Here is a 71,656-nt window from a genome sequence, read left to right as displayed (position 1 = left end):
TTGGTATTGTACTATATTTAGTGAACAGTGTCGTGCTATAGTGCCGAGAATAGTATTGTGTTACAGTGTTGTGAACAATGCATTGCTTTAGTCGGGAACAATGATTCTGCTACAGTGTTATGGTAAATTGTCTTAATTCCATTGTGTATCTTTTGTGCCTTTATTGTTCGTGTTTTAGCCAAATTGCTCAATATAATCATAGCGTTGTTATGCATCTTAGTGGAACAAATATATGGATAATTGATACTGGAGCCACTGATTAGGTGACTGGTGGCCTAGAGTGTTTGATGAGTTACGTGACTATGTTCGTGATCCGTATATTACTAGTGCAAATGGAGCATTTTCCACTGAAAAGGATGAATGCACTATCTCTCACTCCGACCTTACCACTAGTCCATGTTTTACTTATTCCTGATGTTAAGTGCAATCTTTTATCGGTATGAAAACTACTTGATACGTTATATTGTTCCGCTCACTTCAACCCCACATATTGTTATTTTCAAGACATTCAAACTCAAAAGATAATTGGTCATGGTAAAAGAATTTGGGGTTTGTACATCTTGACTATAGAGGATACTGTTGATTTAGGTTCAAATAATCATCAAGTTCTAAGTGCTAAAGTGGATGACAAACATCAAATTTAGTTGTGGCATTGACGTTTGGGACATCCATCATTCAGTTATATGAAGCATCCATTTCCTTCTTTGTTTCGTACTTGTAGTGGTTCAAAGTTCAAGTGTGAAACATGTGTCATGGCTAAGAGTCATCGTGCTTCCTTTCCCATAAGTGATTCTAAAGCTACTTTGCCATTTGATTTGATACATTCTGATGTTTAGGGTCTGGCGAAGGTTACTTCGAATGGATTTTGTTGGTCTGTTACTTTTATTGATGATTGTACTTGATTAACTTGGGTGTTCTTGATGAAGAATAAGAGTGATATCCCTTTACTTCTTCAAGAATTTTGTGCAATGGTGTCTACTTAGTTTTAGACCAAAGTTAAGGTCTTCAGGTCTGATAAAGGAGGATAATATGTGAACCATACTTTGGCATGCTTTTTTCATGATCTTGGTTTTACTCACCAAACGACTACTCCTTTTACACCCCAACAAAATGGTGTGTCCGAACAGAAGAATCGTCAAATAATAGAGGTTGCTCGTTCCTTGATGTTGGATAAATATGTGCCTAATAATTTGTGGGGTCAGACTTAATCAATCGTGTTCCAAGTAAGATTCTTGATTTTCAGACACCGTTTGATGTATCCAAACTTTATTCGAATGTGTTTGGGTGTGTGGTGTATGTGCATGCCTACTCTTATCAGCAGAGTAAACTTGATGCATATGCTCTCTGATATGTATTTATTGGATATGCTAACAATCAGAAAGGCTATAAGAGTTATCAACTTATCATCCTCCAACTCAAAAAACTTATATTACCATTGATGTCACCTTTTATGATGAAGTTTCGCATTTTGTGAAGCTCTCTTCCGATTCCTCACTTCAAGGGGAGAGGCTGAGTGAAGTGCAGATTTGAAAAGATCGTATGGATGATGTGTTATAGGCAGAGTTAGAGATGAAACTTATTATGCAGCGTGATACTGACCAGTCGGCTATAGATGGCCAATCGGATGTGCCCAACAAGTTACCTGTTGTTGGTATGTTTGACGAATTGTCTTTTGATGACCAGTTGCCTCTTGTTGGTATGACTAACGAGTTGCCTATTGATGGTTCGTCTAGTAATGATTCGTCTAATAGTTTGGTACAAGATGTTGACACACATGAGGTAAATTCTGATGATTCTTCTACTTATTAGTTGTCTCCACAAATTAATCGTGGAAAACCTAAAGTACAATGTGAGCCTGATATGCATGCCAAAGACAAGTATCTTATCAACAACTATATGTCTACTCATCATTTGTCCAAACCATATGTATTTTACACATGTCACCTATTTAGTGTATCGATTCCAACAAAATTGTAGGATGCTTTGTCTGACCCTAAGTGACTTAATGCCATGAATGTTGAGATGCAAGCTTTGGAAAAAAATTCCACTTGGGATTTGGTTCCGTTGCCGAACAGGAAGAAAGCTATTGGATGTAGATGGGTGTTCACTATTAAGCATAAAGTATATGGTTCTATTGACCAGTACAAAGCCAGATTAGTTGCTAAGGGTTATACTCAAACCTATAGTGTGAACTATCAAGAGATTTTTGCCCCTTTTGCCAAACTTAACATTGTGCGTGTTCTTCTGTCCTTAGCAACAAACCAAGATTGGCCTCTATTGTAGTTTGATGTTAAGAATGTTTTCCTTCATGGTGATCTTAAGGATGAAGTTTATATAGATTTCTCACCTGGTATCGGTATATCTCTTTAAAAAGGTGTGTGCAGATTGCGAAAGGCTGTATGGTTTGAAACAATCTCCTAAAGCGTAGTTTGGGAGGTTTACAATTTCAATGAAGAAGTTTGGGTATTTTTAGAGTCATTCAGGTCATACTTTGTTTCTAAAGTGACGAAATGGTAAGTTAACTGCATTGATTATTTATGTTGATGACATGATAGTGATTGGTGATGATCAGGAAGAGGTACAACGCCTTCAAAAGTACCTAGGTATTGAATTTAAGATGAAAGAGGTGAATTGAAGTATTTTCTTGGAATCGAGGTTGCACGATCTAAGCATGGTATTTTTCTGTCTTAAAGGAAGTATGTTCTTAATTTATTAGTTGAAATAGGTATGTTAGATTGCAAACCTACTGATACTCCGATTGAGCAGAATCATCGTCTGGACTTATTTCCGAATCAAGTACCTACCAATAAGGAACGGTATCAGAGGCTTGTGGGGAGATTAATTTATTTGTCTCACACTCGCCCTGACATTGCTTATACAGTTAATCTGGTAAGTCATTTTATGCATTCACCTAGTGAACCTCATATAGATGCAGTAATCCGTATTTTGATGTACTTGCAGATGGCTCCTGGCAGATGCTTGGTTTTCTCTAAGAATGGTCATTTGAATGTAGAAGGGTATACAGATGTAGATTGGGCAAGTTCTATCAATGACCGGTGATCTACATCTGGATACTTTACTTTTGTGGGTGGTAATCCAGTTACTTGGAGAAGCATGAAACAAAAAATGGTGGCTAGGTCAAGTGCTGAAGGAGTTTCGTGGTATGTCTCATGGTGTATGTGAGTTGTTGTGGTTGAAAAAATTGTTGAGAGACCTTGGATTTAAACCCAAGGGTGCTATGAAACTCCATTATGATAACAAGGCTTCTATTGAGAATGCTCATAATCTAGTGCAAATGATTGAACAAAACATGTGGAGATTTAGATGCCGGAATTATTAATTTTCCGTTTGTGGGATCTCAAGATCAACTTGTTGATGTGCTTACAAAGGCTGTGTCTAATAGTGTGTTTTCCAACTCGCTTGACAAGTTGGGCATGCGTGACATCTTTGCTCTAACTTGAGGGGGAGTGTTGCGAGTTATATATTTATTTATTAGTTAAAGAGTAAATAGTAATATGTTGTCCCACATTGACGAAGTGCAGATGTAATACCAATTATAACTCCTATATATACTCAACTTTGGAGATTAATGAATATACAAGAAATTCCAAAATATTGTCATATATATTTTTGGTATTTTACTATATTTAATTCAACTAACGCTACCTTCTCGAGCACTCTATAAGACCCCACATTTTCCATGTCAACAAAAGCTTCAAGTCTCACCAAATATGTCCACTCTTTGATTATTGTATCAATCACCAAATTCACAACCTGGATTGCAATCCCCTCATCCCAATACTTGGACCCTAAGATATAGCCAAGTTCACCTCTACACATGTCGTTGCCCAAATTCGGGGTCATGGAATGGCACCAATTGGTCTATTGTCAAGGAAAATTGCATTGAACCAACGGTGTTTTGTATCAATATTCTTGATATAGCCTGGACTCAACAAATGGTGCAGGTTGGGAAAAAGGCCAAGAAAAGCCCAAAGTGAAGTCAAACACCAAAGAAATCTCAAGGCCCAAGGGGTTTAGAGGAAGGATGTTCCAATCACTAAACTCGACTGCCTACTAGTTTAGGGCAAGTTTAGTAATGTTGTGTTTTTTAAAAATAAAAAAAAAACACTATTTCTGCTGATAATAAATAGCTTTAAAATAAACCACTTAAGTGTTTGGTAAACTTTTTTTTTGTAAAAGTGTTTTTAACAAAAAAGAAAAAAAGTATTTGGTGTTGTAAACATTCCTAGTTTAAGTGTGATTGTGTAAATCCTAGATTAGATTTGATTCTAGTTATCTTTTCCTATTGTATCTTGTATTCCTTGGGGATGAAGGAATATCTTCTCTCCTTTACTACTATAAATAAAGGCACAATGTAGGAGGGATAACAACACACACATATTCCCTTACAATTCTACAAAGACATCTCTTTTCTCTCTTCTCCTTGTCGCTGGCCCTCTCTCTCCTTGTCAAATAAAATAGACCACAACACGTTATCAGCACACTCCTACCGCTGCGCTTAGGAATTTGACGTTGAAGAATTTTTCTGTATCAAACAAGTTCATCCATATCATCATGCAATCAGGTTCTTTCAAAACAACGGTTTTTATCTTGATATTTTTGTAGCCCTGATAACATGAACATTCACCATGATGCATGACCCAACTTTACGTTTTACGAATTTTAGATTCTACATAAATTGTATATGCATCATAATCATAATTGTTGAATTATGTGAATTTGATATTGGTTATGAATTGCATCAAATATATTTGTATTTGTATCACATTGAATTAAATTAACATATTATTGTTTTGAATATGCATATGATTGAATTAAATTGGAAAAAAAAATTTGCAATCGGGAAACCTAGGGTTCTTTCGAACCTGTGCCCTGCATTATCCTATCCATGGTAATGGGCCACACTGTGGCCTGCACCTTGGGTTCTTTCATTCTAGGTATGATTAGTGGGAAAGTTAGTTGTCTGGCAGATAGCGCAACCATGCACACTGTTTTGCATGAACGCATCTATTTCACTAACTTCATACCTAAGAATGCACCTCTGACAACCCTCTCAGGCACATCCAACCTGATAGAAGGATACGGTAAGGCATGTATAATGTTGTCCAATGGTACAATCTTGACCATTTCTGAGGCACTATATTCACCACATTCCAGAAGAACGTTGTTGAGTTTCAAGGACATTAGAGATAATAATTACCACGCTGAAACCCACGTAGAAAATGGAGTTGAATTTATGTGCATAACTTCTTACGAATATAGCTAGAAGCGTGTTAAACTCCATTTAGCAAAGTTATCATCTTGCAATTTCACGATCAACATTCCTAGAAGACCTTCAATTTTCATAGATTCCATTGTATTATCAGACATTTTGATTGCTATTACCAAAGTCGTTTACAACCAAGAAAAACCAGACATAAAATTTTACAATCACAGAGATCAAGATTACTTAGCGAAACCCCTCCAAGATGATAATCAAGAATTAAATTCTCTTTGGCAATCGGGCTTTAACAAACAAAATTCAAGCAAGAAACAACATCCTTTTCGGAAATCGGCCTTCAAAGAAGAGAGATGACAAGAAACTAAACTATGGCAATCGGCCTTCAATCAAGATTTCACTCTTATAATCGGCCTTTAATAGAGTAATAAGCAAGGATATATCGACAAGTAAAGATTATCAACCATGTAACTCTTCACAATTTCTGACAAATAATGGCAATCGGCCTTGAAATTTATCAAACAGATAGAATGCTCACTAATGCAAATCAACAAACAGCTAGAATGCACAAACCTTTGCTCTGTTGAAACACCATAATTTGAGCACCAAGAAACTTCACCAAAATCAGCAAATCATCTATAGGAACCGAGCAACTACAAATCACGCCGCAGAAGAGCGAAAAATCACCAAGGATCAACCTCCGACGACCATATTAACACTAAGCTCGGTATCTCCGAAGGAAGAAGAAAGCAAAGAAAACCTTCACAGAAGAATGTAGAAAGAGAGAAGAGAAAGAAGAATGAATTGCTATGAATGTATTGATTGATCGAGAATTACAGAGAGATTGTTATTATATACTACAACCTTCACTTCACAGCTAAGTCACCAGAAACTAACTTTTCTTATCATTTTAGCTATTTAACCACAATCCTAACAACCTTGGCTGACGTGTAAGCCATCTGTCAAAACCTTTCTTGTTGATGTGTACATATACCCGTCAACAATATATTCATTCGTACGTGCTTAATTAATGTCTCTAGGGAAGAGTTGAAAACTATTACAATAATTCAGGAGAGATGAGAGTTTTGAACCCAAGACACGTAGGTAGAAACCCAACACCTTATCCACTAGGATACTAGACCACATGCTTGATCGACACATTAAAATAACTGACACCACTTAGTGCTAAGAATTTAGATTTGAACTCTCGGATTGTGTGATGTTCAAAATTAATGGTTTACAATCTAACACCATTTAGTAGGGGTACTTTTAGTTCTCAAAATTATAGGATGTTAATCTGTCAGCAACATTGAACGAGATCAATGAACATTCATATCTACTTGTGGTTAGTCAGCATTAGAGAGTTTTATTTTTATGTACTAATTTGATTTTGTTCTCTACCTGAAATATTATGTTTCAGGTACGGACCATACAAGCTAGGTTGGTGTCGGGCATTTTTACCACATTTTCTATGAAAGCAATCTGACGAACTCTGAACTCAAGGGAGAAGGAGTAGAAGAAGCTTCAAAGCTTCACCCAGAAGTGAAATATACACACATGGATGAATTCTTAAAAGTATATGCATGATAACATTCCAATGTGTTTAATAATAGTTTGTAAAAAAGTATAATATATATTGTACTCTAATAGGATATTCCTCACTTTTTATGAAGCACAACTAGAAAGGGACGACACTCTTAGGGCTAGTTTTGTATTTCTGTGTTTAAAAAAACAAAAAAAACATGTTTCTACTGTGCTGTGAAAATTAATAAAGCAGTTGAGCGTTTGGTAAACTTTTTGTGTAAAAATCAATTTTCGAGTCTTTGGCAAAATTTTATATGAAATTGATGTAACTATGTTAAATGACTAAAATGATATTATTTTGGGTGGGGTAAACTGACATTTGACCCTTTGAACTAGTACTCCACATGAAATTGTCCCTTGAACTTTTTTTTTTTTGATAAATTAACCCCCTAAACTATTTGAAATCAGCTAATTAACCCCCTGTCGGTGGATTTCACCCATTATTTGGTCAAATTCAAAGGAAAATTAGTCTTTCCTTCATCAATTCTTACTTGTCAACTATAACCATCAATGAACTTATGACATTTGAAAACAAAATAATGTGTAATGACAATGTGAAATGATATGTTATGTAAACATTTGGTTTTTTTATGTTTTCTCATTATGCTATATGTTTTTGAATTATTTTGTGTCCTTGTGTCAAAATTTTATTGGTGGTTAGAGCTAACAAGTAACAATTGATGATGAAATGACTAATTTACCATTGAATTTGACGGAATTGATTCCACAATCTAATGTCAATGGGTTAATTGACTGATTTTAAATAGTTCACAGAGCTAATTTACCAAAAAAATATTTTAGGGGGTCAATTTCAACTAGGGTAATAGTTCAGAGATCAAACCACAATTTATCCTTTTGGATGTAAAAAGATAATTTATTTTATTGTTTATTCATAATTTTTTTAGCTGTTGTGACTATTTATAATCTTTACTTACATATTTAGAATCAAAATACTAAATCCCCTCCAACCAAACAAACACCCAAATCTCCTGGTCTACTTCGACAAGGGCACCACGCCCTCGACAGGAGGTTCAACCCAGATGAATTATGCAACTTGTTGGGTCTGTTTGGGATAAAATCTGAACTTTGGGCCAGAGAGAAAGTCGGCCCAAACCCAAGGCCCAGAGGAAAACTTAGGAGGCAGGAAAGAGGCTTTCGGCTGGGCACAAGTTACAAAGGCCACCTGCTTACCTGCTCAAAGACCACAGGGTGTAGGCTATTCAGTCAATACATAGCCCAATAAAGTACTTTATTGGTGGCATTCATGTAAAAAAGCTAGTGAGTCATCACCAAACCGCATTCGGGCACCGCTATTGCTACGGGAACCCAAGCTGAAGGCGTCTATAAAAGGAGGAAGAGAAGACAGAATTAAGGACACTCAATCAAACAAACAAAAGCCAAAACTCTGCTCAAGCCAGATTTGCCTTCAACGAAGCTGTAGTCAGCACAAGCTTTCATCCCATTCGGGATAAACCTTCCCAAACCCCTGTAATAGCTCTGCTACCTTGTTCATGGTGGTATCGATTCATTTTGTATCCTCTTCTCCCCCGTCAACCCCTCTAAAAGCTTTCAGACCTTTGACAAAGCCACAAAGATAGATTTTGTAAGAAGTTCAGCCTTGGCCGATAAGGTTCAAACTTACCCGACTATCTTTGCTCTGTCTTTGTCTTTTCTTTCTTTTAAAAGCACAATAACATGTTATATATATATTCCCAGTTATATACAAGTTATTTCTAGCAAAGTCATAATGAAAATGAATCTTCAGCACTTGAATCCGATCTGAATCGCGTCAGAGTTCAAATCAGATCTAAGTCTTAAGCCCGCGGGCATGTAATTTAAAGATCAGTAAAGTCCTTGGCCTCAAGGCATAAAAAAAGAACTCTATGTGGACTCAACCCATCCACGACAATCCCTGATAAGCGAGAAGTCCGAAGTTACTTGGGGCGCAAGTAATCAATCTATTTCTCCGTTTTGTTGCTATTATATCTTGATTCTGATAGAAAGCCTCAAGGCCTACACCTAAGGCCCCACGAAGGCATCTATTTAGCTTCATTTCATGTTGCGGTCTAGTTGGTCCGAGTATAAGGATTAACTCTGATGGGAAGCCTCAAGGCCTATACCTAAGGCCCGACAAAGGCACTCATTTGGGTTCGTCCTATCTCTTGGATTCAGATAATCAAAGGTATAATAGTAATAAGACTCTGGCAACCATAAAAGACCAAATATGATACATCCAAGTGCTAGTTTAGTTTGACAGGAAGCCTCAAGGCCTATACCTAAGGCCCCACAAAGGCACCTGTTATATCTAACTTGGTTTCTCGGGCGTATACATATTCAATCAAAGCTTAACACCCATTCAACATCTGCCATACTGAAGATGGCAGTGGCACGCCTGAGCACGACAAAGTTAATCTTGATTGTGAGCCTTAAGGCCTACACCTAAGGCCCCACAAAGGCACCCTTTCAAATTAACTCTGTCCTTCTCTTTCAGAACTGCCCGACGAGCCTTGCCCGAAGTGTGTCTTGCCCGACCAAGATCTGCCCGACAAAGGCTTGCCCGAGCGAGCCCGAGAAGAAAGCAGAAGTACGACAGATACCCTCAACCGACGCCATTCTCCCAGGGGAGCTGTGTGCTCGTCCGCCAGGAGATTCCTGCGACGAACATAGTTTTGGCATGCCCGGTGGGACTAGAAACAGCTACACTTCTAAGATCTTACATGTCCAAAAAGAGAAGCTATAAACTTGCCAAAAAAGAAGCCAAGAAGGATCTTTTCCAGATGACAGGACAATCAGAAAATCCTTTATCCCCATCCGGACAGGTGGTCTCAGGTAGTTCGACTGCATCTGAGAAATCACAGGGGAAAGGGATTAATGAAGAACTGCAAGCTACAATGATCCAAGTGTTGAAAAGCATGGAAAGAATTTCCTTGGAAACTAAGGGAGAAGTAAGCAGACTCTGCATGCTTACAGGAAATCTACAAAGGAGGCTGGATTTGGAGTTCTCTACTCCAAAGGGTGCTCAAGAAAGTGGAATGAGTCGAGTTGTTATAAGAAGTGAGCCAATCATTTCTTTGTTTCCACTACTAGAAGAAGAAAAGGATAGGGGAAAGAAGAAGGTGATACCTGAAGGAAGTCAAGCAGTGATGGAGACAGCTTCAGAAAAGGAGTTTCCCAACTTCCCATTATTATCATTTAATAATAAGAGGCAGAGCGAACAAGAAAGAATGAAGTTTGGACTGCCAGCCACGGCTGGAGAAACTAGCGGGAAAGAAACAACCACTACTACGTCAGATAAACCTCTACCTTATAGGCCACCCCCGATGGTCAACAAAGGTGGAGGATCTAACTGGAGAAAATCTGAAACCAGGAGGGAAGCAAACGCGGGCAATGACCGGAGTCCGAAGATTGAGTCAGCTATCCATGGTCAGAATGATAATTTAGCTACTCAGCAACTAAGAGAAGAATTGGCTGAGTTAAGAAGAACGGTGATTCAAAACGCCCAGCCTCGAGTTCGTCCAGTATTCAGGGTTACCTACCAGAAGCCATATCCTGAATATATCGATGAGTTAAATCCATTCCCTCTTAATTTCAAGATGCCCGCATTCCCGACTTTCACAGGGGAAGATAGCAGTGTGTCCTCCAGAGATCATATTTTCAAATTTTCTAATCACTGTGTGGCGTATGAGGACAATCCAAACTACAAATTGAGGTTGTTTGGAAATTCACTAGCAGGATTGGCATCTCAATGGTATTCTCTATTACCCCCCAATTCCATTGCTAACTGGGGGCAAATGGAGATGGCTTTCCATGAACAGTTCTACAGGATAGAGCCAGAGCTCACCATTAATGATCTGGTAGAAGTAAAACAATATGATCATGAGTCCACTGAAGATTTTATGATGAGGTTCAGGAGAACAAGGATGAGATGTCAGTTCCCTGTCAACCAGGCACAGCTCATATCCATTGCTCAAAGGGCTTTAAAATTACCTTTGAGAAAGAGGTTCTATGATGCACAGTTTAATGAGCTACAAGAGTTGGTGATTGCTGCTACTAAGTATGAGAGGCTGTTACAGGAGGAACAGTAGGTAAAACATACTTCCAAAACTCCTCCGTTCTACAAAAATAAAGCTACTATTCACCATGTAGAGGTAGGGGAAGCCGGACCCGAATGCAAAGATGATCATGAGGAGAAGAGTATAGATGTGTGTGCTGCTGAGATGACCACACCCTTCAAGCCATTGACGATCAAAGGGTTAGTCCAACCAGTCAAGGACCAGAAGATCGTGATGAATGATGGTGGGTTCGTACCCATGAAACCCCCAAAGTATCAAAGTTATTCTTTCGATCTAACCAAGGCGCCAGAAATCTATGAAGAACTTGTGCGGGCAAGAGTCATTTTGCCCGACAGCACCAAAAAGATGCCCAAGCCCGAGGAACTCAGGGGGAAGAAGTATTGTAAGTTGCATTATACCTTCAATCACTCTATAGTCAATTGTGTCCAGTTTAGGGACTGGGTACAGGATCTTATAGTGAAGGGGAAGTTACTACTCGATTCACCTCAGGCTAGTATGTTGGTGGATACTAACCCTTTCCCCGAAGCTCCTATTAGCATGATCGACCTCGTTTTCAAGGAGTCGGGGTTATCAACAGAATAAAATGCCATTGAAAGGACCCGGGAGCAGGGGCTAAGATTGCCAACAATAAAGATGGAGGAGAAAAGCAGGTAGGCAAGGGGGCATAGAATTGCCTGATGCCTATCCAAATGGAGCAGAACAGGAGGAATGCTACATATCCATTCTAAAACAAAAAGAGATTACAAAGTAATTCTATTCCAAAAACTTTACATCTTCACATAAGGTGATTATTCTAGAATGGTATGTTCGCATAATGGTAAAAATTCTATTTGGTTCAGCCAAGACAGTATGGCTGTTTACAAGTTCAGACTTAGTTTGCTCTAACTCTGAAGTCGCTTTTTCCACCCCTTCGATTTGTTGCTCAAGGTTATCCAGAAGAGTTGTTTGCTCCGCCTTAAGGATCATCAGTTGTCTCTCCAACTTCTGAATTTCAAAAGAAACAACTTCAATCCGTTCTTTGGTCTGCATACTCTCTTCCATCAGCCGACTAACTTGGGTAGAGGCGCTCGATTCTCTCTCTATGAAGCATTTTGCCCGGTTAGCCAGCCGGTCTGCTCTCTGATGTTGCTCCCTGAGGGCCCTCAAGTTTTCAAAGAAAGAAAGGAAAGAATCATACTGAGGCTTGGATAAGCGATCGTTTTTAAAGAACTCAGTAATAACTCGCTCGAGGTCACAGAGAGCCTTGAGGCTAAATGATGCAGTGAATTCTTTCTTTGCCCATGTTTGAAAGATTTGTTGCTGCTCCGAAGACATAGATTTTGTTGAAGCCTGCTTTGAAGACTTCAACCGCGTCTCAAGTCGCCCGAGTGCTTCGAAGAGTTTGGGCAACTTGGCAGGATCAGAGGAGGAAGGAGAAGGGTCCGGCATAACAGTTTCTTCTGGTGAGATAATGCCTATGGAAGGGGCAATTTCTGTTTGTTCAATCGGTTCATCTCTAGACAGGGAGGTGTCAACATCTCCAGAGGAAGAAGGAGGTTGAAAGCACCTTGGGTTACGGGCCATTGGAGGAGGGGAAGTTTCTTTCAGGGAAGCTCGCTACAAAACTTCAGGATCAGGACAAGATGAATTATACACAAGTCAAAACAAAAGAGGCTTTGGAGAGAAGAAAGTTACCTGACTTAATCCCGGGGTTTCACCAGAGAATGCACTAACTCCATGTCGAGGTGAAGATTTTTCACCACCAGCGACAGATGGGAAAGTGGTGCCTGAATCTGTGCCTACATCCTGGTTGTATCCAAAGAAAGTAGTGATGATCAGCAAAAAGTCATCAGAGGAAGAAACAAAAAGAAAATATTCCAGCACCTGAGGTTGATCTTGAGGAGAAGGAGGTTCATCGACCGTCTGGCGAGTAAGCGCCTGCGAAATAGTTGTGTCTAAAGCTACAGGGATCTCAGGAACTATGGGCTCTTTATCCAAGGCCACTGACAGGGAAAGAGGTTCATATCCCGAAGATGGCTGCAAAGAACATGGATAGGAGTTACTTGGGTAGCAATGTGCAAAGTTGAAATGAAAAGAAAGAGTAACTCACCAAAGTATCATCCTCATCTACAAAATGCAACGTGATTCCTGTGGAAGGATAAATTTAAAAGAAAGGGTTGCATCTAGGGCAGGTTGCGGAGAAAGACTTTCTTTCCTTGTAGCCTAAGCCAAATTATTCAAAATTCAGAAAGGTTTGAAAATAAGAAAGTATAAAGATAGAAGTCATACCTCTTTAAGCGTAGCAGCCCTTCGTGATTCCTTCTTAGAAGCAAGGGTTGACCTTTTAGAAGCTTGAGGTCCTGTTGAGTGATAAAGGGATAATCAGATAAGGGAGAATGGTAGCCATTTGATCCAGAAGAGGAGAGACTCACTGGAAGATTGTTCTGTCTCTTTACCCGATTCAGAAACAGGAGCAGATAGGGCTGCTGGTTTAGAAGGCACGGTGACTCTTGCCCGCTTACTCTTTCGGGTAAGAATTGGTTGTGTGGTTGCTGAAGGAAGTACCGGATCAGAGATTGTGGTTTTAGTTATGGCCACCCTCTTTCGTTTAGATGCTTTGGTCGTATCTTTGGCTATTCCTTTAATTGTTTCTTCAGCTCCTGAATCCCCAAGAGATTCTGAGACGTCTGTCCCTTCCCCGACTTCCCGCCTTTCAGCTTCTGCTGCAGCACCATGAAGAACTGCGGCATCAGCAGAATCATTCTCTGATTCGATGGCTTCGGATTCAGTATCAACTGAAGCTGCAGAAACAGGTAAGAGTGAGGAAAGTAAACAACAAGGAAAGCAAAATCGGATGGGAAGAAAGTCACCTATTAGGAGTAATCGGTTTTTCTCTTGGATCATATCTTTCCAATTTGCAAGCTCGCCCGAGCTAGGATATGATTTAAGAGAAAGCTGGCTGAAAATACGATCGTGGTTCACTTTCAAATCTCCTCCGTATTTTCTAGTCCACATTTCCTCCCACCAAGAGGAAAACAGCGAGGTACATTCGAAATTAAGAACAACGGAATGTCGGGCTGCTTGGCTCATCACGTCCAAGCTACGGCGGGCAGCTCGAAATATTGCTTCAGAAGGAGTCTGTAACCGAAATGAAGTGCCACAATGGATAGAGTCGAAGAATGGGACAGGTATGGATTGCCTAAATCCTAACTGTCTGCTGCAGAAGTTAGGATGATACACCTCCAAGCCTCGATCATACCGATTTCCCCGGACCACCCAGGCCAAGTCTCTTGGCTGAATACAGCTGATAAACTTTTCCCTGCAGAAGGGAGCAGCATCCTCACCAGGGGCATCTTGGAAGGCTTGGTCAGAAAACCAAGGATATCTCCTCAAGACCGATGCACCCCATTCCAAGTCTGACCGAGTCCTGCAGACTCGGAAAAAGTAGAAGCATGCAAAGGTGGAATGATCTACAGGAGGAGCTTCAGCCAGGATTCGGGCAGGAGCCACACCCTCTGGAAACTCTAGATTGATAGCCCGAAATTCTGGAAAATACCATTGTAGCCAAATCTGTATAATCCAGATGGGGCCGTTCAAATTGGTCTCAAAGGGCTCATCCCGGGTCATGTCAAAAAGAAGGTGATAGAGATGGGAGAGAAGGAATGAACCTGTGGCAACGTCATCAAAATTGTGAAGAACCTCTACCAAGGGGATCCATTCTACCCGTACCCCCTTGGATTTGTTGGGGAAGACGTGCTTGTTAAGCCAGTAAAGAAGAAAGTACATATGCTCTTGATCTTTGTTGGCTTGAGGGGAGCCTGCCCCGAAGTTCTTCTTGACAAAAGGGATGAATCCTTTAAAGGAGGTCCCATAACTTTTGAAAGTAACTGAGTTATAGCTAAGAGGAAGGAAGTAGGTGGAAGAACTTGAGCCCCCGGTGGTAGAAGATGGAATCCAATCTTGAGTAACATCTATCACCCTGCCCGATGGCCTCAACCCGAAGACTTGGGCCATATCAAGAATGGTGGGAGACATGGGACCCATACGGAAATCGAAGGTGTTTGTGCCCGTATTCCAAAAGAGGAGGGCAGAAGCAAGTAATTCGGGCTTAGGGGTAATTGAAATCTTCGAAAGCATAATCAGTTCGTAGATGCCGTTACTCATCCATTTCTGCTTAAAGGAAGGTTCCAATTCGTCAATCCACTGGGCCCAGGCAAGATCATTCATCAAGGGAAAGCCTCGACGATGAAAAGACCACTTAGAAGAAGAAATGCCCGAGTCGGCCAAATAAGGATTTGGGGTAAACCAGTTTCCCCTAGGCATATTACTTTCTACTACTGAGGGAACCCGAGAAATCCAGGCAGGACCCAAAGATTGAACCCCATGCATCTCAAAGAAGAGTTCAGAATGCAGACCTGCCCGCGGACGATGCAGCCCGTTGAGCAGACGGCGTAGAGTGGCAATTCCTTCACCAGACTCGTAGGAAGGTAGGGTTTGGCCGGATCCTGAGGCCATTTAATGAAGGCCGTGGGGAAGAAAAACAAGGAGAACGGTAAAGATGCAACCTCGTCGGACAACGAGAAAGAAATGATGGAAGAATTAGGAAGTTTTGTTGTGTCAGAGAAGGTTTTCTTTTTACGAAACACAGAGAATAGAGACGTTCACTCACAAGGGTTCTAAGAGTTCTAAGGGTTTAAAGCAGGGGTCTCTTTCAATTAATATTGGCGCTTGGAATCCCAACCTTAACATCAATTGAAGGGGGCACTGTTTGGGATAAAATCTGAACTTTGGGCCAGAGAGAAAGTCGGCCCAAACCCAAGGCCCAGAGGAAAACTTAGGAGGCAGGAAAGAGGCTTTCGGCTGGGCACAAGTTACAAAGGCCACCTGCTTACCTGCTCAAAGACCACAGGAGGTAGGCTATTCAGTCAATACATAGCCCAATAAAGTACTTTATTGGTGGCATTCATGTAAAAAAGCTAGTGAGTCATCACCAAACCGCATTCGGGCACCGCTATTGCTACAGGAACCCAAGCTGAAGGCGTCTATAAAAGGAGGAAGAGAAGACAGAATTAAGGACACTCAATCAAACAAACAAAAGCCAAAACTCTGCTCAAGCCAGATTTGCCTTCAACGAAGCTGTAGTCAGCACAAGCTTTCATCCCATTCGGGATAAACCTTCCCAAACCCCTGTAATAGCTCTGCTACCTTGTTCATGGTGGTATCGATTCATTTTGTATCCTCTTCTCCCCCGTCAACCCCTCTAAAAGCTTTCAGACCTTTGACAGAGCCACAAAGATAGATTTTGTAAGAAGTTCAGCCTTGGCCGATAAGGTTCAAACTTACCCGACTATCTTTGCTCTGTCTTTGTCTTTTCTTTCTTTTAAAAGCACAATAACATGTTATATATATATTCCCAGTTATATACAAGTTATTTCTAGCAAAGTCATAATGAAAATGAATCTTCAGCACTTGAATCCGATCTGAATCGCGTCAGAGTTCAAATCAGATCTAAGTCTTAAGCCCGCGGGCATGTAATTTAAAGATCAGTAAAGTCCTTGGCCTCAAGGCATAAAAAAAGAACTCTATGTGGACTCAACCCATCCACGACAATCCCTGATAAGCGAGAAGTCCGAAGTTACTTGGGGCGCAAGTAATCAATCTATTTCTCCGTTTTGTTGCTATTATATCTTGATTCTGATAGAAAGCCTCAAGGCCTACACCTAAGGCCCCACGAAGGCATCTATTTAGCTTCATTTCATGTTGCGGTCTAGTTGGTCCGAGTATAAGGATTAACTCTGATGGGAAGCCTCAAGGCCTATACCTAAGGCCCGACAAATGCACTCATTTGGGTTCGTCCTATCTCTTGGATTCAGATAATCAAAGGTATAATAGTAATAAGACTCTGGCAACCATAAAAGACCAAATATGATACATCCAAGTGCTAGTTTAGTTTGACAGGAAGCCTCAAGGCCTATACCTAAGGCCCCACAAAGGCACCTGTTATATCTAACTTGGTTTCTTGGGCGTATACATATTTAATCAAAGCTTAACACCCATTCAACATCTGCCATACTGAAGATGGCAGTGGCACGCCTGAGCACGACAAAGTTAATCTTGATTGTGAGCCTTAAGGCCTACACCTAAGGCCCCACAAAGGCACCCTTTCAAATTAACTCTGTTCTTCTCTTTCAGAACTGCCCGACGAGCCTTGCCCGAAGTGTGTCTTGCCCGACCAAGATCTGCCCGACAAAGGCTTGCACGAGCGAGCCCGAGAAGAAAGCAGAAGTACGACAGATACCCTCAACCGACGCCATTCTCCCAGGGGAGCTGTGTGCTCGTCCGCCAGGAGATTCCTGCGACGAACAGGGTCTCTGATAGAGGCTTTCACTCTCAAGGTTCTCCTGCAAGCTCTTTCCATTAGCCTCAGAAATTGTCACATTGGAATGCATACTCTGTGTCACGTTCGCAGTCTTTATGTTTGCATAGGAGAGAGAGAGAGCTCTCACTTCAATAACTTCACACTGCTTCCCTGAGATCAAGGAAACCCTTGAAGAAAACGACACCGAGAAGATCAAATCCCTGAAGAAGGCCATCATGATCTTCCTCAACGGTCTGGGTCTGGGTTTTGCCTAGAGAAATTAGGCGAAGAAGACCAAATAAAGCCTCTTAATTAATCATTAAAGAATAATATATGTTTGTGTTTCCCCACTTACGATTAATGAATCTTTACTGTCCAGACATAAAAATCAGAACTGTTCATTCTTTTCATCATTATCTAAAAATCATATTTGCAAAAATTATTCAATTTGAAAATTTTTTAATCATTCATATGCATAAAACAAATTGACGGTTCATCATGATGATGTTGTTTGTTACTAAAACTGTTAATTGGTTTAAGACATATGGATGACTAAACAATCTCGAATTGAATAATTTTTTTCCTACGTAATCATTAAAGGATGATAAAGAGAATAAATTGTTCTGATTATGATGTTCGAACGATAAAGATTTGTTAAATCATAAGTGGGAGGAGTGAAGACACAAACATTATCATTATAATATAAAAGGTGGATTCATGAAATACCATTACATTTTTACCAATTAAAATCATAAGTACATATCAGATAGAACATTCATAATTGTCCTATTACTTTTACTTGGTACAAATACATCAAGTTTGCCAATCCGTAGAGAGAAGACTGAAAATCACCATGTCCCTACTCCTTCCCTTCAACATACAATATTTTCTCAGCACACCTTCTCTCTGAAAGCCCACCTTCTCAAGTAACCTTTGCGATCCCACATTGTCCACATCAACAAGAGCTTCAAGTCTATCCAAATGTGTCCACTCTTTGAATATTGTATCAGCCACCAATTTCACAGCCTGGGATGCAATCCCTTTGCCCCAGTACTTGGACCCCAAAACATATCCAAGTTCACCTCTGCACCGATTATTGCCCGGGAAAGCGGTTACTGAAATGGCACCGATTGGCCTGTTGTCAAGGCAGATTGCTCTAAACCAGGGGTGTGGGACGACAACATCCTTGATAAAGTTTAGGGCTTCTTCTTTGGAAGTATAGGGTTCCCAAGTGCAGAAAACTGTGACTTTCTCATCTGTGCCCCATACCATGAAATCATCAATATCCGCGAGATCCAACGGCCTCAGTGTTATCTTGGACAGGTCAATTTCAGTGCCTTCTCTTCCATTTGACATCGCAGAACTTCCCTCCATATGAACAATTCTCAATATATTTATTCACTTTTGAGTATTGTCTGAAGAGCATCTGGGGTTTAGCCTGCATAGAAAGTGAGGGCACAAGAAGTTGCTTGGAGATAATGTTGGATTAAATGGAAGAGGGTCCAGCTGGGTTCCTTGCGTTAGTCAATTAACTTTGAGTAGTGAGCAAGAATTGGACAAACTGCCACAAATAGTACGGGTACTTGTGGCCGCCTTGGTTGACCAAGTAACAAGGCACCACTAGGCAAGTGGCTACACAAAGTTGGGGCCCCTCTGGGTGATTGCTCGTCTGTGAAGAAGACATTTTTGTTATTATTGTGTTATGTAGGATGGGATGGAATGCAGTGGGACGAAAGTAGTTCGTCCCATAGTTAGCGTGACAAAATAGCATGGCACGCATTGTTCTTGAAACAGATTTGGTCCAATCTTTTGTTCCACACTCTCCTCCCGTGGAACAAACTTGTTCCACCATGTGGAACACAAAATTAGAACTTCATTGGACAAATTATCCCTTCTCTTTTGCAATAATTCTACCCTCCAAATAGGAAAGGGATCCTTGCCGAATCCTTTTCCTGAGAATTCTAAGGATTCTGTGATCGTGTCCGTTCATCATACATTGTGGAGTCAGAAATCATTTAAAATTTAAAATTTAAAATTAAATATAAATAATATCTAACAAAAACTAACCGCATGATATATGATAAATGAACACGATCACAAGATTCCCGGATCTCAGGATCCTCCAAATATGCTGAACTAATCCCTCCTCCGTCGATCCCACCTATATCCCCTCCTCCGTCGATCCCATATATGCTGATCTAATGCCTCCTCTTCTTTTCTGTCGAAACCATGGCAGCGTCATCTCACCTGCTACAGAATCCACTCACTGGTCCCATCTCGCCGTAATAACCAAATACCAACTTTCATTGGACTTCCCTCTCTATTGGCATCATCTCTTTCACCTCCTTCTTTGTCGCCATTTGACGACAGGGTCATGGTCGTCGTTTTGGACTTGCTCACAGTTAGCCCAGACTTAGTCCACTTTTCAACCTTTAAGTGTAGATAATATCATTTGTTTAAAAAAAAAAAAAAACAACGAACATGGGTACACTAGTCATTTAATCTTTTTGTTTCATTCCGTTCTGTGTACCAAACGTTGAAAAAAACAATTGTCCTATTCCGGCCTATGCATACCAAACGTAGCACATAACTCCGTTATGTCACATTCTATCCCATTTCGTCTCGTTTACGTATCAAACGGTACCCTAGTGCAACTGGGCTAATTGATCATGTGTTTTGGAGAAAGAATTGTCATCGTACGATTGATGATAGTAAAATTCCTATGAAATATAAGGCAATGAACTTATTTTTTAAAATTTTATATTTCAAATTATTTTAATTTACAAAAAGTCAAATTTGAGTGAAAGAATGGGTTAATTACAGAAACACTCCCTGAGGTTTACCGTGTTTTCATAAAATCCTCTCACGTTTGAAACATTACACTAACATTGCATGACGTTTTAATTTTCATTCATATAACTCATTTTGGTTAAAAAGTCTTACTAATAGGACAAATATATCCTTATAATTAATTACTTAAATACTAAAAAGGAGATTTTATAAATAAATAGAACAGTCAAATCAAATTAAACATTACATTAAAAGATTTTAATCTTATAAATAAACATACAACGATCTACCGCAATGATGAAAAATAATAGTAGACATGTATATTTTAGTACGGATTCGATCCCTACCGGTCCCGCTACCTCCTAACATTTAACAAATAAACTCATTAACATTATCGTTTGTCTAAAACAAGAACATTATTATTTGTCCCTCATCATCTTCTCTCTGGCTGCATTTTCTTGAGCTTCAACCTCATCATCTTCTCTCTAGATGCATTTTCTTGATCTTCAACTGCACAACAAATTGCTTGTATTCGACTCTTTGAATCCATCTCCGTTGATTTTCTGAAATCTTCTCATGTTTTCTACATTTGATTTGTGTATAATTTTTATTGGCGTGAGTTGACTCCTCATTACAGTAGTTTTATTCTTTTCTTGTATCATATATATACGAAGCGTTCCAGAACCCTAAATCAGCACATACGAACTAAGGGTGTTGCTGGAAATGAGTTGGGGAAAGGGTAGTTGGGAATTGTGGGTCCGCAGTGAAAAAACTAAGGGAAGTTAAATGTTTGGATTCAAGGGTGAAGAAGATGGAGGAGGAGAAGATGTGAGATTCTGTCAAATTTTTTTGCTTGTTTTAATGTTTTATTAATTTTTAATTTGATTTCTTTTATTTTTTATTTATAAAGGTTTTTTTTTTTTCATTTTGTTTGTAAGTAATTGTAAGGGTAGATTTGGCCTATTAATATGACTTTTTGACCAACAAGGGTTATGTGAAAGTAAATGTGGGGGTATTAGTGTAATGTTTCAAACGTGGGGGAGTTTTGTGAAAATACATTAAACTTCAGGGGATGTTACTGTAATTAACCCTATGTGAAAGAATAGTATAGTTAATATATGAAAATAACTTCTTCTGTTTTTTTTTTTTTTTTTTTTTGTCAAGCGATATATTTGTTAGATTACATATTAGATTATAAAGCAAACGGGGTTCGAATCCACGCATTGGTGTAAGGACAACATTCCTCTCCACCACTGTGGTAGATGACCACTTGTATATATGAAAATAACTTTACCATTGATTAAAACGTATGAAATAACTTTACCAATTTGATTACAACTCCAACTCCTACCCTATTTTTAACTTTTGAAAAGAAACGATATTATTTACACTAGGAGGGAGGGGGTGGGCTTAGCCTCACTCTTGAACGAAAGATCATAGCAAGGTAACCCCTAAAGTTTACTTCAGCCACCCTAGTTTTCAGTAGCAGAAAGTCTTATCGCTACCCTTCCTGCAGCAACATGCTGCTGCTCCTTGAAACTAGGGTTTCAGGGACTTTAGGTGACTCCTTGATGTAAATCTCCTTAAATCAAGGAATGCTTTGTAATTAGTTAAAAGCCATTGTTTAGGCCTTAAATCAAGGAGAAGATGGCATGTATCTTCCCTTGTGTTTTGCTGCTTCATATAGTGCACCTTGCTATAAACACAATTCATTATAGGAAATATATTAAAACTCATTTTTCCACATAGTATCAGAGCAGTGTCCTTCTTAGACCTGTCTCTACAACCTTTTGCCGTGGTCTTTCACTCTTCTCAGCCAACAATATGGCAAAAGAAAATTCAGTCAATCAAGAAGTTGAGAGCACTCTTGCTTCATCACCTACAAATTTCTTTGAGGTTGATATCAACCCAACTCAAAGACTTAGTTCAGTTTTGCTGAATGAATTTAATTATCTCCCTTGGTCAATGGCAGTTACTTTGGTTCTTGGTGGAAGAGCCAAGCTCGGCTTCATCAATGGAGTCATTCAAACACCAGAAATTTTGTCTCCAAATTATGAAGCATTGCTATGCAAAGATCAGTTAGTTATGTCATGGCTGCTAAATTCTATGAGAGGAAAATTGCTGAAATTTTCAGCTGTTCTAATATCTCACAACATATGTGGAACCAATTGAAGGAAATGTATGACAATCAAAATAACTCGGTCTGTGTCTTTCAACTTAAGAGAGACGTTGCAGCTCTTCAACAAGAAAACAAGTCATTCGTGCAACATCTTGGCAACCTTACCACTATGTGGAATGAGCTAGATGTTTGTCAACCCCACATCACAGATGCTATGGTGTTGTTAAAAAGAGCCGAGGAGGACAAAAAATTTCAACTACTAGCGAGCTTAAGCTCAGAGTATGAAGACTTAAGAAGTCACATTTTGATGACTTCAGAACTTCCGTCTTTCTCTAGTGTGTGTGCCACTATTCAACGTGAAGAGGTCAAAAGACAGGTCATGTAGTTAGACACCAAAGTTGTCACACGAGAATCTCGAGCATATGCCTCAAACTACCAGCCACTTGAGGTGAAGGTTTACAAAGGTAAGCGTCCTGACTTGAAGTGTGATCATTGTCTTGGAATTGGCTATTGTGATATTGGTCATACCAAGGATCAGTGCTGGATACTTCATCCCGAGCAGAAACCAAAGTTAAACAAGGACATCAAAGGACCATACAAGGTTGTTGCTAGTTCACCATACAAAGTCAGTTATATGGCAAACCACATAGAGTCTACTTCAAATTATGTCGACACTGATGGCTGTTGGATTTTACTTCAAACCCTGCTGCTCTAATAAATGAATTTGCTTCATTTCTTCAACACAAGAAAGGGAATGGAAATGGTCAAGAGGCAACGATGACTGAATCCGAGAACCATTTTGCGATGCTTGGCAAGTTTGCGAGGTTCCTAGCAGAGGCTGAAGGTGTACCACAGGAAGCTGCCCCAGGTATCTTCCATTTTTTTTACTACTCTAAATACTATTCGTGTGCATGATTGTTATATCATTGATTCGGGTGCCACTAATCACATCACAAACCAAAGAACAAACTTGTATGGATTTCAAAATATGTCCTCTTAAGTGTCTGTTGAAAATGGAAAATGAGTCTTTGTTATAGGTAGAGGAAAAATTAGGTTAATTTCGAACCAAGTTGAGTCAACTGCCCTATATGTTCCTGCCTTCCCTTTTCAACTTCTTTCCAATGGAAAAATTACCAAAACATTAAATTATCTTGCAATTTTCTCACCAAAAAATGTGATTTTTCAAGACCTAGTCATCGAGAAGACGATTGGTGAAGGTTTCTTTCTCAATGGTCTCTATTATTTGCCAAGAAATTGCTCATTGTCCAAAGGCCTTCAACTTAGTGCATCCTTAAGTTCAAAATAGCCCCAAGACCCACATTTGTGGCACTAACGTCTAGCACATCCATCCTCACCTATTTTGTCTAAGCTATTTCCTACTATGTTTATCAAGTGTGACACTTGTAATATCTTCAAATTCGCTAGACTACCATTTAATTCTTCCTTGTCTAGAGCTAGTAAGCCTTTTGAAATTGTACACTCAGATATTTGGGGTCCAATTAATGAATCATTTGATGGCTACAAATATTTTGTGACATTTGTTGATGATTTTACAAGAATCACTTGGTTATATCTCTTGAAATTCAAAAGTGAAGTGGTTACTATGTTCAAAGACTTTCACAACCTTGTTACAACTCACTTTGAGTCCAAACTTCAAACATTAAGATCGGATAATGGCATTGAATACATGTCTAACAATATGACACAATATTTAAGCATGCATGGCATATTTCATCAAACAAGTTATGTTGGAATGCCCCAACAAAATAGGGTGGCCAAGAGGAAAAATAGAGACCTCCTAGAGAAGACACGTTTTCTCATGCTTCACATGAACATTCTCAAGAAGTTTAGGTCACACAGAGTGCTCACTGCTACATATTTGATAAGCAGGCTTCCAAGTCAAGTGTTGAAGTTTAAATCACCATATGAAGTTCTTAAAAAATCGGCCCATAGATTTGTCACATTTAAAAGTGTTTGGATGTACATGTTTTGTGCATGTTCAAGCACCTCATCGTGACAAGTTGGATCCCTGATCTATTAAGTGTGTGTTTTTGGGATACTCTTCAACTCAGAAAGGGTACGTATAAATGCTTTAATCCTGTTGCTAACAAGATTGTGGTGTCTAGAGATGTAAAATTTGAGGAGTCCATGCCTTTTTTTTTCACAAAGGAATCGCAGATTCAAGTAAGGGGGAGACTTGGGAGGATTTGATTTCACTGCCTAATCCTAGTGAGGATATTAACTTGGACCATCTTCCAGTTGATGTCACTCATGCTCTTACTCTCGATGCCTCTTATCCTCCTAATTCCTCAAGTCCCTGCCACATGTCACAGTCTCATGACGAGGCCATAACAACACCTCCTAGACATCAAGAGGTTGACCCACTTCCAGTTCAAAGAAATCCTCCAAGAGCACGCCAACTTTCATCCAAACTGCTGGATTATGTTACCTATACAGCCCGACATCCTATTTCACTTGCATATCATCGCTACTCACATTCCCATACAACTTTTCTCAATGTTATCTCAAACCACCGTGAGCCCTGTACGTTTCAGAAAGCCAACCTTCATACCGAATGGAGACAAGCTATGGATGAGGAGTTGCGAGCCCTTAATGACAACCACACTTGGAGTATTGTCCACCTTCCTTGTGGAAAGAAAGTCGTGGGCAGTAGGTGGATCTACAAGCTTAAATTCTATTCAGATGGCTCTATTGAGCGCTATAAAGTACGATTGGTAGCTCAGGGTTTTACTTAAACGTACGAGGTGAACTACAAGGATACTTTTGCGTATGTGGCCAAGATGAATACAATTCAGGTTCTTCTTTCTGTGGCAGTCAACCAAGGTTGGTTCTTATTCCAAATGGACGTGAAAAACGCCTTCTTACATAGGGAACTTGAAGAAGAAATATATATGCAATTGCATCCCAGACATCCCTAAGCCTCCCAAAATGGCCTTGTTTGTAAACTCCACAAAGCCATTTATGGGTTAAAACAGTCCCCTCAAGCATGGTACGCTAAGTTAAGCTCGGTTTTGGAAGGTAGGATTCTCCAGGAGTAATGCAGATTCATCTTTGTTAATTCGAATAGGTTCATTGGGTAAATTGGTGGTGTTAATTTACGTCGATGACCTTATCATAACTGGTGACAATATGGACGAGATTGTGTCCTTTAAACAGTCTCTTCATCATAAATTTGATATCAAAGATCTTGGGAAGCTAAACTACTTTCTTGGCATTGAGATGGCAACTTCCCATAATGGACTGTTTTTTAACAAAAGAAAGTACGTGTTGGATCTTCTTCAAGAGGTCGATATGCTTGATTGCAAACCAGTCACTACTCCCTTGGATTACAAGCTCAAGTTGGACATTGTTGGGGAACCTCTCACTCACGTAAGATACTATCAATGATTAGTTCCTAAACTCATTTATCTTACTATTACACGGCCCGATATTACTTATGTCGTGAGTCTTGTTAGCCAATTTATGCATGCTCCCACTATTGCACATATTCATGTTGTCAAGATGATACTACGATATCTAAAGGGATCTATTGGACGTGGTATTCTCATGAGAAATAATGGTTCAACTCAAATACAAGGTTATACGAACGCAGATTGGGAGGGCAACGCTCTCGATCGAAAGTCAACCACGGGTTATTGTACTTTCGTTGGTGGTAATTTGGTCACTTGGAAAAGCAAAAAACGAAATGTCATTGCTCGCTCCAGTGTTGAGGCGAAATATAGGGCAATGGCTTCCACTTCGTGTGAACTTATATGGCTCAAGAGTCTTCTATTTTAGTTGTGGTTCACTAGCAATGTCCTGATGTCCCTCATGTGCAACAACCAAGCCACGATGCATATTACTTCCAATCCGGTCTTCCATGAACGTACCAAGCATATTGAGGTGGATTGCCATTATGTGTGAGCCCAAGTTTAGTCCGAAGTTATTCAAACTCTTTTTACCCGTAACCATGATCAATTGGATGGTTTGTTTACAAAGGCATTGCCAGTTACACATCTTCAGCACCTTCTTGGCAAGCTTGGCTCCATTAATCTTATGGATCCAACTTGAGGGGGAGTCTTGAACAAAAAGCCACTGCAAGGTAACCCCTAAAGTTTACTGCAGTCACCCTAGTTTTTAGTAGCAGCAAGTCTTATCGCTGCCTTTCCTGCAGCAACATGTTATTGCTCCTTAAAACTAGGGTTTTAGGGACTTTAGGTAACTCCTTGATGTAAATCTCCTTAAATAAGGAATGCTTTGTAATCAGTTAAAAGCCATTGTTTAGGCCTTACATCAAGGAGAAAGTGGCGTGTATCTTCCCTTGTGTTTTGCTACTTCATATAGGGCACCTTGCTGTAAACACAATTCATTATTGGAAATATATCAAAACTCATTTTTCCACACTCACAATGGGTTAGCAATAATGTGGTTCAAATTCTCTTATGGTGAGAATCGAACCTAAGACATTTCACTTACATGTGAAAAGGAATATCACTCGATCGTAGTACTAAATGACAACCCTTCCCTTAATTTGACAACCCCAAAATTTTACTTAATCAAATTGGAATTTAGGATTGGGTTCGATTTGGGACCGAACTAAAACAGGTTACTGAAAATATATATCAGATAGAACATTACTTGCATAATTGTCCGATTACTTTTTATTGGGTACAAATACATCAAGTGTTCCAATCGGTAGATAGAAGATTGAAAATCACCATGTCACTACATCTTCCCTTCAAAATAAAATATTTTCCCAGCACGCATTCTCTTTGAAACCCTACCTTTTGAAGCACCCTTTGCGATCCCACATTGTCCACATAACAAAAGCTTCGAGTCTCTCCAGATGTGTCCACTCCTTGAATATGTCATCAGCCACCAATTTCACAGTTGCAATCCATTTGCCCCAGTACTTGGACCCCAAAGCATATCCAATTTCAACTCTGCACCGATCATTGCCCAAGCAAGTGGTCACCAAAATGTAACCAATTGGCCTGTTGTCAAGGCAGATTGCCCTGAACCAAGGGTGCGGGATGATAACATCCTTGATATAGTATAGGGCTTCTTCTTTGGAGGCATAAGGTTCCCAAGGGAAAAAAACTAGGACTTTCTCACATGTGCCCTACACCATGAAATCATCAATATCCGCGAGATCTAACAGCCTAAGTGTGATATTGGACAAGTCAATCTCACTGCCTTCTCTTTCATTTGACATAGCGGAACTTCCCTCCATATGAACAATTCTCAATATCACTATTGGATATAAGATGTTATTGTCTAAAGTTGTAACAACCTTTGGGGTTTAAATACATAAATGCACAAAAAATGAACACACAAAAAGTTTCCTCGCAGTTTTCCAAAAAAAAAAAAAAAAAAGTTTCCTCGAAGGTTGAAATATGGTTGAGATGGGTCCAAATAGGTTCCTTGGATTGGTTAATTACTTGGAGGTGAAACAAGAAGTAAATGGTTGTGTGATTAGCAAGAAATAGAAGCACTGCTACAAATAGTATGCATGAGAGCTTTTGGCCGCCTTGGTTGACCAACTGGCAAGGCGCCACTATGCAAGATTTCTAATGAAAAACTCACAAAAAAGGGTTTCACAAATGGATCATTTGCTTCCTTCCGATCTTTAGGGCTGGTTTGGTATTGTTATGCTTTGAAAAAAAGTTGATTCTGTTGTGCTGTGAGAATAAGCAGCTGTGAAATAAAACAGCGAAGTGTTTGGTAAACTTTTTTGTAAAAGTGCTTTTGGAAAAAAAAAAAGCAATATGATAGTGTTTGGTAAACTTTTATGTAAAACAGATGTGACTGTGTGAAATGACCAAAAAATGTATAATACTATATTATTATTATGATATTTTATTTAATATTACTATTTTTATGTGAGGATTTTGTGTGGCCGTGGGGCCCACACCCCATTTCCCTTATCCCCGTGTCTTCCTTTCTCTTTACACTCCCGAACTTTCTCAAAAACTCTCAACTCTCTCTTTCTCTCTGCACTCTCTGCACTCTCTCATCCACCGAGATAACCCCACACACAAACCTTCAATCTCAGACCATCTCACCAATAGATTATCATCATCTCCACCCTTACAAATTTAACTCTAAGTTTGGGTTACGGGAATCGTGTTTTGGGTGCTGGGGATAAGAAAATCTGAGAACTCCCTGAGCTCTCCAATTAGAATCAGGACAAAATCAGTCTTTTCCCTTCTACCTATTTCCCATATCTCTTAGATTTCTCAGTCCCCAAACACCAAAACAAACCCACCTCTTGGATCTCATCACCTCTCCCTCCTCTACATATCCCACCCCCACCATTCACATTCCCCCTTCAGATCCCACCTCCCTATTTCCCCATTTCCTCATTCCCAATTCCCATCTCTTTGCGGGAATCAAAACTAGGAGCTTACTCTGCTTTTGCTTTGCTTCACCGCACACTCCAATGGCTTCTTTCATTGTCCCCTATCCGAAGGCATGTGCCACCCCCGTTACTTGCCTCAGTTCCTCCGCCCACCTCTTGGATCTCATCGACCCTCCCTCCTCTACATATTCGGCGAAATAAGAATGTCAACTATGAAGATTCGATCTTCAATCCAGCAAGAAGGAGAAACCGAGGAGGGTATTTTTGAGATTGTGAAAGTTTCATTAAATTTTACTGTTCATCCACCTCTTGAAAAAAAAGGTTGGTTTTGAGAAGCAGCATTTTGTTGCTTCAGCTTTTTGTCACTTTTCAGCTTAAAATGACAATGACTTTGAAAATAAGCAGAGTTACCAAACATAAATTTTACTCCAGCTTTTTTTTAAGCACCTCAATGTCAAACCAAGGCTTAATTGCACATATCCAAAAGAGTCCTCAAACTTTTTTTTTTTAGTACATCAATATTTTTACACGAATGAGATGAGGAGTTCGGGTAAGCTATATAATGAGCAACCTAATTTGGTATCGAATTCGCCATCCACGAGATTCGAATCTAAGACCTCTCACTTCCAAGTGAAGAGGAATACCACAAAACCATAATAATGTCTTATTATTCCATCATTTATTAATAAAAAACAAGTTGACAAAGATAATTAAAAATAAATAAAATGAGTTGACAGACATTTTTTAATAATGGAGTAGGATTTTCTCCCCTCTTTTTTTCCCCTCCCCTTCCCTCCCCTCCTATATAAACAGTCACGGTTAAGCCACGTCAACATCTTATATTAATTTTGTATAGAAAGAGAAAGACAAAATAGAGAATGTGAGAGGAGGGGATGGAAGAGAATGAAAAGAGGAGAAGAGAAAATTCTAGTCTTTTAATAATTAGAAGAATGTTTGAGGAGTAGGATAGAGTCTCTAAATCTAAAGAGTGGGCAAAAGTTTTAAATTTGTAGAGTGATTTTATCAACTCTGTTGAAGGAATAAAAAATAAAAAATAAAAAATAAACGTGACACTTCAAAATTAGCAAAAGCTAAAATTTGTGGAGTGTGTCGAAGATGCTTTCAGTCCATTAAAAAAGATATTTCTTTGTTTTATAACGTCATCTTGGTGCAACTACTGTAGTAGTAATACTAGTTGCTGTAGTAGTAGTAAGAGATGTGGATTAGGCTAGCCAATCATCTAATTAAGTAACAAACTCAATATGCCATCTTCATATATGTAAGTCGATCGAATTTAAAATCTCTCACTTACAAATATATAAAAAATACTATTAAATTATGGTACTAGTTAGTAAAGCATCTTCTGTTTGAAATGAAAGAATAGCATTTCACAGTTGGTGAATGGTGAGTTTAACTACTATCAGCGAACATTTCACAATTTTTTTTGTTAAGTCACCATCCAAATACCGAAAGCTTAACAACCATAAAAATAAAAGAAACCCATTTTATATTTGTTATGGAAATTTTCAGGCCAATCTATGAAATTAGAAAACTATCACAATTACGTATTTTTAGGACCATCTCTTGTAACCATCACAAATGAAAATGGAAAAAAAATTCTTTGGAAATCACACTTCGTCCTTATTGGCTCTTAGACGCTGATGACTTCTTGAAGTATGCTGGGGATGAAAAGGTAACACAATTCACTCGTTGGAACACATTCAAATCCAAGGAGGAAGCAGTTTCCTACATCAGGGACTTTTGTATTCCTCACCCTTATTGCAGATCCATCTGCATCAATGACCGTTCGATTGGAATGGTATTCGTCAAGCCACAAGGTGGTGATGACAAGTGTCGAGCGTAGGTCAGGCGGGCGCTAGCAGCCGAGTACTGGGGACAAGGCATAGCAACCAGATCTGTGAAGATGGCCATCACTGATGGGTTTAAATAGTTCACTGATTTGGTTAGAATGCAAGCTTTGGTTTTGATAGAGAACAAGGCCTCCCAGAGAGTCTTGGAAAAACTTGGGAGCTTGATCCTTTGTACTTGTGTAAGCCCTTCACTACTAATAAGAACTCCTCTACTCCGTGGACGTAGCCAATCTGGGTGAACCACGTACATCCTGTGTTTGCTTCTCTGTCTCTATTCATTTACGTACTTATCCTCACTAGTGACGGAAGCAACCAAGCGAAGGTCATAAAACCTGACACTTTCTGTTGTACCAAAGTCTTCGCTGATTTTGTGCATCAACATTTGGCGCCGTCTGTGGGAAACGACACTTATTCCTACTCTCTTCAGCTGTGTCAAGCTGGTTTCTATCATTCGTACACTTTCCTTTGATCAGGCATCCCTCTCCAACATGGGAAGCGAAGGAAGCCACAGCACACAGAATGACACCCCCCTTGCACATAGTGCGAAACAACGAAAGAAGGAAGGAAAACGAGTTCTTCTTCAAGCTAAAGTCGATGAGTTGGAAGCTCAGAACAACAAGATAGCAATGAGGAATGAGGTCCTCCAGGAGCAATATGAGAAGCTCTTCGAGACACTCCACGAAGCTAGGCAAGCTCAGACACGCGAGCTTATTGCCCCCGTGGAAGTCAACCATCAACTGGGTGCCCTCCAACATGGAGGGTCACATGCATTCGACATAGATATCCCTGATAGGGAACAGATTACCCCTCGACTTGATAATCAACATGAGGCTTCTCTTAACCCAGTTGCTTCGACCCGAACCATGAGAAGTGGAGGGAGACACCTCTTTGCTGAAGGGGCAGAAGGATCGAAAGCCGTCTTTCGCGATTGTCGGGATTTCCTGAAGCAACGTCGAGAGAATTCCATCCATATAAGCTCAAAGATTAATGACCCAAGGATTTCTGAGAGACTCGGTCCCCTGCCACGGCCCAAGCCGGCCACCAATTTGGGGAAGGGGCAACAAGTCCTAGAGAGACATGAGGGTACAGGGGACTCAGAGGTGTTCCGACAGACATACCCTGGAAGCCAGTACAGCGAGTCCAGGGAAAAATCACATGCCCTTGATGAAACCTTCCTAATTCCAATAGGAGATGGAGATTTACGAAAGAAAGCTCCAGTGACACATAACTCCGCTCAGGACCCCCTTGTCCTACAACTTCTTGAGGAAGTAAACAAGTTGAAGGCTGAACGTCAGGCTGAAATACCTGACTGGAACCAACCCAGGCCTGGCCCTCTTACAAGGAGGATCCTCAACACCCCCATTCAAGCAAAGACAAAGCAAAAGCTTGGCTTGCAACTTTATACTGGAAAAGAGGACCCGATTGAGCACCTTAACCTCTTTGAGTCCACCATGGCATACCGGATGCACACCGACGACGAGCGATGTCTTCTCTTCCCCTCCACCCTCTCTGGTGGAGCTCTAAATTGGTATTGTCGTCTTACACCTGAGACGGTAGACTCATTTGAGGAATTGAGGAAACTATTTGTTTCCCAACACATTTTCCAAACCGATCGCTTGCACTCTGCAGATGACTTGTACACTATCCGCCAGAAGCCAGACGAGTCATTACGTATGTATGCTGGCCGCTTCAGCCATGAATACTCCCGGTGTGCCGAGGCAGACGACAAGACTGCCCTCAAAGCCTTCACGGCAGGCCTACGTGATTGTTTCTTTAAATACATGATCAATGCCAATACTTGGAAGACTTACTCTGAGGTAATGGCGCAGGCTTATAACCATGCCTCCGCCGAGGCAAAGACATATCAGGAGAAACCCCCTACAACCATCCTTTATCAACAAGTGGGAGGTGGAAGCCAGACTCACCTAAATGAGAAGACCTCGACTTCCCAAACAGCAGTGGCACCTCCCCATGCCTTGCATAATGCTTCACCGAATCAACAGACATATCAATTTCAAGGCAAGAGGAAGGATTTCCATCCTCACCACTCTCCTTTCAGTAAAAAGAGTAAGGGACACTATCCCGATAACCAAGGGTATCGCCACAATAACGCTCGCCCCCAGGCAGTCAATGCAGTGGGTCAAACCCGCGTCAAGATACCCCCTACCCCAAGGTATGAGACATACACGCCCTTGAATGCCACATGCGCGGCCATTTACCCCAGCATAGCTCACCTGATACCAAAGCCAAAGCCGAGGCACCCAGATTACACGCCCCCGAATAACGCGAGCATGTTTTGTTGCTACCATGAGCATAACGGCCATGATAGCGAAAAATGTATCATCCTCCGTGATCGTATTGAAGCTTTGGCACGAGAAGGAAAAATTGATCAATTCCTTCTTCACCCTCAAAGGGATAACCGTAACCAACGCCAGGTGAATGTCATATATTCCATAAGCGGCGGCACACCCATATCTGAATCTTCCAATAGGGCCATGAAAAGCAGTGAACGAACTTTGAGACCTGGCCATCAAGTGTTTCACGTGGAAGACATCAGAGGAGGCAAGTATCAAAAGCCTAACTGGGATCCAATATGTTTCTACCCTGAGGAAGAAAGAGGTATAATCTACCCTCACAATGACCCGCTGATCGTGGAAGCTCACATAGCAAATTTTGATGTGAAACGAATCCTGATAGACACAGGTGCTTCAGTCAATATCATGTTTGCTAAAGCTTTCAAGGCACTTAATGTAGCTGAACACTTGCTAGATCGCTCGATTTCTCCTCTGATAAGCTTCTCTGGCGATATCGTGCAACCTTTAGGGAGTATACACTTACCCTTCACCATTGGTACAGGCCCCTACACAGCTACTATTACCACTAACTTCTTAGTGGTCAATTGCCCGACGGCATACAATGTCATCTTTGGGCGCACAGGCATCAATGATCTCAAGGCTATGGTATCCACGCATATGCTGTTGATGAAATTTCCAACCCCCCATGGCAACGGCTACATCAGAGGAGATCAGCTTAGTGCACGATCATGTTACAACACTTCAGTCAAACAACAACACCTGTCTGTCCCCAAGGAGACTCTCTCTATACATAACCAAGTCGTAAAGACCAGCCTAGATGAAGCGAACTTGGATCTTCCTGATAGCAACAGTCAACCCGACGACCCTCGAGATGACTCCTTCACCCAACAAGCACAACCCGCTGAAAAGTTAGAGAATGTCTCTATCTCCAAAGACCATCCAGACCGCATGGTGAAGATTGGCACTACTTTGTCACCACCCCTTCGGTTGTCGCTGATCTCCTTTTTGCAAGAGAACGCCGAGGTCTTCGCTTGGTCATATAAAGATATGACGGGCATCTCTCCCGATATCATCTGTCACCACTTGAGTATTGATCCCAAGACCAAACCAGTAATACAGAGGCGAAGATCTTATGATGTTGAGCGATACGAGGCGATGAAAGCAGAAGTTGAAAAACTCAAGGACATAGGCTTCGTCCGTGAAGTCAATTACCCAACATGGGTAGCAAATGTTGTCCTTGTTAAGAAAAATCCGACCAAGGAAAGTCTCCTGCTTCAAAAGGTCTTGTGGAGAATGTGTGTCGACTACACCGACCTAAACAAAGGATGCCCGAAGGATAGTTTCCCTCTTCCTCTCATTGATAGACTTATAGACTCTACGGCAGGGTATGAGCTCTTGAGCTTCATGGACGCTTATTCAGGATACAACCAAATCCTCATGAACCCCTCAGACCAAGAACATACGGCTTTCACTACTGACAGGGGACTGTATTGCTATAAGGTCATGCCTTTCGGCCTAAAGAATGCAGGAGCAACTTATCAGAGACTGGTCAATTCAATGTTCGCCGAACAGATTGGGAAGAGCATGGAAGTTTACGTTGATGATATGCTAGTCAAGAGCAAACATGCTGACCAACACATCACCAACCTATCTGAAACTTTCACCATTCTAAAGAGGTATCGAATGAGGTTGAACCCCAACAAATGTGCCTTCGGCGTGGGCTCTGGCAAATTCTTAGGCTTCATGATTAGCCAACGAGGCATTAAAGCTAACCCTGAAAAGATCAAAGCAATCCTCGACATGAAAGAGCCAATAACTTCAAAAGACATCCAAAGCCTTACTGGCAAGGTGACAGCCTTAACCAGATTCATCTCTAAGGCCACAGACAGATGTGCTCCTTTCTTCAAAGCACTCAAGGGAAATAAGAAGTACATTACATGGACGGAGGAATGTGCCAAGGCATTCAGGAATCTCAAAGAGTACATGAGTAAAGCCCCTCTGCTCTCCAAACCAGAAGTTGGTGACACTCTCATCATCTATCTATCGGTTTCAGCTTCAGCAGTCAGTTCTGTTCTTATTCGAATGGACAGTGGTGTCGAACGGCCCGTCTACTACGCTAGCAAGGCCCTACAAGATGCGGAGACACGATACTCCAACATTGAGAAATTAGCTCTAGCATTGGTCATGTCTGCTCGGAAACTTCGCCCTTATTTCCAAGCACACGCCATCATCGTGCTTACCAATCACCCTCTTCGACAGATAGTCCAGAGTCCTGACACGTCTGGACGAATGATCAAATGGGCGATAGCATTGGGTGAGTTTGACATCTCCTACCAACCAAAACCAGCCGAAAAAGGTCAAGCAGTAGCAGATTTCATAGCCGACTTCACATATCCTGTTGACATTGCTTCTACACCTGAAGTAGTAGCTTCATTACCATCGGAAGCTCAGAAAGTAGAATCAACGACCTCAGCATGGAGTCTGTATGTTGATGGCTCATCCAACTAACAGGGCTGTGGAGCGGGACTAGTCTTGACTACGCCCGACAAAGTAGCAATGGAGTATGCTCTTCGTTTCAAATTCAAGGCATCAAACAATGAGGCCGAGTATGAAGCCCTTCTAGCAGGATTACGTTTGGCCAAACACCTCGGGGTTAAACAAATTGATATTTTCAGTGACTTCCAATTAGTGGTCAACCAGGTTACCAACAACTTTGATGCTAAGGACAGCTCCATGGCAGCATATCTTGCGCAAACACAACTTTTGCTCAAGCACTTCCACTACCAGATCACCTAAGTTCCTCGAGCGGCAAACAGTCATGCAGACGCCCTGGCTCGCCTCGCCTCAGCTGTGGAAGACAAGATTGGAAGAAAAATTCATGTCGAACTGTTGGCAACACCAAGCACCATGGCCGCAGAAGTATGCAACTTACAACAGGGGGATAGTTGGATCACCCCGATCTATAATTTCCTTGCTCATGGCACCCTCCCAAATGATAAAGTCCAGGCTAAGCAAATTCGATACAAGTCTACCCGCTACCTGATCATCAATGATCAACTCTATAAGCGAGGTTTTAGCCTGCCATACTTAAGGTGTCTTACGCCTGCCGAGGCGGAAATCGTCCTTCGGGAAATACATGAGGGAGTCTGTGGAGATCATGCTGGATCTCGGTCCCTAGCACACAAGACTTTTCGCCAAGGATATTACTGGCCAACACTCCACCAGGATGCCATCAAAGTATCCCGCTCATGTGACAAATGTCAACGATATGCAACTATTCCTCATTCCCCTCCAGAGCCTCTTACTCCTATGATCAGCCCTTGGCCCTTCGCCCAGTGGGGACTTGATTTGATCGGCCCAATGCCGGCAGGGAAGGGCAAAGTCTGTTACGCAGTCGTTGCAGTGGACTACTTCACAAAGTGGGCCGAAGTAGAACCCTTGGCAACCATTACTGAGGCAAAGATAGAAGACTTCGTGTGGAAGAACATCCTTTGTAGATTCGGCATTCCCAATGCGATAGTCACTGACAATGGGCGACAGTTTGACAACAAGAAGTTCAGGTTGTTCTGCTCTAAGTTCAACATCAACTTATGCTTTGCCTCTCCAGCTCATCCCCAGTCTAATGGACAAGTTGAGGCCATCAACAAAATAATCAAGCGCACTTTGAAAACCAGCTTGGACAAAGCTAAAGGCTGTTGGCCAGAATTTGTACCCCAAGTTCTTTGGTCATATCGCACTTCATATCGGACTTCAACAGGAGAAACTCCATTCTCACTTGCCTTTGGCACAGAGGCGGTTGTCCCTGTTGAGCTCGAGCAAGCAACATTCCGAGTCCAGAACTACATTCAAAGTGAAAATGACAAACAACTCACCCTCAACTTGGATTTAGTCGAGGAACACAGAAACCAAGCTCACTTGAGGAATGTCGCCTACAAGCAGCGCATCTCCAACTATTATGACTCTAGGGTCAAGCCTCGTTCTTTCAAAATAGGAGACTGGGTCTTAAAGAAAAGATTACTCTGCGACAGAGTCCCGAGTGAAGGCACACTTAGTCCAAACTGGGATGGACCGTATGAAGTCATTGGCATCAGTCGCCCTGGCTCTTACACACTTAGAAGCTCCGATGGCAAGACCCTTGGCCATCCATGGAACGCTGATCACTTGAAGTACTACTACAAATAGACTCACGATGTACAAGTGTTGAGCTATAGCCGTTCGGCATCCTATGTAATGAAGGCCATTTGGCAATGAATTCAATAAAGAGGTAATTTAGCCAACCCAGCCCTCACTCTTTTACATTCCTAGCAAGGGAACACTCAAGTGTTGAAACCTCAAAGCAGATATATCCAACACGAAACAAAATCTAAGTATGTGTCGACAAGACTATACAAAGAAAGGAACAACCAAACAATGGCTTATATCCAAACAATAGATCTATTCATACATAGCCAAACATGCATTAATAATAGTGCAAACACTCATAAACACCTAAAATCCAAAACTCTCAAGCTTATAACATGGGCACATGTTATACACACATCAGACTACTACATCCGGAATACATGCAGATAGTAAAAACACTACTATTCATTCTCATCTGAAGCCGAACCCCTGGCAGTATCACTCCGCGTCCTACCATCATCCTCTGCATCCCCAAGATCCTCTTCACCATGCTGAGTCTGTGCATCAGCATTACCTTCATTATCAGACTCATCTTCGCTGCTAGGATCAACAGCAAGGACAAATGTCTCGCCCTTTCGATGGTGCTCATCTATATCTTCGTGGTATTTTCGAAGAATGCTCCCATCATCATAACGATCAAGGACGGCCATCCATTTCCTTTTTTCAAAGCGAGCTTCTTGAGCACAGTAGGGTTTAATAGCAAGATGAAAGGTCGAAGAACTTAAGTATTCTTGCACAGCAGCCTCCCTTTCAGTTGGAATGCTCTTCTCCAGTTCAGAAATCTCAACTAAGGCACCATCCAATTCTCCCCTAACCTTGGATACCTCCAAGGTAGCCACCTCCAACTGTTTTTTAGTTGCCTCAAACAATTTCTTAAGCCTTAGGTTCTCACCATTTCGCCTTTTCAAGCTCTCCATGGTTTCGTCCTTCAGTTGGAGGGCCTGAGTCAAAAGTCCCTTATTCCTTCGGGCCTCGTCCACAAGCTGCTTATTCTCCTTCAGTTTTGCCTTGTACCGCTCAACCTCTTGCAGTCTGTCGTGATACTCGGCCATGACCTGCATGGCAAGACGATCATCACTACCTAAATAATGATAATAAAGAGGAAAAAGTAAGGAAATGACAAAGTAACACTCACATATGAAGACAGCTTCAACATCCGGTCACAATCCGATTCATCCTTAGCTAAGGGCTCTCCGAGCTCATCGAAGGCGAATCGACGCCCTGCCAAGCAATTGTTGATATCCCCAAAATCCTTTGGCCGCGTGGCAACCCTCAAGTCCTTCCACGGGACACTGCCAGCTCTTTCCTTGCCTTTCCCCTCATGGCGGGAACCAGGATCACTTTCCTGGACAGTGTGCTCCATAGTAAGAGGAGGAGGCAACAGTCGGCTCCCTTCTCCTGCAACTACGGCAGCAGCATTTTCAACGGCCTCGACTCCAGTCTTCCTAAAGGCAGGCCCCTTAAGGACCCCATCTTGGGACTTAGGTCTAACGGATGGTTCCCCTCGGAACTTATGAATTTTCTTATGCGGTAGGATGTCTTCCGAAGGAACTAACACTGGTGCTTTCCTTTTATGGGTGCTAGTCCCTGTTTTCTTGCTTACCTTCTCCACTGCATAAGGAAAATCAAAATAAGAAATACAACTTTCCAAATAAAGTAAGGAAAAGAGCAAAGTTTACATGAAGGATACAACTTACTCGATCGTCCCTGGCTCTCGGAAACTAAGGGTTGGAAACCGTACCAACGAAATAAGGGTCGTAGCTTGCTTAAGTGTCTATCCTCTTTGGGCACCCTCAACACCTTCTCTATGTCAGATAGCTCCTGCCCAAACAGTTTGATGGTGCCCCGCGTCACTACATGAAGCAAAGTGTTAGAAGCAAGAAAAGACCACAACAAATAGCAAATAGTACGAACGGTTGATACGTTACAACCTACAGTCTGGAAGTGAGTAAGCACACGTCGCTCAGGCGTGACACCCTTATCATACTCCCAATCATTATACAGAAAGCACCAACGGTTTTTCCATGTGTAGTATGCCTTTTTCTTACCATACACAATACGCTCTCTCTCACTCCGACATGCACACTCGGCATAACCAGTGCATGATTTTGCTGGGCGCATCTTGTAACAGTAACGCCACTGATGGAAGGAAGGCTCACACAACCCACACTCCATCCAAATGATATAAAATCCAATCAAAGTATCCCAGAAACCAGGATTGAGTTGCCCAGGTGCATATCCGATCAAAGATAACATCTTTTGCAACCACGGATGTAAAGGTAGTCTCACCCCTAAAGTCAGTAATATCTGGGTGTAGAACATAACATGACCCTGGGGAGGCTCAGAAGGCCATTCTTCATCATGTACCAAACGTATCCCTACACTACGAGGGATATTACATGACTGCCTTAGCGCCTCAACCTGCTTCTCATTATCTAACAAGTTATTCTTTAGATGGTCTGCTGTGAACTCAGAGCGAACTATGGGTATGGCATCAAAAACAACCCCCTCACCCAACGCCATGGAGGAAGAACTAGCAATAGCTAAAGTTTGACGGTTGGGAAGATCATCCAATGTTTCTCTAGTACCGGACTCTAACAAAGACCCTGAAGACTCCGACATTGCAGACTCAGACTTAGAGCTAAAGCTAGAAGAGCCCTCATCACTAGAACTTCCAGGCTCTGACATCTACAATAAGAAGAAACAAATTCTATCACTACATGCATGATCAAAACATAAGGAAGTTCCTATATTACCCACATGAAGATGGTGCAAAGCGAGGCCGGAACCCTTCTCAATCAGAAAGCAATCCGTCTTCCACAGTCACTACAAAACAAGCAAATGAAGACCGTGTCAAGCGCCAAAAAAAAAAAAAAAAAAAAAAAACAGCTTCATCCAAAAAGCTTCACCCGAAAAGCTTCACCTCCAAAGCTTCACCCACAAAGCTTCACCTAAAAAGCTTCACCCACAAAGCTTCACCCAAACAAAAATTCACCCGAAAAGCTTCACTTAAAAAAAAGCTTCACCTACAAAGCTTCACCTCCAAAGCTTCACCCACAAAGCTTCACCTAAAAAGCTTCACCCACAAAGCTTCACCCAAAAAACTTCACCCGAAAAGCTTCACTTAAAAAAGCTTCACCTACAAAGCTTCACCTAAAAAAGCTTCACCTAGAAAGCTCCCTCTACATACTTTCACCATCCAAGCTTCACCTCCAAAGCTTCACCCACAAAGCTTCACCTAAAAAGCTTCACCCAAAAAACTTCACCCGAAAAGCTTCACTTAAAAAAGCTTCACCTACAAAGCTTCACCTAAAAAAGCTTCACCTAGAAAGCTCCCTCTACATACTTTCACCATCCAAGCTTCACCATCAAAGCTTCACCTAGGAAGCTTCATCTACAAAGCTTCATCTACAAAGCTTCACCATCAACGCTTCACCTAGAAAGCTTCAACACAAAACCTTGCTCCAAATAAACAAATTTTGTTCACAAAACCCAAGATGCCCTTGAACTTGTACAAAAACACTTGGGTAAACATAAACATTTTTTGTTTTACACCCACAAGGGCCCAAAATCTTCTTTCTTATTTATTCACTTATATATGTTCCCAAACATATTATAATAGATCAAATAATAATTCAAAGTCCAAAATTTAGTTATGGACAAAAATACAAGCAATTCACCAGTACTGAAGTTGCTACAAAAACTGGAATCTTCCCCAGCCTAGAAATCCAACAAAGCTTCGCCTCCTTTTCTCTATCAAATTTTTGCAGCTGCTGCTTTTCTCCAATGGAGCTGAATTTTGGACACCCTCTAGTTCTTGAGCAGATGAACAACTTTCAAGAAGGAACCATTTCTGTTTGAGCCACGGAAATTAAAGTGTTGAAGCTCCAAGCATGACAGTCGGATTCTTGCAGATTTCGAAGCTGCTGTGATGTTTCGAAGATCTGGAAATATTTAACCATTAGTTCATTCTGAATTTTTGATCTATTATGAAAGAGACGATGAGGAACAACTTCAATGAAGAAAGCATGCTGATCTGAGCAAGAGAAAATGGAGTTTCAAAGCTCACAACAAATCTGACGGGTTGACAGAAAAATAATAACCAGTCATTCATCATACCTGGATTTCTGGAGTTATACTGCTCCGAGGGACCTCAAATTTGGATATGTTGTAGTTCACAAGCTGAGGAACAACTTCAATGAAGAAAGCATGCTGATCTGAGCAAGAGAAAATGGAGTTTCAAAGCTCACAACAAATCTGACGGGTTGACAGAAAAATAATAACCAGTCATTCATCATACCTGGATTTCTGGAGTTATACTGCTCCGAGGGATCTCAAATTTGGATATGTTGTAGTTCACAAGTTAAGGAACAACTTCGATGAAGCAAGTATGTTGATCTGAGCAAGAGAAAATGGAGTTTTTGAAGCTCACAACAGGTCTGACGTGTTGACAGACAAATGATGAACAATCACTCGTCGTACCTGAATTTCTAGAGTTGTACTGATCTGATGGCTCTCAAATTTGGATATGTTGTCGTTAAGGAATTAAAGAACAACTTTCATGAAGATAACTTTGTGATTCGAGCTACAGATGATGGTCTTATATTGAAAACCAATTCAGGGTGTTAGGGGAAATGAAAAACAATTCCACCAAAGAAAACATCATTATGATGTTTCATCATTATGGTGTTTTCATCATTATGATGCTTTCATCATGGTGATGCTTCCATCATTGTGATGCTTCCATTATGATTGTAATGCACCAACGGTTACACCCTCTATCATAGCAGTATGTGTGTGTATCTCCCTATAGTCATCATGTGCAAGACTATCGTAGTCAGATGGCTTTCCATAAAACAGCTACCAACCGTTACACCTTCTGCAATTCCACTTATTCGGGCCTAGCAACCTTCATAAACAAAATATATGAAGAAAAAGTCCGGGGCTACCACTTAGAAAACAAAAGAATGAAGTTTTGGTACTTACGACATGGACTATTAGCAAGACACCTCATTCGTCAACTCCCTCGACTAGAGACTTGGGGGACTCCCACCATATGCTACTACGCCTTGGTACTCAAAAGTTCGTGACTACTCAGTGACTTGGATTTTTCAAGTCTCCAACCGAGAAGTTTTCCTCACTCGGGAAATTAAGGGAACACTACCTCAAACTACATGCTTCACTCACAAAGCTTCAACAATACAGGTTTCAACAAAAGCAAAAATTCAAAGAACTTTATGAAGAAGGCTTTGGTGTATTTAACACAATATGTTGAAATGAAGCAAAGCTTATTTATTAATATTTTCGATAAGCCACAAATATGTACATATACATGAGTCAAAATAAACAAACAAAAGGGAGCCTTCACAAAGGTTGCTTAGGGGAAGTCTCAGCAGTCGGTAGAGCCCCAGAAAGAGAAAGCACCGGAGGGTGGTTATCCGGAGCCTCAGTACTTGACAAAACCCCAGAAGGAGGAGGCATTGGAGTTTCATCATTTGAAGCTTCATTACCAGGTACAGCCCCAGAGGACGAAGGCAATAAATGCCTTTGGAACAAACCCACAAACCGCTGATGATCAAGTAAAACCTTACCATCAGATTCCTTCATCTGGTCAAGCTTCCTCTTCATGTTTGTAGCATAGTCATGGGCGAGCCGATGCAACTGCTTATTCTCATGCTTGAGCCCTCTAATCTCCTGTTTGAGACTCATCACTTCAGCAGCCAATGATTCAACTTGGCGGGTTCTAGCAAATAGGCGTTGGGCCATATTAGACACAGAACCTGCACACTGAACACTAAGAGCCAGAGAGTCCTTAACAGCCAACTCATCAGACCGTTTGGAAAGTAGTCTGTTATCTTTGGGAGTGAGAAGGTTCCTGGCCACCACTGCAGCGGTCATATCATTCTTCATCACAGAATCCCCAACGGTAAGAGGACCAGTAGGGGATATGAAGGATGGGCGCCATATGTTGTCTGGAGAAGGCGTGGCTGTCTCTTCTCCAAGGTTCAAGTCAAAACGACGGTCGGAGGGTCCAGACATTTTCAAATGTGTTGAAGAAGGAAGAGGTCAGACAAATCAAGATCTTAGAAGTGCAAGAAATGAGCTTCTACTGGTAGAGATTCAGGTGTGCTGTGGAACTTAATGCCAGCCTCTATAAAAATCTGCACTCGACGGAGCTTCAGAAATCGAAGAGGCGTTTGCTTTCTCAAAAGCTGGGCTGCTCAGAGACCACGAGGTCCGATCTCAGAAATCGAAGAGGCGTTTGCTTTCTCAAAAGCTGGGCTGCTCAGAGACCACGAGGGCCGATCTCAGAAATCGAAGAGGCGTTTGCTTTCTCAAAAGCTGGGCTGCTCAGAGACCACGAGGGCCGATCTCAGAAATCGAAGAAGCACCTGCTTTTTCAGCCTCGTCAGCACCTGTCACATGCACAATCAGCTTTGCGAAAATTACGGGCAATCTGTCGAAGATTTCTGGTGAAGTAAAAAGCACGTGAATCTTACTGTTCAATCACCGCTCTCCATATGCACCATCAACTCCTCGGGTACCACATATAACTTTGTCAAAGATCTCTGACAAAGTTTTGGCACGAGAATTTCGAAGTTCCAGCTACCCTACTATTACCCATAAGGGTAAAGGAACAGCACCACTGCTTGACAACTGGAAAGTCCCTATGTGTGTCGACCTCCGTGTTTTGCGGCAAGACAGGTTGGCAAGAACGTCCAACCTTTACTCACATTCGAGAAAAGACTCCTAACATAATTACTTTCTCAAAAACCGGAGTAGCACCGCTTTCCGAATCTCGAGAGTCAGATCCTCGACGGGATTGCTTGTTCGAAAACCGAAGAGGCACAACTCTCAGAACTTCGAGAGCCAGATTTCCTTAGATAAAGCTTGTCTGTAATCTTCACACGTAACATCAGCTTTCCAGATACCACATACCACTTTTTCAAAGTGCTCTGACAAAATTAAAACACGTGAAGCTGGCAGCTCCCACTACATTGCTGTGACCAAGAAGGGTAAAGGAATATCATTACTACTTGTTATTGGGAAATCCCTATATACATTGACCTCCCTCCTCAACGGACAGGCAAACCTGCAAAAATGCTCAACCCTTTCTCGCATTCGAAAAGGCACCCTCAACATAACCTCTCGAAATACTCAGCTTTATTTCCCCCCGATAATACCTCAGCAAATAAGCCACACCAAGAACAAGAGTATCTCATATCATCAGGGTCGAAAGCAAGAGTATCCCATATCATGCTTTCTCCCTATCTTTGTCTTTGTCCTTGTCCACACCTGCAGGACAAGGAGAAAGAGAGCAGTCAGTCGGAACCTGAAATCAAACCTCCAATTTGGAACTGACTGCCTGGAGCCTTTGCCTGGTTGCTTACTTAGCATTGCTCTCGAGTACTCATCCTCAACTGCTGTCAAGGTCACGAATTCCACCGGCAAATACCTCATGACAGTTGATCAGATATTGGCTCTTTACACTGAAGCTGCCAAGCATGGATGAGTCACTATGAAGGAATGTTCTGAATGACCATTTAAATGCAAAGGTTGCACACCACTTCTGCCATGCAAAAGATTGAAGCAGAAGGTTCAACGGTGAGCTGAAACAGATCACTACAGCACGACACCTTTCCATACCACATTCATTATTCCGTCAACAGCAAAAGTATCCCATATCATCAAGGTCGAACGTACTCTAGATTTGATGGACTTGTTTTGACCCTCAAATTTTTTAGTCGGCCTTATACTCTGAAGGGCACCAGAAAACCCTCCAGCACAGTTCAAGAATAAGCATGTGGAAAGTTACTTCTTCAAAAGCAAAAGTATCTCATATCATCTCTTATCCATTTGCTTCTCCTTATCCTGGCAGTTGAATGAGAGACAAGGAGAAGGAGAACAATCAACCGAAGCCGAAGTCAAACCTCAGATCCTGGGTTGCTTACTTGGAAGTTTGACTGCTTACCTTGTCTGTCACCTCTTTCGGCAGATCTCCTAGCTCGGCGACTTGGGGGACTCCTACTATAGGGTTTGTATCACACTTGACTAAGCCCGAAACTACAACTAAGCTTCAAGTGAAATTGATACATTACCTTGTGCGTCAACATCAGCTAAATACACCATTCCCGGATGGAGGAAAGGTACTTCCAGAGAAGGGCAGATGAAGATCAGACCACACTTCGGTACTTAGAAGTTTCGTGATTACTCAAGGGATTGGATCTTGCAAGTCCCCAACAGAGGAGTTTCCCTCACTCGGGAACTTAGGGGAGCACTGTTTGTACCATACTTGACCAATCCCGAAACTACCGAGCACCGGCCAACGCTATACTGTCAAGGACCCAGAAGAGTTCCCCTCCGACCAGGAGGCCAATCACTACTCGACACGTGTCAAGATTAGAAGCCAATCAGAGCGCAGCACGTGTCGACATCAAGAACCAATCATAACATGACACATGTCAATGTGACAAAGCTACAAGTTTTTCTATAAATAGGGGTCATTCCCCCACAATATTGCCTAATGCCATTTGTGTTAAATCATTCACAAGAACTTACTAAATTGAGAGCTTGATCCTTTGTACTTGTGTAAGCCCTTCACTACTAATAAGAACTCCTCTACTCCGTGGACGTAGCCAATCTGGGTGAACCACGTACATCCTGTGTTTGCTTCTCTGTCTCTATTCATTTACGTACTTATCCTCACTAGTGACCGAAGCAACCAAGCGAAGGTCATAAAACCTGACACTTTCTGTTGTACCAAAGTCTTCGCTGATTTTGTGCATCAACAGTTATGGAAATTTTCAGGCCAATCTATGAAATTAGAAAACTATCACAATTACGTATTTTTAGGACCATCTCTTGTAACCATCACAAATGAAAATGGAAAAAAAATTCTTTGGAAATCACACTTCGTCCTTATTGGCTCTCAGACGCTGATGACTTCTTGAAGTATGCTGGGGATGAAAAGGTAACACAATTCACTCGTTGGAACACATTCAAATCCAAGGAGGAAGCAGTTTCCTACATCAGGGACTTTTGTATTCCTCACCCTTATTGCAGATCCATCTGCATCAATGACCGTTCGATTGGAATGGTATTCGTCAAGCCACAAGGTGGTGATGACAAGTGTCGAGCGTAGGTCAGGCGGGCGCTAGCAGCCGAGTACTAGGGACAAGGCATAGCAACCAGATCTGTGAAGATGGCCATCACTGATGGGTTTAAATAGTTCACTGATTTGGTTAGAATGCAAGCTTTGGTTTTGATAGAGAACAAGGCCTCCCAGAGAGTCTTGGAAAAACTTGGGTTCCACATGGAAGGTCTCTTGAGGAAGTATACCATTCACAAAGGTATAGTTAAGGATGTTTTCATCTCTATAGTCTTCTATCCACTGACCTTATGCTTTCAAATCAACTAACCACTGTAAATCTGGATTTAAACCAGTTGATAAATACTTTTACTATATTGCTAGGCAATTTATTAAGTGGGAACTTGCCTGTTAGATGATCGGTTCATTGACAAACATTGTTTAGTTAAAACATTAGCATGCGTTGCAACTTACAACTACTTTTTTTTATATAATTAAATTCATTGTACATATTATCTAATAACTGACTAGTTGCAGATGATGTTAGTACCAATTTGGCTACTTGTAATAGTACAAGTCAAGTCCAATGAATCCAAATCTATTATTGGAATAGATTTTGGCTCACACACAATCGTATGGCTCACTACTTTATCCCCCCTAATTATATATTCCAATTGAGCTTGGAACCTTCTCCAACTTCCTAAAATTTATGGTGTCCTCAAGAATTTCACTGCGTCCTTTCAAAGTCTCTAATACTGATGACTTCTTGAAATGGACGAGCGATGACAAAGTGATGCGCTATCTGAGATGGAACACCACAACCTCTAGGTAAGAAGCCTTGGTATACATTGTGAAAGATGTTATACCATGCCCATGGTGCCAGTCCGTATGTTTGGATGGCCATTCGATTGGATATGTTTCAGTCAAGCCCGAATCGGACGATGACACGTGTAGAGCCCATGTTAGCTATGTTGTGTCTGCTGAGTACTGAGGGACAAGGGATTGCAAAACAGGCACTGAGGATGGGCAGGTCTAGAGAGTTCAAAGAGTTCCCATGTTTGGTGAGGATTGAGGGTTCGGTGTGGAAACAGTCCAAATTTGTTCCATTGTCATACTGCAAAGCAAAGCCTTAAAAACAGAATGCATGAACCAATTCTTTAAGACTTGAAACAATTATGATGCACATATCCAAAAATCATGACATCCTGTATTCGTCCTCCTCTAACAGAAAGCTTCACACATAATAGTCTTCTATAAAAAGTCGTAGCACACACTCATGCTAGTATAACTTCTTACGGGATTACCCTTCGTGGGATTTACCGTTGTTTGTACCATACTTAAGGCCTCCGTATTTAGATCTCGTATAAATACTCGGGGGACTCAATGTGATTATGTAATAAATGAAGGGGCAAATATGTAATAAGTGAGAATCTCTTATTCTATAAAAGGACCCATCACTCTCCTCATTAAGAGGGGCCAATTTCTTAGGTCATGGAAGGGCTCTCTCACCCTCAGAAGCTATCTCCATCTCTATCTCTCACAAACAGAGAAATACAATAATCAGTGTGGACGTAGCCCAAACATTGGAGTGAACCATGATACATCTTGTGTTATTTACTTTCTTGCAGATTCACGGTCGGATTTACGTTGTTCCAAGACCCCTCCGGTTTTGTGCATCAACATTTGGCGCCGTCTGTGGGAATCAACACAAAAAGCTATGTCGGTTCTCTCTCAATTTTTTACCTCCACCGTGAATCTGCAAAACCCAAGAGACAACTAAAACTCTCTCTGGCTCCCTTTCTTGCTTCTGATCTCTTTCACCTCTTCAAACAAAACACCATCACTCCTCTCTCTCTGGAAAACACATAAAAAGTAAACAAAAAACCCATTTCAAATCTCCAAACTCCATAACCGGGTACCAGATTCAAACTTTCTTTCGACTCATTTTCTTCTCAACCAAACACTCATTCCTTCGAATCTCTGAATGGGCGACAATGACCCGTGCTTCGATTAGGAGCTCCAACCCGGTACCCATTTCTCCGTCGTCACTATATTTGGTTCGGATCTATCTTGTCTCTCTTAGCTGGCGCAGCCAAGAAGTTCGCTGACGAGCTCGAGTTCTTCAGATCTACCAGAGCCTCCGCTAAAGACACCGTCGTCGATTTCTTTGGCGTCGTAATCGGCTCGCTGTTGATTTATTTTGTTAAGTATGTGACTCGACCCAAGAATGAGACAGGTCGGATCAGAGAGGTTTCGATGGTCTGAATTTCTTCTGGGTTGGATGAAATTGCAGTTGGCTCCAAATCCCCCAAAGGGGAATTCAAGATTTCTCCCTCCTTCAGTACCTCACAATTTAATGATGCTAATTCAAGAGCTTTCCCTTCATTGAGTATTGATTTCTTGGGAAAACCCATGACTCTCTCAGATCACAAGGGTTTTGAGAATTGTAAGGTCAGAAAACCTAGCAATTTCTCTGTGCATGCACAAGCATCTGTCTGTGTAAGCAGAGCTATGAGATGGTGGGAGAAGACCCTTCACCCCAACATGGTGGAGATCCATTCCTCTCAAAAACTTGTTGATTCCTTGAAAAATGTTGGGGACTGATTGGTTGTAGTTGACTTTTACTCACCTGGCTATGGAGGCTACAGAGCTTTCCATCCCAAGATCCGTCAGCTGGCTGAATCGAACCCGAATGCAATTTTCCTCAAAGTTAACTATGAAGAGCACAAAACTATGTGTCATGCTCTTAACATTCATGTGCTACCATTCTTTAGATTCTATAGAGGCACAGATGGTCGTGTGTGTAGCTTTAGCTACACCAATGCAACTGTGAGTATTTCCTGCAATCTGTTGAAGGATAATAAGGCGAGGAGGAAGAAGATGGTGAATGATAAGAGGGGGATGGTTTCTTGTGTTGCTTCTTCTTCTGTGATGGATCCTTACCGGACCTTGAAGATTCAACCTGGTGCATCTGAATCTGAGGTCAGGAAGGCTTTTAGACAACTTGCCTTGAAGTATCAACCAGATGTATGCATAGGAAACAATTGTAGAGTTCAGTTTCACCAGATCAATGAAGCTTATGATCCAACTCAAAAAACGCACTGCTTCGCCGAAATGCGGGTCTCCAAAGTTCCGATCTTGGCCTCCCTTGCCGCGCTGCTCTCTCTCTCCGTCTTCTTCTTGCTGAGGACTCCCCCACCTTCATCTCTGGCTCCGTCTTCTTCTTGCTCTAGATCTCCGCCAAGGGATGAGTGGGCTGTACTAGTTGAAAGAGTATTTCAGAAAAAGAGAAAGTAAAAGCCATCTACAATCTGAAGTCTCCATTGATTTTGTCGGCAAAAGCAGAAAGGGAAAAGAGACACTCCACATGATTTCCTTGTCTGCCATCTGCAAAAGGGAAAAGAGACACTCCACAAGATTTCCTTGTCTGCCATCTGCAAAAGGGAAAAGAGAAAGTAAAAGCAAAAAGCAAAAGCAGAAAGCAAAAGAAGATAAAAATAAGCAGACATAATTGCGGTAGTAATGGCATGCCGAAAAGAAAATTATGGGCGTAACCCATTGAGCAAAGGGTCGGATTTATTTTTTAATGATGTAATTGATTTTTTATCTTTCGGAGACATCTGTATAACCCCATCAGAGGGTAACAAAAAAAAAACGACAAGCCCAAAATAATGGGCTGGAATGTTATGTGGAGGGCCAAGGCCCATATGCCCAAAAGAGCCAGGCCCTATGGCTCCAAAATTATTTGGCACCATGCCGCTATTATCACCAACCAGGTAATCAAAAGTACGCCCAGTACTCCAAAATTATTCAGCAGTCTGCCGCTATTATCACTCAATAGGTGATCAAAAGTATGCCCAATACTCCAAAATTATTCGGTAGCCCTGCCGCTATTATCACCCATTAGGTGATCAAAATTACGTCCAGTACTCCAAAAATATACATGACCGCCACTCATGTCAATCATACATAAACATTCATGAGCAACTCCAAAAATATACATGAGCGTCACTCATGTCAATCATACATAAACGTTCATGAGCATCACTCATGTCAATCATATATAAACATTCATGAGCATCATTTATGTCAACATTCATGAGCATCACTCATGTCAACATTCATGAGCATCACTCATGTCAATCTAGCTTCGAAAGCTTCATTTACAAAAGCTCTAGCTTCGAAAGCTTCATTTACATAGCTCTAGCTTCGAAAGCTTCATTTACAGAGCTCTAGCTTCAAAAGCTTCATTTACAGAGCTCTAGCTTCAAAAACTTCATTTACAGAGCTCTAGCTTCAAAAACTTCATTTACAGAGCTCTAGCTTCAAAAGCTTCATTTACAAAGCTCCAGCTTCAAAAGCTTCACATGCAAAGCTTCACCTACAAAGTTTTAATGCAGGGTATACAAATACCGCCTCCGAACAACCGCCACTTCGGCCCATACATGGATTTAATTTGAAATTTCTAGCCAACAGACTCTATTGACCGAAGACTTGGGGGACTACATTATGTACCATATATTGGGCCTCATGAAAAATACTTGGGGGACTTAGCCCATTATTATGCACTAAGGAGCAAGCCCTTATTCTATAAAAGGGACTCCCTCACTTTCATTAGAGATCACCCATTATTTATGTACTGAGGAGCGAGCCCTTATTTTATAAAAGGGACTCCCTCACCCTCATTAAAGAGCATCTCCGCTAGCTGAGCAACCACCTCGCCACGAGCATCACTCCTAACCCATTATTCATGTATTGAGGAGCGAACCCTTATTCTATAAAAAGGACTCCCTCACCACCATTAGAGAGCATCGCCGCCTACTGAGCAACCTCCTCGCCGCGAGCATCAACTCTAGCCCATCATTTTCGTAATGAGGAGCGAGCCCTTATTCTATAAAGGGGACTCCCTCACCTTCAATGCCATAATCCGAGCCAACCAAGGCAACATAAGCCACGAACAAAGCAACCTCGCAACATGTGCTACTTCTAGTTGAGCATCATTTCATTTTGAGCACCGCCTTATATCAAGTATCAGTTCAAGACGACATCTAGTTACTTCGGCCCACACATGGACTGAATTTCAAGTCTCCAACCAAATGTTTATATTTGATCTGAATGCCACAGACAGATTGCATGTTTGATATACGTTCTAGCTTGAATGTCACAAGTAGAATATGCATAAGGAAACCTTAACCTTCAAAGTTCCATGGGTAATTCATAAGTAATTGATAACTCTACATATGATTGTTAAGGGGACGGCGGAACCCTAGGCTTTTACAATTTGGTTTTCATAACGTTTTCCTTTGCTTTCTTTAATCATTTTAATTAGGGGTGTGCTATCCACACACCTAATTTTACTTTTCACACACCCCTTAATAATTTTTGTCTGTTGATCTTCTTCAATTCATCCGATCCGACGGCCGAAAATTAAAAAGGTGTGTGAGAAGTAAAATGGGGTGTGTGGATATCACACCCCTTTAATTAAATTCGTCTTTATTATTTTTAAATTCAAAAACAACTTTTTCCAATCTTTTTTTTTTTTTTCAAATAATTAGTTAAGATTTGGTATTTACATAAATTATTCATTCAATTCCTACGGAAAACGGTCTTGCTTGAGCTGCTATACTACAACCACCTTGTATTCTTGCAAGTATTTTTAAGTGTTTTTATCCCTACTTTTGCAGGCGGTAAAAAAACATATTAATGATTCTTCAAACAGATGTCTCAAATTGTAGGAGTCAACAATTTATCTCAAGCTAACATTGCTGCAATCTCAAGCTTGGTTCCTAGCCTAAGATTGAGGGGGGGGGTGAAGGCAGATGTCTTATGATCATTGGTTGTCATATAATCATTGCCATGTCAGCCAAAGTTGTTAGAATATTTGTTAGGTTGTTAAGGATTTGTTGGTTAATTAATTACAAGTAAGCTTTTACTGTGTTCAATATATTATGATTTGCAACTCACAAATGTAATTAGTTAGTCATATTTTCATAAATACAGGGCATCATTTCTCTCTAAACTTCTCTCTAGTTGTTCGTCTTTCTCAATTCTTCATTGTTCTTTGATTTTCCTCAATGTAGTTAACAGGTTGAGAATAAGGGGTCTCAAAGGGTTTTAGAGAAAGTTGGGTTTATGAAAGAAGGTTTGTTAAGGAAGTAAGGTTATTCCAAATATGAGATTAAAGATATGTTTACCTACAGCTTCTTATCAACTGATAAGAATTTTGTGATTGGTTTGTTTAAAATGTTTGAGAGCATCTTAATGATTCTGTTTCTTACTTTGAGGAACATTTTGTTGCATTAAGAATCTTGGTGTATACATTGTGGTGGATCAAACTAATAATTGAATCAACCCCCTTGAAAAATGTTTACAAGGATGAAAGTTTGAAAAATGGAAGAAAAGCTTCGGATGTTTTCTATGTGGGTTGAGGGGTTTGTGTGTTGTAGTGTGTGTTCATGTGGGTTGTGAATGAAGGAAGGCCTCCATTTATACACAAATTGGTTTGCTAGGCTAAAAAAAAATGCTTTTAAAACAGTATGCAATTATTTACAATTGTTTCTGAAAGTGGCTGTCAATGTTACTGTTTTTTAATGTAAAAATATAATCTTTGTGATCACATTCATCTGATGCTTCCTAATTGGACCACTTGATACTTTTGTTTGATGTCTTCTTTGGATGATGGACTTCAGTTGATATTGATTGAATATTTTATATGGTTATTTTGATAATTATAAAATTTATATATCCTGATGATTAAAAGTGTCTAATTTTGAATGTTTTTATTAATTTAAAAAAATGAAAACTTATGAAAAAGGTTTAAAAACTTTGAGTTTTAACTATAAGGACAAAATAAAGGGTAAAATGAATATTACTATGATTGATTTTTTAATGTAAAAATATGATTTTTCGTTAAAATAAACAGTACCGTAAGGTTTTCGTTAAAATTCCTTAAAACAAAAAAAGTTGGAAAAATAGTAGATCCGGGGACAATTTTCTCCTTGCAATGTTAATGTGAACAGTAACCCTTTGTTGGGTTTTCGTGTACACGGTTTCTGCTGGTGTCTCATCCTCATCGCATCATAATAACCTTTTACCATGGGATGATATTTATGGACCCCCGAGCTTAGCTAGCCCTGTATATCATCATTCGTACGAATTAAATCGTCCACAAAGATGCTGACGTGAAAGCAAATAAAAGGAATTAGGGACCATATCAGTGTGGGTCATTTCGTTGAATAATTATTACACAGTCCACTCCTGTCCACTCTACGGACGATCATATATTTGGTCATGTGGATTGTGGTTTTATATTAAAAAGTTAATTTTGGTAATATTTATTTTATTTTTTATTTTGTATTTATCGTTAAAATTTAAAATTTTCAAGTCATTTTTATTAATTTTTCTTATAATTTATAGGGCTCATTTTACGTCAAACTTTAACGGTACCTAAGTGTAATTAAGCTAATTAAAATTATCATGATGAAATCATCCTTACAAAAATTCAATTCAATCTGAAACCACTTGTCTATTTAATTATCACGGGTGAATTCTAATGTTTCTAAGAGAATAAAGTGTTCGTCAAATTTTTGTACTCAATTAGATACCTCAAATATTTCTGATTTGGTTAATATATAGCAAAGATGATATATGAGGTGCAACTTAAAAAATAAATGGTTCGGATCGTTCAAGTTCGATGTGGTATGGGCTCGACGACTAATCCCCATTTTTATTATTAAAAAAAAGATCTCTAAGAAACATTGAAATTTCATCATGATAATTAAATAGACAAATGGTTTCGAATTAAATTGAATTTTTGCTAGGATGATCTATAAAATTTTTGCTAGGATGATCTATAAATCGAGACTTACAAAATAAATGGTTCGGATCTTTGAAATTCAATATAAAGTGGATTCAACAATTAATTCCAATTTTTTTGAAAAAAAAATTGAGGAAAACTAATGAAGTAGGCTTGAAAACTTTGAGTTTTAACGATAATGACCAAATAAAAGGTAAATTGAATAGTATCAGGATTGACTTTTAATGTAAAAATATAATTTTTCGTTAAAGTGAACAATACCAAAAAAATTTCGTTAAAGGGATCCCTGTATATCCTACCATTGTTGGGTGGACAAGACAGTTACACCATTAGGATTTAGGAAAAGAACTCTATCCCTGACAAGGAAACCCCACCCCTCCCAATGTCAGCAATAACTTTACTTAACAAGGATGGGATTTGGGTCCCGTTCCTTCATATCATATTTGTTTCTGTTTCGTCAAAAACACAATCAAACTTCTCAAGAATCTAACAAAAGCACCTAACTAAGGTTACTTCGTGAAGGGAAGTCTGAGGTACGTAACCCAAAAAGGAGGAAAGATGAAGTAATTGTGCTTATAGTCTGCCATTAAGTGGAGATGGATTGTCCGCCCTCCCATTTTCATACTATTTTCATTCCCTCTTATTTTATGTAGTCACGGTTAAGTTACGTTAATATTTAATATTCTTATTACTTTTTGTTTTATTATTTTTATAAAAAAATTAATATAAAATATTGACGTGACTTAACCGTGACCATACAAACAGAAAACAATGGAAAGAGTATGGAAATGGGAGGGCAGACAATCCACCTCCCCATTAAGTAAGGTTACAATTGTTTAGTGACATGACGTTCATTTTTCAGAATTATCACCTTTTTTTTCCAATTTTGGATAATGTTATTAGCATTTCTGTTTTGGTTAATAGTTTTCAATTTTGGTTAATAATACTATACAAGCTGAGTATTTCACAAATTTTAGAGTGAAAACCATTTCTTTTTCAATTATTTCATTTTTATTTTTTTTTGCGCTAGAGATAGAAAGTAAGTCTATATCATAAAAAAGAAGGAGAAAGAAAGGTATAAGAACGTAGAAAGAAGAAACGAAAGAGAATATATGAAACAAAAACTTGAGATTAAAAACAACTTTTTCGTTTTTCTTTTGTTTTGTGTGCCATTGATTATTGGACAACCCTACTTAAACAATCCAATTGTATGTGATAAACATGATGCAAATGAGTTGACGGGGAAAGAAGGGGTTGTTGTTCTTTCACTTTCATTCTGCTTGTGGTTTGATGAGATTGATCACTAAATGTTTGATCGTGCAAGTTGCATCATCGATCAAACTTAGCAGAAATTATTGATGGAAATTTGATAAAGGTGACATATTGGCAAAATTTTGCAAGTCTAAGTTGTTAATTGTTTTTTTTTTTTTTTTTTTTTTTAGTGGCAAACACACAAGATCAACAAAATCTAAGTGTCATTTGTGCAAAATTTTATTTAAAACATTATATTTCGTTGAGGTGGTGCTATCCACACATCCATTTTTATCATTCACACACCATGCTCAAATTTTTAGCTACCAAATCGAATAAATTGAATACGATCCAAGGATAAAAATTAAGAGGAGGGTCTGTTGAAGATAAAAAGAAGTGTGAATAGCACCACCTATTTCGTTGTTTGTTTATATGATGCCATCCATTTGTGTGAATAGCACCACCTATTTCGTTGTTTGTTTATATGATGCCATCCATTTGTTTTTTAAGTAATCTTGATTAAGGACTAGGGATTGAATGTCGTACCAGTTGACATGTTCTGTTCATTATATGATTGTATTTTTATTTGTACAAGATTATTTGTGAGGATATGCTCAAAAAAAAAAAATATATATATATATATAGTCAGGATTATTTACATTTATTTATTATAAAATTATTTCACTTCATCACGTCGTGAAGCTAATTCTGCATTAGATATTGTGACGAAAGCATAACAGATTTTTCGTTAGTCGATTTTCAAAAGTTTTCCTTTCATTGTTCAAAATTTCGAACAAAATTTATGAACATTCGTTGTCTGTCTGCGTAAGGTTGTCTTGCTTAGCAAATAAGAAAAAAATAACATAAATATTTTAGAAAAACTAATGAAAAGTTCAAAAAAAATTATGAACATTCGTTGTTTGTCGGCGTAAGGTAAAAATGTGGTTTTTCGTTAAAAGTGAATAATACCGGAAGTGTTTTGTTAAAACTCCCAAATATTTTCGTATTTATGTACTATTTCTCATAATTTACCATAGATGAAAGTTTTTTATTTTTATTTTTAACATTACCTTTTACTTAATCTCTACTAATTAATAAAACCCTATTTATCAACCAAAAGAGGATGAAAAAACAAATTAGTCTTCTATCACTAAAAAAAATGATGGCCAATAATGTAATTTTACAGGTCCAAATTTTACTATTTTTTATTGAAGTCTCACCTACAAATGATGTTAAAATACTTCCAATATTTATAAAAATAAAATAAATAAAATCAAAAAATAAAAAACAAAAATGTATAACTCCCCCACGTTCCCTCTCTCTCCCTCTCTCCTTCTCATTTTCTAAAAAAACATGTTAATACACACAAAATGTATAGGTAAATACTAATAAGGAAGAAAAATAAGTTTCGTCAATTGTCATCATATGCACTCATTAATTAAGCAGCATCATTTCAAAAGGGGCCCACCAGGCTCGTTATGCCCCCGTTTAATGCAGCAGGTGAGGTAAACTTTATTTTCTTCTTTTTGTAAATGGGCCAATATTATTAATCCAATCAATTCAATATAATTAATGGGCCAAACGATTGCGAGATAACACTACTTGTTGAGGTGGAGGCCCATATCTGTGGGCCCAATCGAGACTCTTTAACTTTAGTTAAGTGGGACCCGCATTGGGTTTACGTAGTTAGCTCAGGATTCGGGAGTCGGGACACTTGGGCTTCCGACTATTCACAACTCCGCAGAAACCTCCCGTGAACTCCAACACCGTTAATCCTCCCCCCTTAGAGCTGGGGAGTAGGGTGGGCACGGTTTATTTTGGTACGGTTTTGAGTGAAATCGAAATTTTTTGTGATTTGGTTTGGTGTGGTTTTGAGCTAAATTTGAAATAAAACCAAACCGTTTGGTTCGGTGCGGTTTCAAACGGTTTCGGTTTGGTTTTCAAGAAAAAAAATGTACAATTTGCAATTTAACATATTAATAAACATTTTCCAGTTGCAATAGGATAAAGACATTTGTTATATAAACAATTAGCATGTTGCATGCAGTTGTGATGTTAAAACATGTTTGTACAACAAAAGGGTGTCCCGTACAAGGTATAACATAATACAAATTGAATAACTTTGAATTCATTAAACGTGAGCGAAACTTTCATATTAGAATATGTGAGATCATGCTTCAAATGAGTGGACTTCATTAGATCATTGTTCGACTCTTGATAACAAGATTAGTCCACCCTTGTACATATATATGTGTGTGATGATATAAAATAACAAAGGTCATTCAAGTTAATGAACGAAAGAAGGTGATGAATGATGATATTCTAGTGTGGTTAAGTCCATACTAAGTGCATGGATTCTAACAAACAACCAATTAAAACATGAAATTTAATATGGACATTTAATTAAATGTTTATTAATATTTGCGTTGCGGTTTGATTTCGGTGCGGTTTTCAAAAGTCAAAACCAAAACCAAACATTTTTCTATGTTGCGGTTCGGTTTCAAAACCGAAACCATTCGAAAACCGCAAAACCAAACCGTTTGATGCGGTTTGATTTGGTTCGTGTTTCGGTTTCGGTTTTCGGTTCTAAGTGCCCACCCCTACTGGTGAGTATGATGGATCTCATATTATCTATTTGTATCATTATTTATACAAAATTATATAAAATGTGAGCTTTATTTTTATAGGGATGATATTGTAATCATAAATTACTCATAAAAATAACCAATAATGTAGGAAGTGATGAGTAAAATTGTTGGCCAAAATAAAATGCGATTGGTGGTTTAAGAAAACCCACCGATTTTTACGAAAATATTTTTAATCACCATTTTATTTATTATTATTTTGATGATTTTAATTTTTAAAATGAATATCAACATACATAAATTTTAAAATTTAAATTTACCTAATAATAAGCACTGAACAGCAAAAATGCACCCATTATCCTGCATAGTATATCCACACGATTCTTTATATTCAACCCCAACAACCCATAAATCCCACGAGCTCCCACTCGCGCTCCCCACTCTCTCGCTCTCTCTCTCTCGCTCTCTCTCTCTCTCTCACTCACTCACTGACTTTCTCTCTCTAACTCTCTATCTGCAACTCCACTTCGATTTTTCAGGTTGATGATGGGAAACTGATTTAGTGCGCAAATATAGAGAGGAAAGAGAGAGAAGAACACACATAAGTTCTGGGTTTTATTCATCAGTCATTTGATTTTCTAATCCCGGATTGCTTCTCGTTTGCTTCCAAATCCTGAATCATTTCTTCTGATACAAAAACCAATTTTGCTGAGGCCAAAAATACCAACAAAAAATTATAAAAAATAATAAAAAGCTGAGCAGCACCAACAAAAGAAGGAACAAAAATACAAACTTTCTTTGTTTTCTGATGCGGTGATGCATGCACGTCCTGTCCTTTGATCATGACTCTTGAGGGTCCGTTTGCATGTCGGTTCTGAGCTTTTGGGGATTCCTTCTTTTTCCTTTCTTCTTTCTTTGCCGATTCACAGAGTGAAAATTTTGAGAGAATAAACGCAGGAAACTCGCTCAGGAAGTGAGCTTTTTTTGCTCTGTTTTCAGAGATATGGAGGTCACAGAGTTGTAGCAGTAGATAGACAATAGTTTCATGAAATCATTTCTGCAATTTCTGGGTTCTGGGTTTTTTCATACGCCATTCTCGAATACCACAGAGCTTAAAAGTCAGCAACTTTCTGCCATTTTCTAGAGCTTCAAATCTTGTGAGTGATTTACTTGGTAAAAATCATATTAAAGTTGTAATTTTGGGTGCATTTTGTAATTATTGTTTCTTGTTTTGCAGAGGGATTTTTACAGGAATTTTGAAGAACGAGAGCAAGCAACCGAGCTCCAATGGCGGAAACCAGCTCTCTTCTCTCTCCCAGAGAAAAACATACGAAACCCACTTCCTCTATCTTCGCGAATCCGAGATTGTTCACCAGCTTCACCTCGAAATCGGTCTCTGAAACTGACGCCGTGATGAGCCCAACCTCCATCCTCGAAACGAAGCCATTTTTGGGCCTCCGAAACCCCTTCTGGTCCGAATCGAACACCCCCAGAACCCCGGAGCCCGAATCCAGACGCATCCACTGGGACAAATTGGACTCCAAAGGCATCGGCCTCGCCATCGTCGACGCCCTCAACGACTCCGACCCGAAACCGTCAAAGCCCCAAACCCGAATGGTGATTTTCGGGTCGCAGCTCAAGATCCAAATCCCTCCTCTGCAACCCTACCCTTCCGAATCACCGAAGTATCCGGCCGACTTTAGCAACAAGACGGAGAATTCCCATCTGGGTTCTTCCTCCTCCGTCTCGTCTCGGTCGCCGGAGAAGACATCGCCGTTCGAATCAGCGAGTTCCGGGCTCGAGACGATGAATTCGACCCGGGTTTTCACTAGCTGTCTCTCTGTCAGTGAAATGGAGCTCTCAGAGGATTACACGTGTGTGATTTCCCACGGTCCGAACCCGAAAACCACGCACATCTTTGACAATTGCATCGTGGAGAGCTCCGATGGCGTCCCGGAGTTTTCTCCCGGCTGGAAGTCAAACGGGTCAAGCTATCTGTCTGAGAGTTTTCTCAGCTTCTGTGACAATTGCAAGAAGAATCTTGGCCACGGCAAAGATATTTTCATGTACAGGTTGGTTCAATATTCTTTTACCTTGTTCTTTGTTTTTTGGAGAATTCTTTTCGAAAGCGGGTAAAAACGATCATTTTTCAAATCTTAATTATTGAAATAATTGATATTTCACATGTATGTAATATTTTATCGATCTTAATTTTGATTCGTCAGCAATTTGAATTTGATTTCTGATCGATTTTTCTTTTTTCTCTTTTGAATTTTATCATATGATTCATATTTTGTTTAGATTTTTCTCACAAAACACTTAACAATTTTAATCCGTTAACTTTATTTTTTGTATTGAAAAAAAAATTATAAATTGATAATATAATACAAATTATGGATGGGTATGGCTACTCATATTAGAAAAGGATTTACAGATCCAAATTATGCAGGGGATCTTCTACTATAAAATAAAATAAACCCATCTAATCCCCTTCAGTCTCAACCAACCAATAAAATAACTTTTCTCATTTTATATTCACTTCAATCATGCAATTCATTTCGTTATTCTATAGCAAAAAGTCTTTAACCATTTTAATTGTACAGACGATATTCTATTCTAATCTAAACTACTATACATCTGCTATTTTTAAGCATTCCATTTAAGTGCTGAAATTGTGTGTTGCAGGGGTGAGAAGGCATTCTGCAGCCGTGAGTGCCGTTACCAGGAGATGTTGTTGGAGGAGGGAGCGGATAGACTGGCAGCTTGAGCCTTTGAGTAGCTGATTGTAATGCCCATGGGAATTGTTCCTGACACTTCGCTGAAAAAGCTTCAGCAGAGAGCGCAGAGAGAGGGTCCCTTTTATTTTCTATTTTTTTCTATTTTCTATTTTTGTTTTGGAGATAAATAATAGGGAAGGAAAGATAGTCTTTTGTGTCATCAAATATAGTCCATGAATTGAAGATACATGTAAGACAATATGCTACTTGAATTTTCTGGGAAAATGTATCTTTTCTTTTTCTCTTTTCCCTTACTTGTTTGGTTTATTTTTTAAGTGTTGCTATTCACATAACTGTTTTTATTTTTCACATGCTCATTTGTATTTTTGGCGTTAAATTTAATAGATTGAAGAATATAAAATAATATAAATCAATAAAAATATGTTGAAGGTAACAAGGAGTGTGCGAATAGCACCACCTTTTTTTTCTAAGCTTTCCCCTAAATTTTCTTCTTTTTTGTACTTTGCTTTCTGCTTCCCCTCCTTGTAGAGTTGTATAGGGAATGAAATAAAAGATTTCGTAGAGCTGAATTTTGTTGAATTGTTAATATTCAGTAATGTTGTTTGTTTAAGAAGTGATATTTAATGTTGTTTGTTTAAGAAGTGATATTCCTCTTCACATGTAAGTGAGAGGTATTAGGTTTAATTCTCTCCAAAGGTGAATTTGATCCACATTATTGCTAGTCTATTGTGAAATTAAGCACGTCCACTTTCTTTTTAGTGTAGATAATATCGTTTATTCAAAAATAAAAAATAAAAGAAGTGGTTGTCAAAAAGCACTTTCAATAAAAGCTCTGTGGATGAGGCGGCAAAAATGCAGGTTGAAGTGCTTTATGTATCTTGGCTCATTCGACAGTGATTTCTTGTGCATTAAACAAAAGTTCTTTTACTAAAACCACTTAAAAAGATAAATGACTTGTTTATAAGTGCTTTTAAAGAAAATATTTTTGGGTTTCAAATGCACTTGAAGTGATTCACTTGGATTTTTACTAAGGATTAGTTTTAAAAATATTTTTACTATAAACGTTTTCAATCATTTTAAAAGTATTTCTATAATAATTAAAAAACGTTTATAGCAAAAACGTTACAAGTACAAGAACTTTTAATATAAATGTTCATCAAATGCACCTATAGTTTGTTGGTGTTGGCGAGGATCATGATGTGTGACTAATTAGAGTAACATTATCTCTTTCCACTCTGTCCAAAGTGCTAATGATCTCGGTTGAAGTAGATTCTTTTCTTGCTATAAACGGTGTCTGTTTCTACACATATGATCACTTATTGTCATTTTTTAATCATTTCAAACTTTCTCGATTAGATTCTTCCGGTGGCTTTGATTAGCGCACTAGTGTAAGGGAAAAAGTAATGTGACTGATTTGAAGGGAATAATTCTGTATAAAACAAACTTTTATTTTAAAAAGTACCAAATTCTAGGAAAATTAGGCCTAGTAGCCCTTTTACAAGAAGAAAGATTCACTTCCCTCCTTTTTTTTTCCTTTCATTATCTCCTCTTTTATTTGAACAATCACGATTAAGCCACGTCAACATCCTATATTAATTTTTTTATAAAAAAATAAAGATAAAATAGAGAGCGTGAGAGGAGGGAATGGAATGAGATAGAAAGAGGAGGTGAGAGAATCCTAGTCTCTTTTCCAAATCTATCAACCAAAAATAACACTGCTATCAAAATACAATGTCTTTTAGCTTTTTTCATGAAAATACTTTCAAGTTAAAAATATCGTGTTAATAATGTATTTTTAGAACAATATTCGGCTACTCAAAGATGAGTATGAACTCCTACTCAAAATTTCTCAAAATTGTTCGTTGTCAATTTATAGAACTTCGTGTTTATAATAAGAACTGTTCATATTATAAATCACTATATAAATATCACATCTGCAAAAAAATCAATTAAAACTAAGGCCATTTAGTCATCAAACTATTTAAAAACTAATGAACGGTATTGATAAAAGCATTATGAACTGTCTATATGTTTGCTACAATAGATTGACTAAACGACCTTAGTTTTAATTTATTTTTTGCAGAGATGATCTTTACAATGTGATTCATAGTATGAATGGTTCTGATCATAAACACAAAGCTCCGTGATTAAAACACTAAGAATTTTGAGGAGGAGTTCCTACTCATCTTTGAGTAGCCAAGTATTGTTCTTTCTTTTTTAAGGTAATAAAGGATTTCATTGATAATAGATGAAAAAAAAATCAATATAGAGAGCATGAAAAATAATGTGACTAAAAAAAAACCTTCATCCCATTTAAACCACATGGTAAAACCTTCGAGGGAGAAAAAAGAGTCACCCATGCTAGTTACAAAACATATAACGTTCCAATATTATCATTAGACAAACAACTCATTAATTATGGGAGACCTACATCGTCCCAAAAAGATACACCTCAATGATTAAGACTATAGCGACCCACTCCATGATCCACTGTGTTTGCCTGGATAATGAGAAACATGTGTTTCCACGACTTTACTGCCCAGTCAATTTTGTTCCACTTAATCCTTGTTTCATGGCCACATATCTTTCCGACTAATGAATGGGAAACCTTTCTCTTGTTACATGAATCCAATTTTCATTTCATTCGAGAAAAACCATCTTTTTCTCAACAATGTCTCATTTGATCCAATATCGTTCCTTTAGATAGGAACAACTTTGATAAATACTTATAACTCCTGGATGGAGTAATAAAACAAAAAAATCCATTAGATAATTTGTGTCCAGAATGTATAAGAGTATTTTCTTCAAAGTTAATAGAGACTGCATTTTGAGAGCATAATTAACTTTGGTTGTTGTATTTGTAAAAGAGCAAATAAGCACAATTTTCCCTAAATTCAAAGCATAACAATAAGACACTAGGCAACTACCTTTCTTGGTAAGACTTTTGTATTTTATTTGCAAATTAGGTTTGATTTTGATTACTCCTTCATACCCCTTCACATGTATTGCAACTCTTCATCACAACACTTCATTTTAGTCACATTTCTTATCAAATTCAATTTGCCTTGTCTAAATCATGAAAATTGGTTCACATTTCTTAACCAACAACATTATTTTATATAAACCAAAAAATGGAAATAATGTTTTAAATTCGGTAATTATTCCTATAAATTAAGGATATTAAACATCCTTTCAGGACATGATATAAGCACTAAATATTGTTTAAGATCATCTACTTGTGTTTTTATCGCTTATATTGTTCTTATATTTAAATTATATTGTTTCAAACTCTTATTTTAAACAATCGTTTCGAATAATATTCTAAATTCTCAAAAATTAAACTCAAAATGCTTAGTCCTCACATCCAACGAGGACAACATCCCCTTGGACATATGAGACAAAAAACATAAAATAAAATAAAATAAAAAAAAGAAGAGGATCATATTTCCTTAAAATCTTATCAAAGTGCTCACGCTTATATTATTTAGGTGGGATATGAACGTGGGTGTATTATTTCCATATTTTAATTTTAAGATTCTTTACCAATACAAATGTACAATATATAAAGATGAAATTATTATTTCTTATGTTAAAATCTAGAAGCCAAGACTATGTTGGTTGTATATTGAAAACAAGAGTCGGACCAATTTTGCTTGCTTCATCACTCATCACATCTCCAACTCCAATCTATATGAATAACCAATTACTTTATACTTTATGTCATGTCACGTAAAACGAGAGTATGACATTTCAGAGAAAAACAAATAAAGTTGACAATGAACTTATAGCAAACGACTTCCCAAGTATAACTTGAGGTAGTAAAACCTTCCATATTTAAACCAGTATAGAAACGTACACGTAACGAGTGTTATACTTTCTCTTGTGTGACTTTTTAGCATGCGAACAATTACTATGTGAGGGAAGTCGGTGCATTCACTGTCACAAATTCATAATGCTAAAAGCATTACCTTACCTCCCTCACTTTTTAACCTACCTAGGCTTGTTAGTTGTTACTAATAACTAATAAGTTTTACATGTTCATCATCGTATTCTTTCTTTTCGATCGTATGAAAGGATCCATTTAGTATCCTGCTCATAAGGATGGTCTCAACCAACGCAAGTTTCTCGCTTAGGTCTATGGCTTGAAACCCTCAAGTTGAGCCTAAAATTAAAACATATGGTGATTTTACACCCGATAAATCGGTCAATCAACGTCAATATCTCCATGATAAGAGAATGCAATTTAATTGGGCCTGGATCCGGAACTTTTAATAATTATTGGGTCCATTGTTTGGGCCGTGGCTTGATCTACTGAAGCACTCATGGCGGGAAAGTAAAAGCCGAACGTGTACATTTGTTGGCCAGAAAAACCCAATGATAGGGGTAATTACGTCATTCCAAATATCCAAATAAATAAAAAACCCAATCATAACCGGAAGAAAGAGCGTGTGAAAGTAGACTTTAATGGAGTCACCGACCTTTTGTTCAATCTCAATCTTGCCCTCGGGAAGTTCAGTTTTGTCCTCGCACTCTTTCGCTTCACCTCCTCCACTCTGCTTCGTCCCTCGGATCCGCCGGAAGCCCTGCACTCTCCTGTCCGGCGCCCACAGAAGGGCTCGCCACCGACGTAGAGCCCGCCGGAAGCTTCCTCCGGAGAACGACATGTCCGTCGCCGTCCCCATGCCCTCGCCCACTCGCCGGCTCGACTTGGACGACGAGCCGTTCCTCAATTCCAGGATTAGTATGTCTCTCTGTTTCGTAAAATTTTATTCCGTTTATTGAAACGTTACAGCGATTATTCAGCAATTAAAGTGTAATTATGAATATCTATGTATGTTTTTACAATTGGGTTTTAGCTAAATGTGATAAAAATTGAAGCTTTACTTAGTTTTGGTTCAATACGATGAGGTGCAGGAGAAATGGATGTGTTGATAACTGATAGGGAAAGGGCGGCAAGCATGCCTTCTCCAAGCAAGAACAAACATAGAAAGAGCAGTGTGAAAATTTTCGGGGTCGAATTGTGCCCTGACAATGTGGCTGTTGCCATGGTGTACTTTGTTCAAGGTGTTCTAGGCCTTGCAAGGCTTGCTGTCAGTTTTTATTTAAAAGACGATTTGCATCTTGACCCGGCTGAGGTACATTTACAATCACACTTTCCGTTGTTTTTCGGAACTGGTTTGCTTTACATTTGTAGCTCTAGTTATTAAAAGTGGCATGCTTGATTAACTGTGAACTTAAGAGGACATTGCGATGCACTGATTGGTGAAGAATTTATTTTGAGGATTCTGATTAGCATGAAAAAGGTGCTAACCCTGTTACGGATAATGGGATTCTAGTACGTCTCTGGTGTTTATAGTTTTGGTTTTTGACAAATTTATATGTGTTTGACTAGACAGCTGTGATTAGCGGCTTTTCTGCGTTGCCATGGCTGATTAAACCTGTATACGGTTTTATTAGGTGTGAATCTATTTGCCATCTCTATCTCATTTTGTGATCCCTTAGTTAACTTACTGCATTCTGCTAATTGTTGTTTTTGAACAATTTTTTGGTCCTGGCAGCGATTCTGTGCCACTATTTGGTTACCGAAGGAGGTCGTACTTGATTTTGTCAGGGCTTCTTGGTGCAGTATCCTGGAGCTTGATGGCCACTGTTGTTGATAGCAAATTCAGCGTTGCTTTCTGCATAATTCTTGGATCACTTTCTGTTGCCTTCTCAGACGTGGTAAGTATCTTATTAGGTTTGCTGTGATGGAAGGTATATCTTCTTACGTGTCACAATACGTGCCTAACTTAGTTTTTTCTGCCAGAATTTGAAGTTGACCATTTATTTAGATTGTTTTCTACATGGAAAGTCCTCTGACAAAATTAGATTATGTTATGAAATTAAAAAAATTAAAAAAATTAAAATCTATATATATGTATAAAGGTCGTACCCAGTGCACAAGGCTCCCGCTTTACGCAGGGTCAGGGAGAGGTGAATGTCGGCTAGCCTTACCCCCATTTATGGAGAGGCTGCTCCCAAGTCTCGAACCCGAGACCTACCGCTCATGGGCGAAGGCACTTGCCATGCTCCCTAAGTGAATATATTTTAGGAGGTTTTGATCCTTAGTTCTCTCCTTTGAGATACAAATAAGACAACATTTTTAAAATTGGGGAGAAAAAAAATCCCTAAAATGATTCCAGAGGAAGAAAGAGTCAAGACTCAAGACTCAAGAGTAACTGGTTTAATTTTAGGAATGAATTTAGGCAAATTGTCTTCATTTTTCAGAAGTTTCAATTTCAGAATCACAACCTCTAGTTTGAAATGATGATTGCCTCTTTTTTAAGTTCAGTTTCTTGATTCTGTGACATACTTTATAAACCATGTCAAAACTGATGTATGGTGTAGGTTGTAGATTCCATGGTTGTGGAGAGGGCTCGTGGTGAGTCACAAAGCATGTCAGGTTCTCTTCAGTCTTTGTGTTGGGGATCTTCTGCTTTTGGTGGAATTGTGAGTTCTTATTTTAGCGGCTCCTTGGTGGATGCTTATGGTGTAAGGTACACAAAGTTGCTGTTGAGAATGCAGTTTCCTATTGCTGATAATCATCTGAATCAGTCTTTTGTTTCTTTCTTTTTTCAAATTTTTATATTTCAGGTTTGTTTTTGGTGTCACGGCTTTGCTACCGCTGATGACATCTGCAGTTGCTATTATTGTGAATGAGCAGCCTGTAATTGATGCAGCAAAGGGGCAAAATTTTCCTCTGGCTGGTCAAAACTTGCTTGAAAGCTGGAAACAGAATGTTCTTCAGTTAAGGGATGCTGTTAGGCAACCCAATGTATTTTTTCCGACGCTGTTTATTTTCCTTTGGCAGGCAACCCCTCACTCAGAGTCTGCCATGTTTTACTTCACGTACGTGCAACTTATGAGCTTAGTCATTGTTCTTTATTTTGTAAAGGTGTGGGTGTTTCATGGTTACGTGCAATTTGTTTCAATAAATGCTAACAAGGGTTTTTCTCTGTTGTTTGTTTTCAGCACAAATAAACTTGGTTTTACCCCAGAATTCCTTGGACGTGTCAAGCTTGTTACCTCAATAGCGTCATTGCTTGGTGTTGGACTGTATAATGGATTTTTGAAAACTGTTCCACTGCAGAAGACTTTTCTAGTAACAACTGTTTTTGGTTCAGCTATTGGGTTGACTCAGGTTTGTTATACGAGTTAATTTCTTTAGACTTCCTGTATTAACTGTGCCTAATGTAATTAATGTGTAATTATTATTGATCTTATGTCTCAGGTTCTCCTTGTTACGGGATTAAACCGAAAATTTGGTATAAGTAATGAGTGGTTTGCAATGGGGGATTCATTGGTTATAACAGTTCTTAGTCAGGTACACTAACAAAACAGGTGTAGTGGTGATTTTTTTCTGTGCCCTGTAATTTGTTAGAAATTGTTTCATTTCCTTGGATGCTTGCATTCTGATTATGCCATGACAATTTGGTTGAATGCAGCTTCAAGCCTTGGAAATAGAAAGACAAATAAATCAAACTGATGAAATCACTCTTAGAAAGATTTAAGCCTGCAACTTCTATACGTGGTTCCATTGTCTTTAACAATGTTTCATTCTTGATATATTCAATCTAATTGTAACGACATGCGTGATAGGAGATATATTTATTTCTCGTTGTGTGCAGAACTGATTTTGATATATTAAAACTAATCACAATATTTCGTTGCAGGCTTCTTTCATGCCTGTTCTTGTGCTGGCTGCTAGATTATGTCCAGAGGGAGTGGAAGCAACACTTTTCGCAACCCTCATGTCCATATCAAATGCAGGGAGTGTTCTTGGGGGGCTGATGGGTGCTGGTCTGACCCAGCTCTTGGGTGTAACCAAGGACCAATATGATAACTTGTCCCTTTTGATCATCTTGTGCAATCTCAGCTCCTTGTTGCCTTTACCACTCCTTGGCCTCCTTCCTCGGGATCATCCTGACGTGAAGCCGGAGGAGAGTGGATCAGATATTGAGATGAAATCTAGTTGAGTTTTGGTTGTTTGCCGCTACCTCATCCAGTCAGCGGTTGCATTTCCCCTTTGATGTGCTCCTTGATCCCTAAGCTAACTTGTTAAGTTTTTGCCACGTACTGTAGCGTACACATAAACAGGAAAAAAACTATAGGGTTTTGTAAATATGACATGTTAGTAGTATAGATCGATCATTGCTTCTCTGTTTGAAATGATTTAATTCGTGATAACTTTTAAGCGCTCGTATAATTTTTCAATCGAATTGGTTAGTTGAATTCTGTTTTCTCGAATCTAAAATTGTAAGCAGAAATATCCTTATCAGGGTTGGAGTTTAGATATCATCCTTATATAAGACTCACAAGGCAGCAGAATAAAACACAAACTCAAGTGGAGTTCGCACAGACCTCTTAATCGATTACTCAAAAGTTTAAAGAGAAAACTGTAGCGAAAACGTGAACGGTTTCGCTATCTTTGGCGATAAGTGTACGAATCTAATGGTCTTTGCTAAATAGGTTAAGGACAGGATATGGAGTGCAAGTTTAGTTGGAATGATGTTTCAAATGAGATAGGAGTGAGGATTGAAGATTAAGAAGTACCAAAAAGTGAACGGTTTCGCTATCTTTGATTTATTTTGCAAAAGAGCGGAAAATTAGTTGAAGATCTCGGCCATAAAATACAAATTTGATGAACGCTAAAATTTGAGAAAGAAAAGCAAGGGAATGACTCTGATGATGAGGGGAGAGGCATAAATTAGTTTGGTATTCTGTTTGGGTTCTTAATTATATGAGCCACTAAAGAATTAAAAATAATTATGACTATATGATCAAATATAATATATAAGTTTGAAATCTGAAATCTGAATAATATATGGCTTATGCATTTGGAGTGTCCCATAAAATTGAAGGGTGAGAAGTAGGTTGTTCAGCCTAAAAAACTAGAGCTGCAAGTGCCTTTACCAGAAAAAGAATTGCAATTGCCAAATGATTGATCTGATCAGGCATTGGGTGAGCAGACAAGAATTCTAGGTATAAATGTGACTGCCATGTGTCGAACTTCAACAATCTGAATAATTTATTTTTCAAGTTGTACCTCTTAGATTATCCTTACAAAATATTAGGCAAATCGAAAATATTTTAGACATTTAATTGAGTTCAAAGGAATTGATGAACACTTTGTTCTATAAGAAACAATAAAATTTCATTGTAATAATTAAATAGGAAAATGGTTTCGGATTGAATTGAATTTTTGCAAAGATGATCTAGGAATCAAGATTTACAAAATTGACGGTTCAGATTGTTAAAGTTTATTAAGTACTAGGTTTAATATTTGGCTTCCCTTGTAAAAAATTGTAAATGTTACCACACATGCTCATAATTTAAAGTTAGGATATAATGCTGATATGAGATTTTTACTGGGATTAAACTTGTCAAAGCACCAGCCTTATACACTACAAAAGTTTGAATCATACATTTGCATTTGCATATTAAGCTTATTTTTCTAGATTCCTTTTGTTTAGTGCAGTTGTCTAGTCAGAAATTTCATCAGTTATCCAGATGTATATGCATGCAAATTAAGACAATTCACATGGGCCATCTAATACTTTTTCCCGAAAATGGATTTTCAGCCTTAGATCTTTCCAGATTGATTTTACGCATGACACATGGCTTTTCATCCCCCTTTCTTTGTTTGAAACTCAACCCTCTTTATAAAGTCGTGCTAGGGTTCATTTGTTGTTGGAGTTTGAGATTGGAAAAGTTTTTTAGAGTTTTATTTTCATCTCCATCGTAGATTTCCTAGGAGCATCAAGCATATTTCATGAGTAATGTTCTTCATTGAATATTTCTAAACCTATCTTTGAATTTGCTTGCTTAAATTCTTTTTATATGCTCATTTGTTTTGACTAGGAGTTTTACATTTTAGAAAATAGTTGATTTTAGCTTTAAGCTACCTTTTGTATTCTTACTTGAAAACCTTAGCCACAAAATCACACTCATGCACTAAATACCCACATCATTGCATATTAGGGTAGCATTGTTTTGTGATTTTGATTTTTGTTTTAGGTCAAGTTTTTCCAAGTTTCAAATCTGTAAATTGACATATTTTGGATTCTCATCAGTTTCATCTTTCAAGTGTTTTACTGGTGAAAGTGACTAGACATCGAATCCAGATTTGCATATTATTGTCATATCATCATATGCATAGTTTGTGTGTTGGTCTCGGTGACACAAGGTGAAGAGTTCAGGATGAGTTGCCATTTTGTGAAGACTGAAGACAACACTATGTGAAGAGATCAAAAGGAGCTCACACTTCATAAAGACCGAAGGAATTCATCTCGTGTAAGGCAAAATTGCACAAAGGTAAAGCTGCTCCGTAGATAGGGATCTAGGAATTGAGCTTGTGTGGTCTTTGTATGAACCTTGATTATATTAGTGGACTGAACTTAGTGGAGAGTCCCCCATTTTTTAACCCAAAGGTGACTTATTCTATACTATGCATAGCATTCTTTAAGAACAAATAACCATTACTAGAGATAAATGGTGTACAGTTTGCTAGTATTGACACGTTGGTAACCAAGTAAACATAACTCAAGAATCAAGGTTAAAACATAACCGAAGATCACATTGTCTTGTTTTAGCTTTATAAGTTTGCTTGGTTTATATGCTTGTGGACACCTAACAATTTATACTCAGTTGAATAGTACGTTTGACTAGTCAGTACAGTTGATTTCAAAGTTTACACTACATATTATGAGCAATGAATTGAATTGTTGTTGACTAGGATAACTTGTAGTGAACTAAGTTTGATTCGTAGATTTGCATTTGTTTAACTGATACGAATCTATACTTAGTTGATTGGTGAGCTTGGCTAGTCAATCTAGTATGTTTTAATTCATAATTGCTTTGTCATTGCTGTTTGCATAATGAACTAATATGTAAATGTGTTCAAGCATATGAATTATTGTCGTAAAACTAATCTGGCAGACTCTGATTAGTTGAACCTATTGGCCAATTAGGTTTTGCTCCTGTAACTGCACTTTTTATCACTGACTAACCTGTAACTAGTTGACTAGTCTACTTTGCAAAGTTAAATTTTTATTTGCAGGAGATTCTGCCTAGTACCCGATTTCAAAGTTCGATGTGGAATGGGTCTCACAATTAATCCTCAATTTTTTTTCAAAAAATAGGGATTAGTTATGAGACCCACATTACATCGAACTTCAACAATCCGAATCATCTATTTCTCGAGTTGCACTTTATAGACCATCCTTACAAAATATTAGCCGAATCGGAAATGTTTGAGACAACTACCTG

General features: G+C 39.3%; 4 protein-coding genes and 2 pseudogenes across 6 annotated transcripts; 3 read left to right on the top strand and 3 right to left on the bottom strand.

Annotated features, from left to right (window-relative positions):
* Nucleotides 1-17,908: 17,908 nt before the first annotated feature.
* LOC114822131 (uncharacterized) lies at nucleotides 17,909-18,737 on the bottom strand. The gene has a single exon (XM_029096249.2). The coding sequence runs from the start codon at nucleotides 18,605-18,607 to the stop codon at nucleotides 18,047-18,049; it is 561 nt and encodes a 186-aa protein (XP_028952082.2). The 5' UTR covers nucleotides 18,608-18,737; the 3' UTR covers nucleotides 17,909-18,046.
* An 8,084-nt stretch (nucleotides 18,738-26,821) lies between these two features.
* On the bottom strand, nucleotides 26,822-27,357 carry LOC114822260 (uncharacterized; annotated as a pseudogene).
* A 9,655-nt stretch (nucleotides 27,358-37,012) lies between these two features.
* Nucleotides 37,013-43,100, bottom strand: LOC139192949 (uncharacterized). The gene is made up of 6 exons (XM_070815881.1): nucleotides 41,172-43,100; nucleotides 40,991-41,088; nucleotides 40,552-40,815; nucleotides 38,569-39,697; nucleotides 38,007-38,482; nucleotides 37,013-37,926 (listed from the first exon to the last, which is right to left on the bottom strand). Exons 4-6 carry the CDS (start codon nucleotides 39,557-39,559, stop codon nucleotides 37,273-37,275), a joined length of 2,121 nt encoding a protein of 706 aa, XP_070671982.1. The 5' UTR covers nucleotides 39,560-39,697; nucleotides 40,552-40,815; nucleotides 40,991-41,088; nucleotides 41,172-43,100; the 3' UTR covers nucleotides 37,013-37,272.
* A 2,603-nt stretch (nucleotides 43,101-45,703) lies between these two features.
* LOC114822258 (uncharacterized) lies at nucleotides 45,704-52,262 on the top strand (annotated as a pseudogene).
* A 5,703-nt stretch (nucleotides 52,263-57,965) lies between these two features.
* On the top strand, nucleotides 57,966-60,642 carry LOC103425695 (FCS-Like Zinc finger 8). The gene is made up of 3 exons (XM_008363784.4): nucleotides 57,966-58,768; nucleotides 58,849-59,683; nucleotides 60,297-60,642. The coding sequence occupies exons 2-3, from the start codon at nucleotides 58,899-58,901 to the stop codon at nucleotides 60,376-60,378; spliced, it is 867 nt and encodes a 288-aa protein (XP_008362006.3). The 5' UTR covers nucleotides 57,966-58,768; nucleotides 58,849-58,898; the 3' UTR covers nucleotides 60,379-60,642.
* A 4,112-nt stretch (nucleotides 60,643-64,754) lies between these two features.
* Nucleotides 64,755-68,557, top strand: LOC103425694 (folate-biopterin transporter 1, chloroplastic-like). 3 transcript variants are annotated; one of them, XM_070815613.1, is made up of 10 exons: nucleotides 64,781-65,090; nucleotides 65,258-65,484; nucleotides 65,742-65,806; nucleotides 65,908-66,070; nucleotides 66,737-66,885; nucleotides 66,983-67,237; nucleotides 67,361-67,529; nucleotides 67,620-67,712; nucleotides 67,834-67,919; nucleotides 68,062-68,203. In XM_070815613.1, exons 1-9 carry the CDS (start codon nucleotides 64,814-64,816, stop codon nucleotides 67,897-67,899), a joined length of 1,464 nt encoding a protein of 487 aa, XP_070671714.1. In that variant the 5' UTR covers nucleotides 64,781-64,813; the 3' UTR covers nucleotides 67,900-67,919; nucleotides 68,062-68,203. The 3 variants fall into 3 exon arrangements, with proteins under 3 accessions (XP_008362004.3, XP_070671713.1, XP_070671714.1); XM_008363782.4 differs by lacking the exon at nucleotides 67,834-67,919 and having other exon boundaries at nucleotides 64,755-65,090; nucleotides 68,062-68,557; XM_070815612.1 differs by lacking the exon at nucleotides 67,834-67,919 and having other exon boundaries at nucleotides 64,776-65,090; nucleotides 65,264-65,484; nucleotides 68,062-68,557.
* Nucleotides 68,558-71,656: the final 3,099 nt, after the last annotated feature.

Source organism: Malus domestica, chromosome 16 (genome assembly GCF_042453785.1).
Source record: "Malus domestica chromosome 16, GDT2T_hap1".
Classification (NCBI taxonomy): domain Eukaryota; kingdom Viridiplantae; phylum Streptophyta; class Magnoliopsida; order Rosales; family Rosaceae; genus Malus; species Malus domestica.
Note: the sequence above shows the minus strand (reverse complement) of the source record. Positions and strands in the feature narration are given on the sequence as shown.

Excerpts from the sequence above, each read along its gene's own strand:
- LOC114822131 (XM_029096249.2), bottom strand. The coding sequence starts at position 18,607 with ATGGAGGGAAGTTCTGCGATGTCAAATGGAAGAGAAGGCACTGAAATT.
- LOC139192949 (XM_070815881.1), bottom strand. The coding sequence starts at position 39,559 with ATGTCAGAGCCTGGAAGTTCTAGTGATGAGGGCTCTTCTAGCTTTAGC. Across the intron at positions 38,483-38,568 it reads CGAGAGCCAGGGACGATCGA|TGGAGAAGGTAAGCAAGAAA; the intron begins GTAAGTTGTATC and ends TTCCTTATGCAG. Across the intron at positions 37,927-38,006 it reads TGTTGAAGCTGTCTTCATAT|GTCATGGCCGAGTATCACGA; the intron begins GTGAGTGTTACT and ends CTTGCCATGCAG.
- LOC103425695 (XM_008363784.4), top strand. The coding sequence starts at position 58,899 with ATGGCGGAAACCAGCTCTCTTCTCTCTCCCAGAGAAAAACATACGAAA. Across the intron at positions 59,684-60,296 it reads AAAGATATTTTCATGTACAG|GGGTGAGAAGGCATTCTGCA; the intron begins GTTGGTTCAATA and ends TGTGTGTTGCAG.
- LOC103425694 (XM_008363782.4), top strand. The coding sequence starts at position 64,814 with ATGGAGTCACCGACCTTTTGTTCAATCTCAATCTTGCCCTCGGGAAGT. Across the intron at positions 66,071-66,736 it reads CTGTTGCCTTCTCAGACGTG|GTTGTAGATTCCATGGTTGT; the intron begins GTAAGTATCTTA and ends TGTATGGTGTAG. Across the intron at positions 67,713-68,061 it reads TTATAACAGTTCTTAGTCAG|GCTTCTTTCATGCCTGTTCT; the intron begins GTACACTAACAA and ends ATTTCGTTGCAG.